Below are 72,089 nucleotides of genomic sequence, written 5' to 3' on the forward strand. Positions count from 1 at the left end.
TGGTAGGAGGCAGGGATTTTCAGATGGCTACCTTGGAGACGCGAGCAGCGCCGGACGTTGCAGGTATGCGACTTCCGTTTTTAGTTCTTTATTTGTGCATGATTATATTGTTATGGTTCTGCATCATTATCGGTATGAGTATTTTTTTTAGCGGTTTGATTGTGATCGAGTTATATGCCATCTGCATACCTTGGATATTTGAATGGTAGTTAGGGGATGTGCCTTATTGAGGGAGGTTGCTTAGGATACAGTAACTGTAGCATGCCTTGGAGGGATTCAGTATGTCTCGCTAGTTCGGAGCCGTATAAGTTTTAGAAATGGACTGGTTAGATCCCTAGCTATGGTAAGCTTGGGATTCCTCATCAGATTGATTATGGAATGGTAGCAAGGATTGGAATTTCTATTCATTGAGCATCGAAGTGTAAGCAGGATCGAAGTGGGGGAGAATCCTCCGAGTGTACAAGAGTAAGAGCACGCAAATCCAGAATGAGTACGCGATTTCTGAGAAGTAAAAGAGGTAGTTAAGCGTTTGATGGATTGAGTAGTTCAGGGTTGGGAGTTTGAGAAACTCCCATCAGTTCGTGCATGTAATGGTGATGGTGAGTATGTGGTTTGGAATTCAGGTTGAAGGATCGCCTGTAGGACTCGTGTGAGTTGGAATGAAGATCTTGAGGACAGATAGCATGGGATGCTTTTGTGTTACTAGATAGTGGTAGAGATAGCATGTAGAGCGGGAGAGCCTCAGCCGTAGCATTCACTAGCATTTAATGGTGGAAAGTGTTGTAAGACTATGAGGCAACTGTAGAATTCACTAGCAGTCAGTGGTGGGAAGTGTTGTCAGACTACGGGGCAGCCTTAGCATTCACTAGCAGACGGCGATAGAAGGAGATGCAAGACTGCGGGTAAGCCGTATCATTCCATAGTAGCTTCGTTGGCAGAGTTGGGGCGAGGCCCTTATCTCCTAGCATTCAGATAGGGATCAGGAATGGGTAATGGATGAGAATGGTAAGGAGTTTGCATGTATAGCCCTTGAGAGGTGAGGCCTTGGGAGAGGCCGCTCTAGGATATAGTGGGTGAGACCCGTGGGCGAGGCCCGTATGAGAGTAGCAATGTAGGTGAGACCTGAGAGCAGGGTTGCTCAGTAGTATGGTTGGGTGAGACCCGTGGGCGAGGCCCGAGCAAGAATGGCTAGATAAATAAGACTAGAGGGATAGAGGAGGGTGAGACCCGTGGGCGAGGCCCGTGAGTTTTAGTAGCACAGGTGGGACCTGGTAGGGACCTTAGTGTCAAGATAGGGGATCAGGGATCCCATGAAATTGTAGTGCCTGCATGGCAGGATAGACTGAGCAATTTTAGGTGGTCGAAGTTTCTTCGAAAGTTGCTGGGAGCGACTAGTAGTTGTGTTGGGTCAACGATCGGTGGCAACCGGTAATCCAGATATTGATAGGTTGGTAGGGACCAGGGTGGTCTCAGTTCATTCGGAAGTCAGATGAGGAATAACAGAATTTCTAGTCAGTAGCAGTGCGAGTATGCAACGTATGGTGGAGTTCAGTTAGTTGATCGTGGGGTGCTCGACACCAAATGATAGTAGAAAGAACGCCCAGTGGATACTGGCGATAATGACCCGTACTGGAAGTAGTAGGAGTAATAGATTTGGTGAAGATAGCGTCTTCACAGTGGCAGAAGAAATAGTTGGTTATGGAGCATTGCCTTGGGGAGGCAAGGAAATCGCGCAAGGAAGGAAGGGGAGAACCCCTATGGGTTCAGTGCAGTACTCGGCGAGTACCAGAAGGATTGTCGGTTGAGTAAGCTGTGTTTCTAGAATGTTCAGGGACAGGGCTGACCCGAGATGATTATCCGTAAGGATTAATGTTAGTCAGAATGATTGAGTGGAAGGCCAACGAAGGTAGGCAGTTGTTGTTAGAATAACTGGTGGGGTATTGGAGGCAGATCGCAGGCGGTGGATCATAGTAAACTTCGAGGATGAAGTTTAGTTTAAGTGGGGGAGAAATGTAAAACCCAAAGTCTGGAAGGCCAAGAAAGGAAAGAAATGTTGGGTTTTGAGCAATCTAACACTTTCTAAGTGTGCATGCAACCCTAATAAACCTTGGATCTATGTTTGTCTAAATACATGAAAAATAATAATTTTCCAAGGTTTATAACCTATCTAACATGGCATGGGGAACATTTCAACATAAAAGAGTTAGAAGAGATTACATACCTTTTGGTGTGTTGGGTTCTTAGGAGTTTGAGGGCCAAGCACCAATAGTGTGAATGCCTCAAATGGAATCACAAACACCACAAACTCTTGGAAAACTTTGAGAGAGTATATACACCTTGTATAAATCGGCCACACACATGCACACACACACTAGATCACTAGCTTTCTCTTAGGCCTCATTTCATGCTCCATAAGCATGCTTATATAGTATGCATGGTTAGGGTGAAACCCTAATAACCCATGTCTTTTCCTTTTCCAAGGATCCATGGGTTAAAAGCTCCATGGATCATCCATGGACTTCCACATAAGCCTAGCCCATTAACAAATGAGTATTAGCCCACACTATATAAAACAAATAGCCCATAATTTTAATTAGTATTCCTTTTAATCTCTAAATTAATCCATGATTAATTTAAGACTAAAACTAATTAAATAACGTAACTTCATATTAATATATTATAACTCATAATATATTAATAAACATATGTGTATAACTCTCATAAAATTATCCATAATAGTTTGGATGAGATGCAACCCAAATGGACCATGCCGGTCGGGTCAAGTATATACCAAATAAGTTATGGACTTAGACACCTTATCCAACAGACTCCCACTTGGATAAGTCTAATAACTATATTTGCCTATAACTTTAGGAACCAACCAACAATCGTAGCTCTCGAAAACTCCCTCGAACCATGAAGACTCTGTCAAACTATGAAGCGCCATTTTAGATAAGTGATCACATAATCCTCTGTTCTCATGATATCAGCCGGACAAATACATGGAACAACGTCGTACTTATTGTCCAGCAGTTTGTTTCCCGATTTTCGATTTGTTTGACAAAGAACTTAATCGAACACATCAATTCAGTTCTGACCGGCCGGTACATGGGTCACAACAAAATCATCGAGGGGCCCAGATATCGCTTCTATTTCTAGAAGGAACAGATAAACTTCGACTCATATGCTTGTTCTACTACTTGTTGAATTGTACACAAAGGCACGTTTTATAACATCAAGTTACTGATGCGTTTACGTGCAATCAATGCACAACCAACTCATAGGTAACAACTCATATCTCTAGGTTTGAAGATTTATATGATATTACCGTCTCACGATCACTCGAGATAAATTCCATGAAGTGATACAAGTGAGCGTGGGTTTATTCCAATACTCATAACTTATGAGCACTCATGAATGTTGTAGCAACCATTGCCATGACTAAACCCATTTAGCCATCTACAAACCCAATTCATGACAGTCTTGATTCATACCTACTTCCAACATATGAACGACTGTGGAGTGTTTAAATAACTTAGTCATTCGGAAAGAATAACCTAGCTATTTTGGAAGTCAAAACATGCAAAGTGAAACACAATAATAATCGAATCTAATATGGTCTCAGAACCCTTTTGAATATAAATAAAACCACCTTTTATTTATCACCATATTGATTACACATTATTCAATGTTTCAAATAATCAACTTAAGACTCGAATAAAACAACAGTCGTCCCATGCTCCTAGCATGTACACTTTGTTTTCTAAACAATAGTTATGCCATACCCCAAATATGCACACTATGTTTGTCTATGATCCTTACATTGTGATGTAGATCAATTGAACATGATTCCAATGATACTCATTTCACAATCCCAAATCCTTATTGTAAATGCAAGAATTCCAAATTTATGTCATTTACTGAAATCTGTTAGATTCTAAACTTATATGCATTGATCCTCTTGTAATGATTATGCACGAAGTCAGAAAGACTTGACAACAACCACTACAGAGCATTCCAAAGGAGATCAGCTCTTTGGGAACATCCTTCTTGCATTAAGTTTCCTAATCTTACATAGATTTAATAACTTCCACCTATGGAGACATTTCCATAGTCCCATTTGACTATCACTTCCGAACAAGAGTTACCACTTTTCAGAAAATGTCAATATGGTCCTACCAAAATTAACACTAGACTTCCAAATGTCCCTGAGCAACCAATCTTTGGCGAACCTCAGATTGTCCTCGACAATTGCTTAATCACTTTAGTCATATCCAGTTCTAGACTTTTCCCTTCTATATGCCTTAAGCATTTGGAAAATTTAGAAAGGATGAATATTATAGCACGTGAAATCGATCCTATATCCGAAGCATATGGGACACGATTCATGATGTCTCACATAAAGACATGATACTAGACCAGTCTTTTGCTACAATATTTTTCATTTGCCATGTTTTCAAAATTTAACTATGAAGAAGGATGCCGTAATCATAATCGAATTTTGAAAACGCAATATATATAGAATTTCCTTAAGTCGAACCATTCAGACATAAAATTCATATATATTCTTGACTAAAGATGATTAAAATCTCAATCTAAGCTTTAGAATTGACATGAAGTATAATTTCCTCTCCCTTAATTATAGCAAAACAACTTTTCAACCCCTGCAACTTCACGGATTGAAACTTTGTTTTCTATAATTAACATTGCTAGCTTGCAATACTAATCATAATAATCATACTCCCACTAACATGATGATTATCAGCATAACACTTATGCTCCCACTAGCTCTGACATATTTTCAGAAATCTGCTAGACTTCTGAAATTTAGATTCATACATCCTTTCTTAGATAAATCACATGTGTGTCTAAACAATTTTCAGAACTATGAAAAAGGGATGCCGTAATCATAGTCTCAATTGCTTAGGCATTTGCCATTTCTCACAAGTCCATGTTAGTGTGCCGGTTAACCACACGCGCTCCACTAATGACTTTTGAAAATGCAAATGACACAATTGATATCTACTTAAAATCTATTTAGTGAAAGAATTTCCTCACCATCATTTTCATGAATCGGAGAGAAACCTTATGACACTTAGATTTAATAGTGTATGAGTTCCTATCCATGCGAATTTGCCAAAACCATAATCACAAGATCAGGTTAGTGACAAATTCAGCCCTACATGGATTAAACTTATTCAATCTTAGTTTCTTGTCACCTTGGTAACACAAGGCCCACCAATGCTTCCAAGTTGAACTCTGATAACTCACATGTAAATTCAACTTATTTGAAGTAGGTACAGAAATAAGAATTATGTCAACACGATAGGTTGCAAACCTTAAGTCGTGTGCTAGTGATAAATTACAGGTTTCACTCTTGATTAAATCTTGAAACTCTTTCAGGATCTTTAAGGCTCCCACTGTCCTCTTGACATATAAGTTTCCCCAGTCAAGAACCATTCCTTAACAAAACAAATATTCAAGGGATAGTGCGGATTCTTATCAAGACTAACACTTCACACAATTGGTCTTAGTTGGTCTTTGTCTCATCCAAGACATCACAACTTACCAATCTCAAATGTACAAGAGTAGAAACATTTCACACTACATTTGATAAGTGTTTTAAACCTTACTTTATGTCATGTCACTCAAATTACAATCTTGGAGTATGACTCTAAGAATTGTTTTGGAACGAAGTATGACTCATCTCCTTGATATTAACCAATCCAACAATTCATGACCTCTCTTCTTAGCCATAACAATGCACTAAGACATCCTTAGAGAACAAATTTTGATATGGTTTCTTAATCATCAAGATGATCACAAAGCTGATACTAAAGTACTCTCCCATCTTTTCAGATTTGAGAAACTTTTATCCTTCTGCCTAATTTGATTCTTCTCATTTGTTTTGTCATACATTGTAACCTTTCCAATGTTACAGAATTATACTTAATCTTATAAGTATAATCATATTTACTAATCTTTAGTAAATCATGACAAACCAATCTTTGTGGTGGACCTTGACCAGCGCACACCCAGTGTACCTAATTCCTTAGTCCTTCAATTGACTCACATATACATGTGATCAAAGAATTAGTCTTAATTTTTCAAAGATGAAAAATTCTCATTCATCATACAATACAACTTGTATGATTCCAAGTTTCTGTCCAATTGAAACTTGGGTGATGAAAAACTTTCTTCATTTGGTAAATTCAGACACTACCACAAATGAAAAATCAAATCCACTTTCCAATATTGCTATTACTGGAAACATATAAGCAACAATTTTCCACCGATGCCATTGTAAGGATATTTTTAAAATAAATAAAATTAAAACCTTTTTTTTTCTTTTATTTTAAAACTTTGCGGAAAAACTTATCCTTACAATCCACATGAAAACCTTGTTGTTATCTATTCGCAAGCAATATATTATAACTCTTAAGCAACAGCTCAAAATTCTGATTACCGAACCATGCGATCGAAACCCATCTTCGCAATCAAAATCAGCATATACTTCTTTAAGCTTCCTATCTTTTCTTTTGATTCTTAAAACATCACCATGTGACCCAGTCACATCATGTATCAAGAATCTCATAATAGAAACTTAATAGAGTTATACAGTGTATTTTACCCGAAGTAGAGTCAAACCTCTTGACTTGATCAACCTTATGACCTTTCAGATGAATAGGGCAGCTTCGCAACCAATTCCCCTTCCTTTGGCAACAAAACACATGTAGACCCTTTGATAATGGCACATGAGACTATCTCAGACTTAGCCTTTCTCTTTACCATTTGGTCAACCGAGTTGACTATGGCCGATCCCTTTCCATTGGGAAGAGAAATGCTTTTCTAGATATCCAATGCTACCATTGCCAATGTCCATTTAAGGTTTGGGAAGTTGATCTTCTAACAAAATTTGCTTTACTAGTGTTCCAAATCATTGCTGATTCCACAGCACAAAGCAAATAGATAAGATCATTAAGGCTCGTGTCATAGTCTGTCTCATAGAAGTCCCAAAGTGACCCGCTATGTTACTAAGAAAGTGATTGAACATCCAACTTTCACGAGACTATGACACCCAACTCTCCCGTCTTGTCAATATGTGACTACATCTCCAAGATGTGACCACACCAAGACCTTAACTTGCCAATAGGGCTTGAGTGACTTTAAACTTTTCAAGAACTTGTAGGTGAGGGAGAATAATTGGAGGAGATAGAGGAAGTGAAGCATGATGTTGAGGAACATCATCTTCAAGAGATTTGGGAAGATCATAAATGTCTAAACCAGACATGTTTTGGGAGATATTCAAGATAGTTGATTTAAAGTCCTTAATATGACACCCAATATGAAATATTAAGGCTAGGACCCAACAAACTATTTTATAACTTAGAAGAGGGATGCCGTAATCCAAGCTATAAAATATTTGAAGGTAGGTGAATGACGATTCACCAATTTCCACCATGAAAAACGAAATGATTTATTAGGTTTTAATTGGATTTGAAATTCCTAGATCTTTTGAGATTCATTGAACTTTTCAATGGCATGTTTCAATCTCGATTGTGCCCTTCAAGTTTTGTGACTGGGATGCCGAGGATCACAAAACAAGGTGTGAATAACCATACCAATTCACTTGGTACCCTTAATATTATCACCTAATCAATGTGCCGGTTAACCACACACGCTCCATTGATCTATGAAAAACATTAAGTCACCCTTCGTGGTCCTTACTAGTCCAAGTTAGTGTGCCGGTTAACCACACACGCTCTACCAACGACTTGGTAAGGTACAAAGTGTGAATTCCATGGGTTAGCACCAAATTCACATTTTTCCTAAAGTAACTAAGATTGGGAATTATTAAGATTTTAGTTACTTTAGTATTTATCATTAATACTTTTAATGAAGGGAGAATTTAAAGTCATTGTCTTACCCGTTCGGCTAACGACCCTCCACCGATCAAGCAAGCGGTGGGTGAGAGTATACACCCATTAAGTCGCCATTTTATAGGCAACAACCTTATACCCACCTTATAGACCGGCTTCGTGAATGAGGCCTACTAACGGTAAAACGACTTGTTCTTATACATATATATAATAATTAACCATTAATGTTATAAATAGTATAAGTGTTGAATTTTAACTCTTTAGAATTCTAAGGTTTGGAATTAAAGTTTATTAAAGTGTGTGAAACTTTACAAATTCCAAAACTTGAGGGCAAGTTTTGTAACTTTGCAAAACTCTTCATTTCATAACTTATGAATTAAAGGTTCATAAAAATGAAGACTCTTCATTTTCATGTAACTTATGTGTTTTAAGTGTGTGTTAAATGAAAGTGACCTTTGGTAATCCATAACTTGAGGACAAATTATGGACTCCATTAAAACACATAAATGATAAAGAATTAATCCTAAACAATTCAGCAAATAATTCCTATCATTTCCTAAATTCATAAGAACATGAACATGATCATCAAAATTCAAGAAATATATGAACACATAAAATCATGGAATTTTGATATATGCTATTGTAAATGGATTAGAACAACCATTACACCAACTAAATAAGTTTTACAACACCAAAACAATTTAGGGTAACGTTTCTAGTCCATTTCCAGCAGCAAAAATCGAGATTCTGCATTCTTTCGATCCTACTCGCCGAGTGCACGAACGGACTCGTCGAGTAGGTTGAAGTTTGTCTTGGACTCGGCGAGTCCCCCCAATGGACTCGGCGAGTCTACCATGCAGATAGCAACGACTTCGACCTTTTTCAATATTTTGCATCAAGTATCAAACAAGCAAGCCTAGGCTCTGATACCACTGTTGGGTTTTGAGCAATCTAACACTTCCTAAGTGTGCATGCAACCCTAATAAACCTTGGATCTATGTTTGTCTAAATACATGCAAAATAATAATTTTCCAAGGTTTATAACCTATCTAACATGGCATGGGGAACATTTCAACATAAAAGAGTTAGAAGAGATTACATACCTTTTGGTGTGTTGGGTTCTTAGGAGTTTGAGGGCCAAGCACCAATAGTGTGAATGCCTCAAATGGAATCACAAACACCACAAACTCTTGGAAAACTTTGAGAGAGTATATACACCTTGTATAAATCGGCCACACACATGCACACACACACTAGATCACTAGCTTTCTCTTAGGCCTCATTTCATGCTCCATAAGCATGCTTATATAGTATGCATGGTTAGGGTGAAACCCTAATAACCCATGTCTTTTCCTTTTCCAAGGATCCATGGGTTAAAAGCTCCATGGATCATCCATGGACTTCCACATAAGCCTAGCCCATTAACAAATGAGTATTAGCCCACACTATATAAAACAAATAGCCCATAATTTTAATTAGTATTCCTTTTAATCTCTAAATTAATCCATGATTAATTTAAGACTAAAACTAATTAAATAACGTAACTTCATATTAATATATTATAACTCATAATATATTAATAAACATATGTGTATAACTCTCATAAAATTATCCATAATAGTTTGGATGAGATGCAACCCAAATGGACCATGCCGGTCGGGTCAAGTATATACCAAATAAGTTATGGACTTAGACACCTTATCCAACAAGAAAACCCTAATTTTAAGGGGCGACTCGGCGAGTCCGAGCGGGATCCGGGTCGAGGAGTAAGTGACCGACTCGGTGAGTCGGCCAAGGGGACTCGGCGAGTCTGGTCTGTGCGAGGAAAACCCTAAATTCGGGACTTGGAGCTTATTTAAGCGTCTCATTCTCTTCCCTAGGGTTCCTTTACTGCCTCTCTAACCCAGAACACCAAACCCTAGTCGCCATATCCAATGTTTGAGCCAATTGTTGCCTTGAAGAGTGCATTAAAGCTTGGAGAAGGAAGAAGGATCTTGGAGGTGCAAGAAGGGGCTATAGATCTGGGATTGGGAAGATATTTCTAAGCATTTGGAGGTAATAAACTAGTTCTTGGACTCTTTTGCACCTAGATCTATGTGTGGGTGTTGGGGCTTTTTAGCCATGATGGTATCCATTTGAGTTAGAAGCCAGATCTGAAGTTGCTACTTCGGATCTAAGCATATTATTGTCTTGAGAAGCATAAAGTATCTTCCCTTGAGTTGATTATGGAGCCTCCATGCCTTAAACCCTAGTTTATGGTGTATTTTGCCTGGATCTCCTTCTCTACACGTAAAGTTTGCAACTTTACGTAAGGAATAGGCTTGGGAAGGGTAGATCTACAGTTTGGAGTCCATGCATGACTCAAAAGTCCTCTGCATGTAAGGAGATATGAATGGACTTGGCGAGTCCTTTGAGTGGACTCGCAGAGTAGCATGAAGATTAGGAGCAACTCGACGAGTGGGATGAACAGCTCGTCGAATTAGATGAAGATTGCCTTGTACTCGGCGAGTCTGCTCTTGGACTTGGCGAGTCAGGTCGCGAAACCCCAAACCCTTCGAGTTGAGACTCGAATCAGTGAGTCGGAAAGGTCAGGACTTGGAAATCGGTAGACTCGGCGAGTCACGTCGCGAATGGAAGGACTCGGAACATATAAACTCGGCGAGTCAGTAGGGTGACTCGGCGAGTAGGGTTGACCTGGAAGGTTGACTTTGACCAGGACTTTGACTTGGACCAGAGTTGACTTAGTTGACTTTTGGGGGTCAGTTAGACTAAGTATTGCTTTGATGTTGGTAGCTCGGGGAGCGAGTGGAGCAGGAGTTCAGGGAGTTGCCGGGCAGCGGCTAGTGGGATCATCAGCAAGTTCAGCCAGTGTAGATGAGTTTCCCTTTGTGTGAATGGGTCTAAGGCCACAATGCCGGCCCATGTAGTTATGAGTAGAAGGCTAGGGGGTTAGCCCTAGGCACAATATGCTAGTATGATATCCGGGATGAGGTCCATTAATAGCGGGCGGGTGCCCAAGGATTTGTTTATAGGATAGTTTATACTTGCTGTCTGTGTGATACATGTATGTGCCTCGTAGGGAGGTGAGTGTGGGTGAGGTCCCGTATCTCACCAATATCAGAGTGTGGATAGGGTTCCACATCTCATTAGTAGCAGAACAAGGGCGAGGCCTAAGTTAGGGAAGGAGTGAGAGTGGGCTGGGCCCGTATCTCACTATCAGTAGGAGCGTGGATGGGGTTCCATGACTCATCAGTAGCAGGACAAGGGTGAGGCCCAGGATAGGCGAGGCCTTGGGACAGGATCAGTCGTATGAGTTTACTTATGTGTTGTGATATGTTTATGTGTTATTATTTGCTCTCGGGCGAGGCCCTGAGATATGTTTATGTGTTATTATTGTTGGCGGGTGAGGCCCTGTGACAGGCGAGGCCTAAGTGAAACAGATCTGTATCCGAGCGGGGCCTGGAGCGGCGGGGCCGTTGTAGCGGGCGAGGCCCAAGATAGCGGGCGTGGCCCAGTATGTGCAGTATGTGGTTATGCATGGTATGTGGTAGGGTGGGGAACTCACTAAGCTTCGTGCTTACGGTTTTCAGTTTTGGTTTCAGGTACTTCCGGTAGCGGAGGGAAGAGCTCTGGATGATCGCATAACACACACCATAGATTAGATAGCCTGGGAATGTTTACTCTGATAACGAATATGTGTTTTGAAAATTAATACTCTGATTATGTTTTGGAATGATGACTTTGCTTTAAGTAATGTTTTATTAAAAGAAATTTTTAGTCTTAAATTTTGGGACGTTACACATCCCCACCTTCAGCCAACTATCCCAGACTTATTATGTTGCTACATAAGTCTGGGATATAATAAACCTTATCCAACTTGCGATGTTCTCCATTCTTGCACTGAAAAATAATTGAGCCTTTCCCTTCAATCCTCACTCTAGCTTCATTCTCAAACTTCACATAACCTTGAATCATTTTGTTTAAATTTCTAAACTTGTACTTGTCACCTGTCATGTGGTTGCTGGCTCCTGTATCAAAATACCACATATTTGAGTGCTTCACTGTATCTCATTTTTTCTTCAATGGTGGGTTTAAGTTTTCTTCATTCAAGAACACTTCACCAATTTCTACAGTTGCATCAAAAGATGCCAACAAGAGTGCTGGTTCGTTGTCAAAGTGTTCTCGAATCAAGTTATTCACTTGATTTCTTTCTTTTCTTGGATTCTTGCACTCTGCATCATAATATCCATAGTCTTGACAATTATAGCATTGTACACTACTCTTGTCTTGACTGTTGGACCCACCATTGTTTCCGTTGTTCTTCTGGTGAAAAGAGTTGCCTCTGCCACGACCACCTCAGCCACCTTGATTACCACCTCTGCTCCTGCCTTTACCCCGTCCTCGTAAGCCTCTACCATGATTCCCTTTGTGGTTGGATTTGGAGTCTTCGTCTGTCTTCTTCTTACTTCTTTCTGTCCATTCTTGATGAGTCAAGAAAAGCTTCCTGTCATCAGTTTCACATTGACCCCGCATTCTTTCTTCATGATCCTTTAACCTTCCTACTACTTCATCAACTGTCATCTCATCTAAATCACCAAACTGCTCAAGAGTTGAAGCAATTTGTAAAAATTTAGATGACATTGCTTGTGGTAGTTTCTTTACCACATACGACTCTTCAACTGTTTCGCCGAAGGTACGAATGTTGCTCATGATGTTACTCACTTTCACAGTGAATTCATCTGCTACCTTCGTATCCTTCATGCTCAAAGCTTCAAACTCTGCCTTCAGAGTTTGAATTCTTCCTGTCTTCACTCTATCTGCCCCAAGAAACCTTGTCTTCAAGGCATCCCATGATTCCTTTGCTATTTTCTTCTCCGCCAAAGACAACAACATGTCTTCTGGAATGCCTTGGTAGATGGCTGCCAAAGCCATCTTGTCTTTCTTCACTTCAACCACTGTGTTTGCTATTCTGGGCTCAACTGCATCCCATACTCCTTGAGCCTGCATGAAGACTTTCATTTTTATAGCCCAGAAACATAATTGGTTCTTGACAACCTAGGGTAGTGAAGTGTGATCTACCCCTCCTTCTCGTTGTGGTTGTTTCCTGTCATCTCTCTCTCACGGTGTTGGTATTTGGGCATGCACCAGGTTGTGCTCTGATACCAAATGTTGGCTTTTCAAAGGAGTGATAATGACTTTTCACATAAACAAAAGGCATGGGATAAATAAAGGGTATCATTGTAGCCAAAGATAACAGGGAAAACTAGGACAAAAAAATAACACACAGGGGCAAAAAGGTTGCACTTGTTATTCACTAACTTGGAAAAGAGAACACACCAAACGTACACTTTTGCCTTGTATTTAAACTAAAAGAAAAAAAGGATTGCCTAACATAAAGGAAACAAACTACCCCTCTATGCATGAAAATAAGGAACAACTAGCCAACATGGCTTGGACTTATTCAAACTTGAAGACTAAGAAAAATAACAAATAAAACGTGCAGAAATCTTAAAATTAATCTGCCAAACCTAGATTATGATAATAATCGGTGAATTGTGGTTAAAGGATTAATCAGTTAGATAATAATTAACCAGATGATTAAATTAGGACCATAAATTGCTAATTCGTTGAATTTTAAAAAATTAAATATGACTAATATCATAATAAAGTTTGTAAATACCGTTAATATCATAACAAAAATAGGTTAACATGATTAATACAACTATAATTATTCCTTACATAATTTTTATTGAGATAGAATTTATTGTAAGTGTTAGAATTTCATCATTTGTTGCTACTTTGTTCATTTTGTATGCATATATTGATCACTAGATACATATATCCTACTCGATTAAGTAGCGCCTAGCGACTAATCGGAGATTAATCGGGACCGAATCATGATTTTTAGAACACTGGATTAAACTAATATTTCATTCTAAACTCTCTTGATCATGGAATGCGTCATAAGAAATGATGAGTGGAACTGTACACTTGTACATAAAGAATTCAGAATGTTACATAAAAAGTCTTCTTTTGTTCGGCTCACTGTCACTTTATAACTTGGCCAACTCCACTATTATTCATCTCCTTATATTTTATACAAGACCTAATCAAAGACGAATACAACACCATAAACAAAATCTTTCCAGATATCGATCCACCATGAGTTGCACTAACCCTACTTGCTTCTTCTGTACCATGAAAGAGCCAAACATATTAATCAAGAGAGCAGGAATCAAGAAATGCTTCAAAGAAATGTTAACAATCAACGAGCAAGAGCGTGTGCTTATTCTAAGCAGTCTATGGAACATCGCCATGACTCAACCCGAGGATCCAGAGTTTCCATCCCTAGGTATATTCAAATGCATGGTTACCTTGCTCGATAAGAGCATCAGCGACCGAGTTTGGCTTCTTGATGGCCAAAACGTATACATACCATATTATGCAGCCCATATTGTAGGATCATACACCATGAACAGATTTGAGTTTGCAGAAAAAGCTGTGGACTCTGGTATTATTCCGCCATTGTTGGATCTTTTGAGAGGAAAGATAAGTTGGTTGGAGCAAAGGGTTGCAGTTAGAGCTCTTGGACACCTAGCAAGCTATGATGGTACTTTTGAAGCCTTGGCGGTTTATGAACAAGAGGTAGTGAAGCTAACCATGGGTCTAGCATCTAGCTGTGGTGAGGTAGTTTATAATGAGTTTGTGGCTGTTAAAGATGCAAACGAGAGGGTCGAATATCACAAAAACTTAATCACTAGAGGAGTTGGAGGGTTAGAAATGGAGAACAGAAAGGCTGAGGAATGGGCTAGCCAAATCCAGTGCTGGTCTCTACACCTACTAAATTGCTTTGCCATTAGAGGGAGGTCCATAGATGTTATATGTAATACAGAGTTCTTGAAGGAGTTGAGTTCCATGTGGGGTGGGCTTGTGAATCACACATCACCTGCTGGTGTCGGGTTAATAAGGATCTTGTGTTATACCCCAGTCGGAAGAACAAGAATTTCAGAATCCAAAGAGGTTATCGAAAGTATCTGTAACCTCTCAAGATCTTCGGATGATTGGCAATATATGGCGATCGATTGTCTTCTGTTACTTCTTCATGACCTGAACACGAGGTACAAAGTTCTTGAAATCGCATCAGTTTATTTGTTTGATTTGATTGAGCTCCGGGAACTAGGAGAAAGGTCAAACTTAGGCCACAAAATCACAAGAGCACTGCTCATTGACTTCAAGAATGGGAAATCAAGAATCAAGACTCCTGAAGTGGAAAGAATATTAAAAGAAATATGGGTTTTTAAAGTCGATAAGAACAAGAAAGAGAGATTGATATCTGATGAGAAACTAGAGGAGAAAAGAGTCCTGGTGAGTCTGATAAAACAACAAGCGAATCATAGTTTTTGGTTAGGCGATATAAACACCGCGGTTGTGAAATACACAGAAGGTGTAAAATTATGTCCACTAAAACTAAAGAAAGAGAGGATTGTACTTCATAGTAATAGAGCTCAGTGTTATTTACTGCTTAATAATCCAGATGCCGCCATTAGTGATGCTACCAGAGCTCTTTCAATCTCAAACCCTGTCAATTCTCATGCCAAAAGCCTGTGGAGAAGATCACAGGCTTATTACATGAAAGGGTTGGCAAAAGAGAGCTTGATGGACTGTTTGATGTTCATCAATTTCGTTACTGCCGACAAGAAAAAACATGCGAAAATCCCTTACTATGCAGTGCATATGATCAAGAAACTGATGGATTCTACATGGTTTTTCGCGTCTGCCAAATCAAAATTATCAAACAATGGGAGCTCATCTAGCGATCCTGGAAGAAGCAAGGAAGAACTCACAAGCGATGAACGGCTGATGTCAGGTATGGCTTACATATCTAACCTTCTCTGACTGTTGTGTCATCACGTGTGTGAATATGGTCATTCGGAATCAAAGTTTGTCTTTTATACTTCTTTTCTATCAAAATCAAATGAATTCGCCAAAAACAAGATATTTTGAAGTCAAATGAGCCAACATTGGACATGAAAATTGAAATGATTTCTGAAAACTCCGAGCATATATGGCAATCAAAAGTACACAACCAGTCATAAGAATCAATACAGAATAAACTAACATTCACATAAACCTTGAGAAAACACAATACATGAGTATATATATGGTTTTTATTTCAAATACAATACAATGTTTAAAGCAGAACAATATATCATGCGGGAAACTTTTGTCTTCGAACTTTTTGCAGAGTTATATACCATTTTAGAAGACCCAGTGATCAGAAAAGATGGAGATTCTACCAGGAGAAAGGTTCATGGATATGGAAATACAAGGAAATATTCCATGGCTGAATCAATATAACAAATATTTAGGTATGTATAAGCAGTTTAGAAAACAAACTGTTGTACCTTCTTTTAGTTACTAGTTTATTAATTATATATTGTACTGGTAGTTAGCATCAAATACTATTTATAAATCTAACAGTATTTTATGATCAACCTGAGGTTTTTTTTCTTCTCCTCCCATCACTATTCATATGTGCATGCATGTGAAGGTAGTGACAAGAGAGGACCACAAATCCATATTAGTAGATAAAGTACTAAACACAGCTTGAATATTCATTTTGTTTAAATGGGCATATTATGTTACAAGTGAACTTTTATACGACTTTATTAGATCCTGTACAAGTCCCAGAAAACCGCACCCAAGTTACCCAAGTTGTGTTGATATACAGTTCATGATCCACCAAGTAATTTAAAACCTCCGAAGTAAACAGATCTCTTAATTTTTATGGAAAAAAGGACACAATAATGGTACGTATAGTAGACTAGCTAATCTAGTCGAGTTGATTTAGGTTTTGGGTTGCGAGTTGCGACTAAAACCCTGTTGAGTTAAAGTTCGGTTAACGTTATTCGGCTAGAACAGCGCCATGAAGACCTAATATTTCTCCTACACATCTTAAGTTTTCTGATCACCGGCAGTTAAAGTCTTCTATGAATATCAAACATCAGAACCTTACTCTTTTTGCCAGAAAAGAACCAGTTTCTAATAAGATTCAAACAAATACTTCTTCAACTCAAAATTTACAGAACTTTTTTATTATTTTCGATAGATCATACGTAAGAAATGAAACCTATTATCGACACCTGGAATTGAAATATGGAGGATATGATGAAGGTGGAGCAACTCTTTTTGACTTTTGAGTATTAAGGGAGTGTATATAGACTGTGCTACCTCAAAAGCTTCAAAGGCGGAAACAATGGTGGGCTAGGATTTGGTAGATTGGCACCATGATACTTCAATTGGAAGAAAGCGATGACCTTTTCTTTGTTCTTTATAGGTAAACCTAATCCTAGGCTTAGGCTTTGCATCATGACAAATGGACAAATGATGCTATCAAATAACAAAATGTCACTTGTAAACTTTTGTAACATTGTTTTATAAGATAAATTAAATTTCTACTGTCTTTTTTTCATTAGTGTTAAAATTAAGAAAAATATTAAAAAAAATTAATCCATCCATATGTCATTATTTCAAATGAGTAGAAAGATAAATATCAAAAAGTCTTTGGCTAATAAATGATTCTCTTAAATTAAATGTTATGGGTTCAAGTCTCTTAAGAGATATAAATATTATTTAGAAATAGGTTTAGATAGCACTACTAAAAACAAGAGTTTCAGCGACAGATCAGCCCGTCGCTATTCCGTTGCTAATGATTGTTTGCGACATATCAGCAACATACAAACTCCATAGCCAATTTAAGTATGGCTAATGTGCCAACAAGAGTTTTTGCGATAAATTGGTTTTTACTTGCGACGATTTAGTGACAGATTATCTATCGGAAATAGTTACTTACTACACTTATTTAGGACATCGAGCGACAAAACATAGTAGCATTATTTTTGCAGTTTGTTGCTGATCCGTCGCAAACGTATGATACCATAGTTTTGTAATCCATCGTTGATCCCTCGCTAATGTATGATAAAAGATTTTTTTAGTCTGTTGCTAAACCCTCACAAATTTAATAACATAATAACATAGTTTTTGATTTTTTTTTATTACCAATCTAAAACAAAAATACCAAAAAAAATCAAATAAATTATTCAACCCCAAAACAAAACATTAATATTTAAATAACAACATTAATAAATATACACTCGAAAACCAACAATTAACCTAAAAACACCAAAAGCATCAACCATTAAAGTTTACTAAAAAAATCCTAAATCATGGTATATCAAAGTTTAACATTGACTGATTTCAAAGTACTATAATTCATACTTAATTTTTCTCAACTTTCACATCTTTAATATCTTTAATATCCATCTCACCACACATATTTGGTGTTCATACACAACCTACATTTAAAAGAGTTAAAACATGAATATAAGATGTTAGATTTATTTATTAGAATATAAAGTAAAATATTATGGAAGTAGGATGCTATAATAGACAAAATTAAACGAACCTTTTGGGACAATATTGTACTAGATGAAAATCCAAATATTTTTATATAAGCCTTCTATTATAGTAAAAGTAAACATGAAATAAATTATAACAACCAACATAAATAGATTAAGAAACACAAAAATAGGATGTTATTGTTGGATTAGTATCTAAGTCTGTAACTATATTTGACATGTATTTGACTGACTTGTGCATGATCCTTTTGGGTTGCCTTCACCAAAGCAACTTGATAGGATGATTTATGGAGATAGAGAGGTTATTATGGTTTATTAATATATTATATGAATAATATATTAAAGGAGAAATTATATAGTTTAATTAATATTAGACAGGAATTAATTAAGAATTAATTTTGTGGCTAAAAGAGATTAATTAAATAAAGGAGACTAGAACTGTTAATTGTATGATAGTTGGTTTTTGGGCTGTGGATCTTCTTGGATATGGGGTGGAAGAAATTAGGGGTGGAAGCCCACTCTAATTTCATCCATAGAGGCCTTATTCCAGAAGATTCTCAAGTTACTTAGGGCTTAAGTCATCCAATTAGGGTTTTGACTGAAACCCTAGAAGTTCAAGTATAAAAAGACCCTTAGGGCTAGCAAAATCGACCACTTGATCCTTTGGAAGCTAATTTTTGCCCCTTCATTCTCTCTCCTAAACATCATCCTTTTGCTTGTGGTGTTTGTAAGCCATTAATGGTGTTACTCTTGTGACACTAAGCTTCTTGAAGATCAAAGGATTCTTGCAACTATCAAACTTTGTCTCTTTTCTTTTTCAGATGTCGAACTCAAACCACAACGCTTCAAGCTCGAACGCCTCTAGCTCATTCTCACTCATGAATTTGTGTGGGAGGGTGATCTTTTACGGGAACAATTTTAACGATTGGATCTGTATCATAAGGATGGTCACCTGCTACGAGGACAAGGAATATGTCATCGATAAGGAGCTGAAAGAGGTGGACTTGAACACTGCTACTCTAGAAGAGATCGCTGCCTTTGAGGCCCATGAGCATGATGCCATGAAAGTCCATTGCATCATGCTAACGACCATGACTGTTGAACTCCAAAAGTCCTACGAGGACTTTTATCCCTATGAAATGCATCAAGACTTGGTTGAAAGGTATCACCAAAGTGTGAGGCAGGAGTGGTACGAGATCATCACTTCGATGATCACGACCAAGATGAGAGACGAAGAGTCTGTCACTGCTCATCTGCAGAAGATGCAAAGGTATGTTGGCTGCCTGTTAAAGTTAAATGTTAACTTCAGTAAAGAGTTAGCGATTGACATCATCCTTCATTCGTTGCCACCCTGCTTCAACCAGTTTTGCATGACCTACCACATGAACAAATAGGAGGTTACGTTGAGAAACTTCAAGGTCTATGGAGGACTGCTGAAAGCAACCTCAAGGACAAGTCTGTTGCACAAACTCCTACTCCTACTGTTGCCCGTATCTTGGCTATTGGGCAAGGAAAAGGTAAGAATAGGAAGGCTCCCTCAAAGAGTTGCCATAAGGGAAAGTCCTGTGATGGCACCTCTTCTAGTGGAACCAAGGTTGGTTCTAATGTACCCACTTCTAACCCCAAGGATGCATAGTGTCATCACTACCACGAAATAGGGCATTGGAAACGAAGCTGCCTGAAGTATCTGCAAGATATCAATGATGGAAAGATCAATCCGTCCTTCGTAGGTATTTACATTATTCAGTCTAATGATTCGTCACATGCTATTTCTTGGGTTCTTGATACAGAGTGTGGTTTTCACATTAGTTCCGATTTTCAAGGCCTAAGAAGAAATAGATGTGGAGCATGAGAAGATAAACTTGATCATGGGGAACAGAAGTGTATTGTCTGTCACCAAGATTGGAGTTTACTCTTTAGTGCTTAGTAATGGATTAGAACTAGATTTGAATAATTGTTGTTACTCGCCTGAAATGGCAAGAAACATTATTTCCTTTCATGGTTTGTATAGATAAGGATTTAGATATTTATTTGATAATGAAATGGGTTCTATTAATGCTTATCTTAATGATGTTTTCTATTTGAAGCATTGCCTTGTAATGAAATATATGAAACTGTGATGATTGTAGATAACTTAGGAAATGATGTATTGTGTATCGATTCTTCCATTAGTTTGGATAAAGCATGCTTGTGGTATTGTTGTCTTGGACATGTCGACAAGATATGCATAGCCCAACTCCAAAAGGATGGAGTCTTGGAGTCATTCGACCTTAGGGACTATGACGTGTGCGAGTCTTGTTTACTTAAAGATGACCAAGTCACCTTTTACTGGTACTTGTGAAAAGGGGGGGGGGGGGGTATTGGATCTCATACACATTGCTGTGTGTGGGCCCTTTAGATCCACCACAAGGGATGCGAACCGCTTCTATGTGACTTTCACTGATGATTATAACACATATGGATATATCTACTTAATCAAGCACAAGTTAGAAACCTTTGAAAAGTTCAAAGAATTTAAGCAGGAAGTGGAGAATCAATTGGCCATGAAAATCAAGATACTTTGATTCGATCGAGGAGGAGAGTACCTAAGTCTTGAATTCCACGACTACCTCAAGGAATGAGGAATCGTTTTGCAACTGGCGCCACCTAGGAAACCACAGTTGAATGATGCGGCTAAGAGGCGTAATTGAACCTTGCTAAACATGGTTCATTCCATGATGAGTTGTGCTTCGCTACCTATCTCATTCCGGGGGTATGCTTTACAGACTGCCTCCCATATCCTTAACTTAGTCCCTACAAAGAAGGTTGCCAAAACACCTCATGAGATGTGGACAGGGAAAGCTCCCACATTGGCACATATTAAGGTTTGGGTTGTGAGGCTTTCGTAAGACGAGAGACTCACAACAAGCTTGAACCTCGTAGTGAGCAGTATATTTTCATCGGCTACCCGTAGAAGTACTTTGGATATCTCTTCTATAGATCGAGTGATAATGTTGTCTTCATTGCGAGGAGAGGGGTGTTCCGAGAACGAGAACTCATAAGCCAAGGGGATAGTGGGAGGCAAATCGATCTTGAAGAGCTTCAAGATTCGAGCGATGAAGGAACCTATAATGTTGGCACTCAACCCGAGGAGGAAACTCCGGTTGAACCGATTGATGAATCCTTACCTCTTAGATGTTCTAGTAGAGTTAGTGTTCTACCCGTGTTGTATGGTTTTCATATAACAAGTGAGGGCGATACGTTTATTAGTGATAGTACATTGATAAATTTGGATGAACCTAATAGCTATAAGGAAGCCATGACAGGCCCGGAGTTTGCAAAATGGAAAGAGGCTATGAATAGCGAGATTCAGTCCATGTATGACAACAAAGTTTAGAATTTGGTTGATAATGTGCCAAGTCGTAAGACAGTCGGGTACAAGTGGATCTTCAAGAAGAAGACCGCCATGGATGGGAAGGTAAACACTTATAAGGCATGATTGGTTGCGAAGGGTTTTACTTAAACTCCCAAAGTTGACTATGATGAGACATTCTCACTAGTTGCGAAGATAAAGTCTATTAGGATGATGCTAGCCATTCATGCATTTCATGACTATGAGATATGACAGATGGATGTTAAAACCACTTTCCTTAACAAAAAGTTGGCTGAGGATGTTTACATGAGTCAGCTAGAGGGTTTTGTCAATGCGAAGCACCCCAATAGAGTGTGTAAGCTTGAGAAGTCCATCTATGGACTGAAACAAGCATCTCGCAGATGGAATCTTTGTTTCGATGAGAAAGTCAAATAGTTCGGTTTTCTGCGAAGCGAGGATGAATCATGTGTATATGTCAAAGCCAGTGGGAGTATAGTTAGCTTCCTCGTATTGAATGTCGATGACATACTACTCATAGGAAACGACATCCCGACCCTGCAGGAAGTATATTAAAAAGTTTTAAATTAAGCACCTGTAATTCAAGTCTCTAATAGTTAAGAGCCTCAAATTAATTTCATGACAGTCATAAACAATAAACAGAGAATTTACAAATGAAATAAAGCTACAATTTTTTTTAAAGTTACAAGTGGACTGCTCCAGTTTACTTTAATGACTATTTTCACGATTCTTTGTTTCATGTTTCCATAGTTCTTCAGCTTCCTTTGTATGTCCATGGAATTTGGTTCTATCAGATACCTTATAGCCTAGTTATAATATGCATATAGTTGGAAAACATGTAAAAGTTAGTATATGCTAAGAGAACAATATTATAATCAAAATCACGTTATGTTTTTTCTCACATGATGAAGGGAAATATTTAAATTGGTAGATTCACATACTTTTTGCAGGCTTCGTCAAGTAAAGCATCTTTGGAAGGTGAATTAGTATTTGAATTAACATTATCTACATTTTCTTGTAATCATATCAAGAACTAATGCCCAATTATATAAACAACAATATGAATGTTAACTGGTTCAAAAACTTCTTTAACAGTCTTAACAATATCAATCTTTTCTGAGTTTCTCCCCTTTATAAAGAATCAAAATGTTAAAATAAGGAAAATAAAACAAATATATATTGAATACGAGGAAAAAAGAGTAGATAAATTTATTTTTCTTGTAGTTAACCTGAAAAATGAAGAATAACTTTGTATAGATAAATGACCATCAAAAGGTTAAAATAGTGTGTTTCCTAAGTTCATAAGTTTCATAAAATTCTATAATTTTGTGGTTATAGGTGGAACCAAGGTTTCATGACCTTTTAGTTTTAGCCAAATCCACCTCTTAGCAGCTTAAAAACAAGTAAGAAACATGCATAAAACAACTTTATCACATTTACACATTTTATAGTAATTACTCTTAAATCTTAATCTCTTTTCATTGGTGTGAAAATGACCCCATCCCTATTAACGATTCTATTTTTCCAGGTTTGAAGAGCACTCTACTAAAATGACAAATTCATTATCATCATTCATCAACTATGTTTGACATCAAAGATGCAATATATAGGTCTGATTACCATACAGAGGAGTGCATATCTATAACCAGAAAGCCATCACAACCTTATATTAGGAAAAAGAATTGATTCTAATGAACATATTTAGATGGTTATTTATAAGAGCACATCTTTTAACAAACAGATAATGTGCATTAAGACAATACAAACCCAAATCTACAAATTAAACAACAAGAGTACGCATTGGTACCTGTTGGATACAACGAAAAAAATCTATGTCCATGAATTCGCTATCAAAATTAACTAAGGAACATTAAACAATGTCTAAAATGAACAAATTCAACTTTAAAGATCAACGGAAGCATGTTACCTACAAAAAGAAACAAGAATCTACGAGTCTATAAGCCATTGGAAGTAGAAAATGGCCGATTCACGAAACCTTTTGGAATTTAAGAGGGTAAATGAGAGTTAGGCATTCGCCACGAACAACAACCATGCATCACAGCCGTTGACGAAGGTGGAAAATCATGGTTCTGAATCGATATTTCTCTATTTTTCTGTTTCATAAGCGTAGACGACGACGCATGGTCTAGAAAGTCAAGGAACTCGTGTGACTCATATTCAAATTTCTTTTGTTGCTGGATAAGAAGTGGGGAAAACATCAACACCGATTCATTGTGGATATAGGAATAAAAAGAATATATGACACCAAATATAGAACTTCAGTGGCATTTTCATTATTTATGCCATTATTATTATTAATTATTAATATTATTGGCATACAATATTATTAAGTGCTATTAAATATATTAATTTTATAGTGGCATAAATAATATGCTACTAAAACTATACTATAGTTATGTAAAAAAAAGTATCATTAAAATTGTGTGTCATAATAACAATAAACTATGATTTTACCAATTCCATTAATTTAATTACACATTGTTTTTTTTTCTAATTAATACATTGATTTTACCATTGATATTAGGGGTGTTTGTTTTAGTTTATTTTTTCTATCCTATTTTTATGAGCTCGATTTATTTTCTTAGTGTAAATCATCAAAAGTTCATAACTTGGAAAATATATTAATTTTATAGTGGCATAAATAATATGCTACTAAAACTATACATAGTTACATAAAAAAAGTCTCATTAAAACTGTGTGCCATAATAGCAATAAACTATGATTTTACCAATTCCATTAATTTAATTACGCATTGTTTTTTTTTTCTAATTAATTCATTGATTTTACCATTGATATTAGGGGTTTTGTTTTAGCTTATTTTCGCTAAACCCTTAGTGCAGAGGCATAATAGGGACGTGAGATCTTTCGATTCCACTCTATTAAACTTTTTTATTTTACAAACTTAGCCCAAAATTTAGTTTATTTTAAAAAGCGAAATTAAATATCATTTACCTTTTGTTCCTACTTTTCTTCCTACATATTTAAGAGATACAAAGTGTACAAATTCAAAATGTCAATCAAATTTAAAGTAAATTTAATTACACTTGTCAACATCTAAAATAGGTAGGAGGATATTAGGAACAAAATAAAGAAGACTTTTTAATTTCTCTTTTAAAATTGGGTCCAAACTTCTTTTTAGTATTTTGCTAAATTTTGAGTTTATCTTCAAAATTTGGTACTAACTTTATTTTTATTTTTAGTTTTTTTTTTATAACATTATTTTTTACAAAAATAAATTTTGTTAACTCTAACATTGAAGTTCTTTTTAGAAAGGTAAAATTCGTTTGACAACTTTGGTTTGAGTTTTTTAAAATATTTTTTCAAAAGAAATACAACACTTTTTAGATGTTTTTTTATTACTTGGTAATTTATAAAATAATAGTTATTTCATATCATTTTTAACAATATTGTTTTTCATGAATTTGATTTTATAAAATTTAATATTTTACAGAATATTCCTTCATAACTTTTTTACAAATTTATTTCTAAGGTTTCTTCGAATTTGTAGTGTATATATATATATATATATATATATATATATATATATATATATATATATATATATATATATATATATATCATTTTTAACAACATTGTTTTTCATGAATTTGATTTTATAAAATTTAGTATTTTACAAAGTATTCTTTTATAACTTTTTTACACATTTATTTCTAAGGTTTTTTTTTTTCGAATTTGTTATTTATATATATATATATATATATATATATATATATATATATATATATATATATATATATATATATATATATTGTTTTCATGTAAGAATTTTTTTAATCTACATATTTACTAACTAAATTACATTTTTATGCATAATTAACCATAATAATAATAATGTAGATTATGTTTTCTCCATTATATATACATATTTTTGTGATGGCAATACGCATGGGTCTTTTTATTTACACTTTTAATCTATTTTGAAGATACATTCTTATAAAAAAAATTACCTTTTATTAAAATTCAATTTGGCTTTTTCATGTTTTTTAAAATTTTAATAAACTTTTCACTGTATCAACAAAAAATAAAAAAGTTGATGCGCTAAACCCTTAGTACAAAGACATAATAAGGACGTGAGATCTTTCGATTCCACTCTATTAAACTTTTTTATTTTACAAACTTAGCCCAAAATTTAGTTTATTTTAAATAGAGAAATTAAATATCATCTAACTTTTGTTCCTACTTTTGTTCCTATATATTTAAGATGATGCCAAGTGTACAAATTCAAAATGTCAATAAAATTTAAATTAAATTTAATTACACTTGTCAACATCTAAAATAGGTATGAGGATATTAAGAACAAAATAAAGAAGACTATTTAATTTCCCTTTTAAAATTGGGTCCAAACTTCTTTTTAGCATTTTGCTAAATTTTGAGTTTATCTTCAAAATTTGGTACCAACTTTATTTTTATTTTTAGTTTTTTTATAACATTATTTTTTACAAAAATAAATTTTATTAACTCTAACATTGAAGTTATTTTTAGAAAGGTAAAATTCGTTTGACGACTTTGGTTTGAGTTTTTTAAAATATTTTTTTAAAAGAAATACAACATTTTTTAGATGTTTTTTTATTACTTGGTAATTTATAAAATAATAGTTATTTCATATCATTTTTAACAATATTTTTTTCTTGAATTTGATTTTATAAAATTTAATATTTTACAGAATATTCCTTCATAACTTTTTTACAAATTTATTTCTAAGGTTTCTTCGAATTTGTTATATATATATATATATATATATATATATATATATATATATATATATATATATATATATATATATATATATATATATATATATATATATATATATATATATATATATACTAGCCGTAGACCCGCGCAAAGCGGCGGCGAAAAATAGTTTCTCATTCGGCAATAAGTTCTATACGGAAACATGTTAGATTTCAAGTAACACAAAACATATGCATATTGTTATCGATTGGTTTTACGGCAACAAATAAATGTAACCCTCTCAATACAAAAGAAAATAAATATTTTGGTGTGTAGTGTACGTTTATAGTCCTTCATTTTAGAAATCAGGACACATCCATACGAAGTGAGTTGCTTATACCTTTATTGGTATTGATAAAGTTAATAAAAGGGAGAATCAAAGTTAATCTTAACAACCCGGTTTGCTTTATACAGATAAGTCTAAACAGATATATCCTATTATCCACTTTACTATCTAAAATTTTAAACCGAAAAATAATAAAATTAATACAAACATATTTCATGGAACATGAATAACAAATGGAATACTGATTTTCTATTAGTCATAAATCATACATAGATATTTTTTCTTATTATTAAACAAAATATTTGATTTTACAACTGATTGGTCAATTTCGATTAGAGGGTATAAATAATAAATAAAGCTTAAAAAAAATTACAAATAAAAGAGCATATATAATGAATTATTTGTTTTATTTTAATTAGATAAGAGATTTAGTCAAATTTTTGGAAGAGATAAGATTTCAAAGGTAATCAGATTAAAATTTAATATTATTTTATTGATAATTAGTTGTACTTTACGCTTAGAGAGTTGAACGTCTTAAAAAAATAATATTATTTTATTGGATCTATTTATAGAAATAGTAGGATTTCTTTTATAAGTTAGTAAAGATATATATATATATATATATATATATATATATATATATATATATATATATATATATATATATATATATATATATATATATATATATATATATATATATATATATATATCATTTTTAACAACATTGTTTTTCATGAATTTGATTTTATAAAATTTAATATTTTACATAGTATTCTTTTATAACTTTTTTACACATTTATTTCTAAGGTTTTTTTTTCGAATTTGTTATATATATATATATATATATATATATATATATATATATATATATATATATATATATATATATATATATATATATATATATTTCATGTAATAATTTTTTTAATCTACATATTTACTAACTAAATTACATTTTTATGCATAATTAACCATAATAATAATAATGTAGATTATGTTTTCTCCATTATATATACATATATTTGTGATGGCAATACGCATGGGTTTTTTTATTTACACCTTTAATCTATTTTGAAGATACATTCTTATAAAAAAAATTATTACCTTTATTAAGATTCAATTTGGGTTTTTCATGTTTTCTAAAACTTTAATAAACTTTTCACTGTATCAACATATAATTTTATTTGGAACAACAAACTACTAGACTAATGTATATTTAACATTAGCCGGATGATGCTACACTATTTAAACGACACATAAAACTAGCTATGTATTACATGAATTTATTAAAAAAAACATATGAAGATCTAAAATTTTAAAAAGTTAGAATTTATAAGGAAAAAGATAAAAGTATTTAATTATTACTATTAAAATGTATTTTTTTAATTTAAATAAATAAACAAAAAAATAATTAGATTCAATTTAAAATTTTAGAAATAAAAAAAAAATTGCATTAATAAAACTGACATGTATTTATTAATATATTTATCACATTACATTTAAATTATATGGAATTTAATAAAAAAAAACAAAGAAAAAAAAATAAAATTACATGTAGAAGGAATTTAATCATAAAAAACGATCAAATAAAATAAATAAGAGTTTAACGTATAACAAAAAATATATATATATTTATTTATTAGAATAGATAGATCGTTCATTAATCTCTATTTTAAACATTTAACTATACAAACACCTCTAAAAAAAACACTAAATATTGTAAAAGATATAAGGTGCAAAAGTAGAAAAACAAAAAGTGGTAGTACTCAAAACACAAATTTATCAAAGAAATAAAATGAGCGTTCCTTTTGTAGAGGCCTTGGCAACGTGAAAAAGTTAGGGATCCGCCATTGTCGTGGTAAGAGCACTCCATCCGAATGGTGCTTACAAATTTCGATGGAACTGGAATTGGATTCGGTAATCTTATTCAATTCTTGCATTTCCCTTCACAATATTCCGTCTAATTTTCTCTATTCGTTAAGATTCTTCCTGCAAAACCCTCACTTGGTTTCTGTTTTTAGGTTTTGGAGTCGGCTGTGGTTTCGGCGTTGGATGGGGTTTCGGAGGTCACATCTCTCTCTAACACATTCACACCTGTTTCCACCCTCAATTACTTCTATAACTCGTCTTATATTCTTTATCCATATGATTGATCAATATATACAGATAATGCTATCTGTTCTTCCTGTTCATAAACTGCAAATTGGAATCCAAACTAATTAACATTGTATCTTATTCAGGTATGCCTTTGAATTTCCTAGGTCTTGGTGCAGGTACGCCATTTATACTATTTTTTTACTTGTATATATATACAACTTGTTCTTCATTCATGCGTATTGTTCATAAACCTGCAACTGTTTGATTGATTTGAAAGGTGGAGGCTGTGGAGTTGGGGTGGGCCTTGGATGGGGGTTTGGAACAGGAGTTGGTAGCAAATATCGATCTTCAAGAGTTGTTTTTCAGGGAGTTGATTTCAATAAGAAAAGTGAAACCGAAGGTACTACACAGTCATCTTGATTCTTGACACCTTGGAATTTGTAGAACAAATTTCAATTTGTAAGAGTAAATGAATAGAAACTTCGAGTTAATCCATCATTTGTCCAAGTTCTTGTAAAATCTCCATGTTGTTGTTACAATTCAAGTTTACTAAACACAAACCTAAAAATACAACATTTCTACAAAATCTAACATCAAAATTGGATGGAGATGTCGCCTATTATGCTTCGTTGCTCCTTTTTAGATTGAATGTAATACAAATAAAGCTGCAATCAAACAATTCAATGAGAAGAATCAGAAAAGACACTACCAACAAACATAAACAACTGATATGACATGATAGATTGTTTCAATATAAGACATGTTTTGTCCTCCTTATCAAAAAACTCACCAAGTAAACAAATAATGACAACAACCCAAAAGATCGTTTGGGTGCGACAACTATACAACATATAATACTGCAACCTTTGAAGTTGTCGTTGGATTGCATCACACCACCTATGAAGCCATCTATCATGATCATCATCATCATAATGTTCAGGGCAACTCATGTCATGAATCTTTAAAGAAAGAAAAAATAATATATGGTCATTAATACAAGATTTACAAACATATTATAAACATTACATAAGGAAAAAAAACTCACTTGAATAATAGGCGCAACATCAACTTCTTGCTTTAATTTCCTATATCCATTCTTGGGCCACTTCAATTTCGAAGCCGTGTACTCTAAAGTGTTCAAAAGCCCAGAAAAACTCGGGATCTTTCGAGGGGCTTTTTCGTCTTTTCCAACATCGTCGTCAACCGTGATCTTCCAAGACCCGATGTCGGCACTGGCGCTCGCGGCTCTTCTATGCATGGAAAATTTCTTTTCTTTAGCCGCTGCCGCCTTTTGCTTCCGGCGAGTTTTTGCAGGTTGTTCTTCATGAGCGATAGGTGTTACTGATCCTGCGAGAAATAGTGCGAGTTCTTTCCTTTCTCCTTCATTAAGTTTCACCCATGGACGTGGTGGCTTCCCTGTTGAAGAAAATGAATCGTTCCATGAAGTTTCAACTCTTGAAATCTGAGTCTCGATTGCATTGATGAAGTCACGATGCCTGTCTTTTGTATTGTCGGTTGAAGTTTTGTTGTAGCTTGAGAGAACTGCCCTTTCGAACTCCTCCAACTGCAACAATTCTATATAAAAATTATTTCTAACAGAGAATCAATGTCAACAATTATATACGAAATTGGGGATAAATTGGGGTGGTTTCGATCACCTGCCATTTGGTAGTGCCGATGGCAGTTCGTAAATCTCTTCGAACAGCGTCTGAATTCCAGACCGAAGGTTCTTTGGATGCATGAATCAATGTTCTGTACATGGATTCCATCCTTGAATCACATGAAAACTAAACAATCTGATGAACGAATTACAGGAAGAAGAAGAAGAAGAAGAAAAGCCCTAATTGGGGAAATTACCTATCGGCAGATTCCTGAACTTCTTCGGCAGCACGAAAGAACGGATCCTTCTCCCATCGATCCAAATGCGAGGCCATATCTATCCAATCCAATCTAATCGAGTGGGAGTTAAGGATTTATGATGAAATGTAGAATAAAATCGCCAAATGAGCCCGAGAACGCAGGCTATCCTGCAGCCAACAGCATCAATAATGATGGCATCTATGAAAGATTTAACGAAAAATCATCAGATTGAAGGAAATTCTTCAACACATTGTAGGCAAAATTAATCCGTTATCTGTTGAAGAAATTTGATAGTATTTCCCCATTAATGGGATAGTTTGACTATTTCTTTATAAACCCACGGTCCACTCCGGGGCACGAATGTGAACCGGGTTTAGTATGGTTTGATCCAATTTAAAGACTAGAGATCCATATTAGCAGTTCTGGAGAGTCTAATTTATAAGAGGTTAAGCTTGGTATCAAATATTGATGATCAAATATTTTAGATAAATCTAATAAATAGATTTCCCATTAGCACTTATGCAATTTTAGATCAATCTAATAAACAGATTTATCATATTTCTTCAACCGATAACGGATTAATTTTGATGATCAAGTATTCTAGAAATTTGATAGTATTTCCCCATTAATGGGATTGTACCCTAATTTATAAGAGGTTAAGCTTGGCATCAACTCATAGTTTGGGTAAGGTTAAGAAAACCATATCATTGTTCATTTAGAAATTAGAGTAAAATGCAACACTTGAATTTCTAAAAGAGTTTCATTGCCCTTTCCCACTGAAGTCAAAAATTCATAGTATAACTTAATAATGCACTAAATAGGTTAGGCCATTTTATGTATAATAATCCTCTACACCATGAGAGTCTGATTCAGTCAATGAAAAATATGAAGCAATTATTCTATGAATTGTAATGCATTTAAATTTCACTATGAAGTTAATTAGTTCACATCAAAATTCAAATTTTCGCATTTCATTTTTAACGCTGAGTATTATGGAACGAACAATTGATAACTGAAGCTACTTATCTTATCTAAAATCAACTTTGCCCCCAAATAATCGATCCGAATTTAATTAATGTGCTTTCTTATCAATTTTTAGATACAAAAAACATCATGTCTGGGAATATCTATAATCGATAGTAGGCAAGAGGGAGTATCAACGAACAACCATCGAAATAGCCATTAACGTCAAGATAATAATAATAATAATAATAATAATAATAATAATAATAATAATAATAATAATAATAATAATAAATAAATAAATAAATAAATAAATAAATAACCTATCAAAAATCAAATGAAGACATGGCATCATCAAACACCTAACCTTTGAACCCTAATGGAGCGGAAGACTCTAACAAGGCATGACGACTTCTCTTCTGTCTCTTGTAATAACGAAAACGCCAATGAACACAAGCACAACTGCACCGCCAATGTTTATTCCGATTCCAAGCACAACCAATGCACTGTTACTACTAGATCAATTTTGAGGGGTAGGCCAGGATACCACAGGCTCCAATGTGGATCCACTAGAGTGCACATTTGTTTGAGTTTATTCAAGATTCAAAGTACATTATCATTTAGAGGTGCAACCCTTGAACCGACTTTTAATGACAAATTTTTGATAGTTTGAGATAGTTATGAAACTGCCATATGGTGTTCTTTTTTTATTTTTTATTTTATTTATTTTTTTATTTTTTTATTTTTTTTGTCAATTTGTAGACAAAGGAGTTATCTCCTAATATTGGTTATTATTGTTTTTTTGTTTGGTACATAATAAGATCATAACATCTTTTCATTCTTTGTTCTATATATACATTGAGTTTTATCCGATTTAAAGTTTTCGAGACTACCATCGAAATACTTTGATCTAAAAGTATAATTCACAACTTTCAGTTTTCCAAGTATTCTAAACACCCGAAAATTCTAACAATACGTAAGGCACATAAGGAGGTTTAAAGAATGGATGATTTCTGTAACTTACTCTAATAAAATAAGTTGCATGTGTTGCTTAAATAAGCTGTTTTTTTTTTTTAACTTCTGTTTCTTATTAGTTTAATTTTTCTCATCATCAAAATTTTAAATTATAAATGAACAATTAAATACCAATCACACTAGATATTTACTCATACGTCTAAATTCTTGCATGTTATTTGTTCCGTCCAAGGATATAAAAATTATTGTCGCACTTCTAGAAACATAAACAGACCAATCGGGACAGAGCCGAAACAATCACTCCTTTTTAAGTATGTAAAAAAAGTGAAAACGAAAACCCCAACTTCAAAATTTCTCAGTGTCACACGAATTACCCGTTCAACCAATCAACATTCAACATTCCAGAAAAAATAAAATCGAAAAAGAAAAAGAAAACAAAGATCAAAGAGCGTGAACATTTTCATGTGTTGGAACACTATAAGCAAAACATGCGAGTAGCCATAGCCAAAAGCACCATCTTTCCCGCACACCCATCTTCATTTTCGATTCCTTCAAAATGCAGAGCTTACTATTCTAATTCTTCCTTGTTTCCCCGCAAGAATCTTAAAGATCCCGCAAACCCCAAATCCATTTATTCATCAATTCATCCGAATTGATATCAATCTTCTTCTGTTTCCCCCTTTTCAGATCAGGAAATGGGGCCTCTTTCATGGTATTTGAAAATGCTTGATGTTCGTCCGCTCTACACGAAGAGCATCTCCGCTGGCTTGATCTACGCAGCTGCTGATTTGACTGCACAGGTAAACTGAATCAAAACCCTTCGGATTAAACCTGGATTTGGGCGTTTTATGGCTTTACATGATGCGATATTTGTTATCTAATTTCAAACTTGATTTGGAGAAAATTCCAGATCTGTCCTAGATTTTTTAGGTTTTAATCTTCACAATTTTCTTGTCTGTAAAGTTTATATGTAGAGAAGTATAGATATTGAACTTGTTCTTTGAAAACAGAAAATAATTTCTATCAATTTCTGAATTTAGAAAACCATTCATTTAACTTTTAAAAATTCAAAATTTGTTCTAGTTGGCATGGTATTAAGTTATTAATGTTTATAGTTTAGATATACAAATAGCTGCAACTTTTGTTTAAGTCCATTTAAATGTCAAAAACAATAAAACTTGTTATGTATCTTGTAATGCCCTTCCATCATTTTTTTGAAAATCGCCTTAGTGTTTATAAAATGACAAAAATGTCCCTTTTTCTCGATTATTGTCATTTTATATGATAATCAACTGATTTCATTACAATTTGCAAACCAGATGATGACCATGGAATCTTGGGGTTCTTTAAACATAATAAGAACATTACGCATGTCAATGTTCGGGCTCTTTTTCCTAGGGCCCGCACAACACGTATGGTTTAATTTCTTAGGAAGAATCCTACCAAAACGAGACATGACCACCACCTTCAAGAAGCTAGTTGTTGGTCAAATCTTTTACGGACCCACTTGCACCGCCGTTTTTTTCATTTACAACGCGTTTCTACAAGGTACGCCGTACGCACATCAACATTTTTATAGTTAATTTTGGACTTAAGGTGTTACATCTACACTGACAGTCTGCTAAACACAGTACAATCTGATCTGTCATGTCATGTCATGTTATACAGGTGAAAGTGCTAGTGAGGTTGGTTCAAGATTGAGGAGAGATCTTGTGCCAACTTTAACAGGCGGTCTTATGTATTGGCCGGTGTGCGATTTCTTCACTTACAAAATCATCCCCGTTCATTTGCAGGCATGTCGAATTCTTAATTTCTTTTTTTATATTTTTTACTTAGATTAGATGACATACTAAATTAACGTAAATATGTTTTATATCTTTTGACAGCCATTAATGAATAGTTCGTTTTCATATTTGTGGACTATATACTTGACGTACATGGCAAGTTTGGAAAAAGCAATTGAAGCTTAAGTTTTAGCATTTTTTTTTTCATTTTCTATGGCCATAACTCTCTTTGTAACGCTCATGGGAGTTTTTCACATTGATTGGAGGCAATAGGGGTGAGCATCGATCCCTCAAGAGCACAGGTATGGGTTTTTTTTTTTTTTTTTTTTTTAGAACGATTTAACAGATAAAGTCACAGAAACCAATAACTTTTCATAAATGTTGATATTTATTTATAGTTTTTGTGCAGGTGGATGGAATTTGGTGAAGGATATGATATAATAAAATGGGTTAAAAGTAGTTGAGAGTTGTTCTATATTAAGGTGCTATATAATGGAAGTGTTTATGAACTTGACTGCCGTACGAATAAAAAGTTTGTTCTAAAAGATTCTTCAAGGGTAGTTTTGTCTTTTGGCTTTGGCAAATTTAGGAAGGTAGATCACACCTTTCAACATTCTCACCTGTCTACTGAGTGCATTTAGGGAACTCGTGGACATGGTGCGATTTTCGTTTTTCATTTCGTGTTGGAGTTTCCTATACATAAAATTGGATTGTTTATTAAAATTTACGCAACAAATTCCAACTTCAATTTTTATTTGGAAAAAAATAGTCTACTTAAAATATGAGAGGAATATTATATATTTTTCTAGAAATTTAGTTTATCATATTAATCATTTTAGTACGACTTTTACTTAATAGTTATATATTCTTTTTGCGTTTTGAATATTTTGTATAAGTTGTTAAATATTTACCAATTAAAGGCAAAAAGAAATTTACGCAAAAGTATCATCATGAAAATATTGTAGACATCTTTAAAATGATTATTATCAAATATAATTGTTATATTATCTTAATAACAAAACGAAAGTATAGCATAGTAGTCGTTAAATATAAAATACATTCTGCATTAACTAAAACGAAAAAGGTAATTAAATTTGTACAAAAATATAATCTATTATTTATGTGTTATTTATTTTTATTGACATAACACTAACTATATAAGTTAAATATTACCAACTGAATTTTGAATAATTTTTTGTTTTAGTTATGTAGTTATGATATTAATATAATAAGTAATTAATATATAGACAAAATTACAAAAATGGTTCCCATAGTTTCTCAGATTTGTATGTTTTGCCTCTATCATTCTTTTTAATTACATTTATCATCCCCATGGTTTTAACTTTTTGCGTTGTTTGTCACTGTAGTCTCATTTTGGTTACAAATTAGATCTAAAATTACTTTTATAACTTCTATTTAAATATTTTATTAGTTTTTGTTTTCTATATCAATTTATATTAATTTCAAAACTCATTTCAATTTAAAATAAAAGACAACCTTATTAAACCTAAATGCCAAATATATATATATATATATATATATATATATATATATATATATATATATATATATATATATATATATATATATATATATATATATATATATATATATATATGGGAATGATCAAATAAGAACATCTAAAAAGTTGAGAATGTAAGAATAATTCTGAATCAATCAATATATAAGGGCATGTTAGTAATTGTATATTTTAATTAAATTAAAATAAAAAAATTCAATCAAATTCTCTTAAATTTAAGATCAGTTACCAAAAAAGAACTAAATATTCAATTTTTTATTTTTTTTTGTTAATGGAATATAAAAAACATTTTACGAAAAAAAATTTTAACTGAAAAAAAAAATTAATTTTTTTTTCTAAAATTTTTTTTTCTCTTATTTCACGTTTTTTCCTTAAAAAATGAATATAAATCCAACCCCAAATAAATACTATATTCATAAAGATTTTTTTTTTCAAAAAACTTGATACTACTTCAATCACAAATGAATACACATTAATTTACAAGTAATCCAATTCTTTTTTTTTTAATCAACTAAAAATAAAATGAGTGTAAAAATTATCATTTCTTGATAAAAGAATACTTCTAATCATATATAAATACACTTATTCACACATCATTACACTTTTGTTCACAAATGAATACATTGCTATTAACAAATGAATACTCCACTATTTACAAATGAATAAATGAATACCACTAATCATAAATAAATACATTCATTCACAAATGAATACACTACTATTCACAAATGAATATACTGCTATTCATAACTAAATACATATTCTATCATAAATGAATTCATGAAAATATAATATAACTTGCATCTAAAAAAATATAGAACATAATACAATTTTTCATTCTCCTCTAGCTTAAATTCTTCACCTTTCATCTTCTCAAACAACTCCAAATGACCTCCACAAAAACCCATATATCATTGAGTTCAATCAACTTTCGTGCACAACCTTTTCCTATGAATATGATTCCAGGTTTGGGCTATCTTTCAAAGGGAAGGTCAACTGTGTGATGAATTTGGTTGAAGGTGCTCATAATCAAGAGAAACCAAAAAAATAACTACACATAAAACATATTCATATGCCTTTTTTTACCCAGAAAAAAATTAGTGTAATTCTGAATTCTCATATTAGATATATTCAATAAGATGAATGTAAGTGTAAAGTGAAGATATCATATTAGTATTGCAAAAATCCACAAAATAATAACTAAAATTCATAAAATAATACCTCTCTCACGCATTTCATCAAACAACTTTTGTGCACAACCTTTTACTTTGAATTTGATTACAATTTTACTTTGAATCTAATAACTAAAACTTCTGTGCACAACCTACATCAAGTCTTATAATCATTACTGATTATAACTCAATGCTTACCTCTTGATCTCTGGATCTTTTTCGTGAATCCTTCTCTTCCAATCAACAACAATTCAGAGATCTTGTTCCAAAATAGAAAAGTGAAAAAGAAAATTGGTGTTCTTCTCTTATTCTTCTTCGATTTTTGTTAAAATCAAACAAAAAAACGAGAGCATCCCAAATGATTTCTGACCTATTTCCATTCATTGTCACTCGAGCAGACAAGGATCGAACATTCCCCAATTGACTATGCTTCCCGATCCCTGCTCCGTTCGTGAATCCTTCCCTTCCGATCAAAAGCAATTCAGAGATCGTGTTTCCCTTTCCCCTTTTTTGGCTTCATCGATTCCAATCTGTCCCACCATTCTTTTCCTTTTGTGGTGGATCGATGAGGTAGGGTGGAGGTGTACCTAGGTTTAGAGAGAGAGATGAAGAGAGAGACGGGAAATAGAAGGAAACAGGTGACTGATTGAGGAATTATAGGAATTAATATAACGATGGTAAAGGTCCAATTACTATAATACCCTCATCGCCATTTGAAGTTACACTTTAATACCTATAACTTTTAAAACTTTACATAAATGGCTCATTCGATAATAACATTAGATTTAGTTTTTTAAATAATTCAGATTTGTTCTCGCGTTCTCAACCTTTTGGGTGTTCTCATTTGATCCTACTCCTATATATATATATATATATATATATATATATATATATATATATATATATATATATATATATATATATATATATATACACACACACACACACACACATATATACATATATTTCCGTCGGCTCTTAATAACAACTTCATTTTCCCATCTAACCTAACCCCACTCCTTTCTTTGGTTTGGCCTCCACCACTGCTCATTGTTACTCTATTTGCTCAATTACGCCTAGAAATAAGATGGAACACAACTTTTATCTCTACCTACTCTATTACCTCGTCATCATATCATTTTCTTCTTGTGGTTATTGCCTTCTTCATCTGCGAAATCGGTGGTGGAATATGATTGTGGGTTTTAGGTTTTCTTAGATGGGGATGAAGACTTGGTTATAGTTGTCAAAAGATTTGATTAACAAGAACCTAGAAGGTTAACTGGAATGGTTGGTAAGCCTCTAATTACTCCATTTTCGTTAAATCCGTTGACCAACCTTCACCAACCACGAAGCATCACCACACTCACTGTCTTCTTCCCCATACCTTCACAACCTTCAATTCTTGCTCATTCTTGGGTTTGATCATGAATGAAGCAAAGACACACTGTGTATAAGGTTTGAACTTTAAAAGCCAAATTCATGCAATCTTTCACTTGATTGAGTGGGAATATCTTTAGAATGATGTTTGGGAAAGATCATTTATTGACTTACTACTCATCTCTTCTCTATTGTGATTGATTTAAGCCAAGCTAGGGTGTGGTTGATTCTTTTATTATTATTATTATTGAATACGTGTTGTATAGAAGCGATCATCAAAATATACTAATATGATTTGGCTATGAGAGGGTATATCAACCATTTTGTTTGTAGTCCGATCAAATTTATGTTAATTTTGAATTGTATTTTCTATGGTATGTTTTGCAGGTTGCATATAAGTTACATTTAAAGGGTGTTTGGATATGAAAAAATGAGGGTGCTTGTTTCTTATTGTTTATTACCACCACAAAAAGTTAAATGTAGGTGTTTAGATAAGAATCCTTAAAAATCAGCTTATTATGGTAGGAATAAGCTAAATAAGTTGATTTTAATAAGCATTCCCCTTGCTTATTGCTTATTCTCACCACAAACACTTTTGCAAAAACTATTTATTCCCACAACAATAAGTTAATAAGTAATAAGCTAATAAGCGATAAACTAATTTATCCAAACACCCTCTTAGTGTGTGTGTGTGTATATATATATATTTAGTGTGTGTGTGTATATATATATATATATATATATATATATATATATATATATATATATATATAGTTTTTACAATTTTTTGTGAAAAAACTAGTTTTTGAAAATTGGTTTGGTTCGTCTTATGATGTTAGAATTTGTTTTGCTATTGTGGTGGGCAACATAATAAGATAGAGGAAGTGAGATGGTGGGTTACATAAACATCAAACAATTTTAATTATAAGACCAATGGGAGAACATCAGCACCCAAAACACTGTCCCCTCCTTGTGGTAAGAACCACATTTTCTTTCTTTTCACCCAAAAAGTGTCGCACTCCTCCTACTCTCTATCTTCTCTCTTTATTTGTTTCTCTCTATGCTCCTCCTTGGGTATACCACACCTAGTGTGTGGCAAAGAACCATATTTTGTGTGGTAAAATTAACATGACACTTATGTGGCGTTTATGTGGCAGAGGACGGAGTGCGGTTCTTGTGGCACCACTGCCTCCAACCTAAAAAAACATTAAAAATATATAACAAACAGATAATAGTGTATAAATTATGAATACGTGACAACTCGATACTTTCCACGCTAATAAAAGTCAAATCCTATAAATAAAATTTGAGTTTTACTTATTCCGTTAAGTTCGTGAGGGTTAGAAAATAATTTACTTTATATATATAAAGTTTATATAAGTTTTCAGAACCAAAAACACTCGAAAAACCAAGATTTTTCCTTGAAACAGCAAAAAGTTCGTGAGGGTTAGAAAATAATTTACTTTATATAAATAAAGTTTATATAAGTTTTTCCTTTGAAAACTTGATCATTTCTCACTCATTTCACTTGAAAACACTCTCATTTTGCTCTCAAGGATCATCCACAATCATTCATACCTTCAACTGGAAACATTCAAATCTTTATATTTTCACCAAGAACACCAAAAACAGCCTTCATGTCTTCAAGTGATCGAAATCAGTCCAGAACCGAAAATCTATGTTCAACCGAAAACCTGTTCCGACCGAAAACTCATTAGGACCGAGAACCTGATTCTTAGTTGAGCTTTGACCGGAAATCCACCCATTCACTTCAAATGATTCTCGGTAATTATTCCCAACACAAAACAAGTGTTTTCCGATACTTTAATTAATGGTTTCACTAATTTAAATACAATTATGTGTTTAACTATTATTAGGATACCGTTAGTTCCGCGTACGCCAAGTCAAGGGTCATCTCTATAGTTTGTTATCCAGTTACGGACAAATACTACAATGAGTTTATACCCCTACATTTTCACTGTTTTTAATGTTTTCAGGGGGGAAATATAAGTAAAACACAAGGACTTTTATGTTTTTATACAAATGATTTCAAACCGATTAAAAACTTTTGCAATAGATATGAAAGACCCCAATTTTCGTATTTTTGAAAGACCCAAACTTTCATACTTCACAATATCATTACTCCAAAACATGCTACTTGCATATTCTTGAAAGCAATATTTTACATTGATAAAGAGATTACAAACTATTGGATACAAACCGTCTATTACAAAGTGTTATATATTACATAACTACCAAGGATATTGTAATTTATACAAACATAAACTGAAGTACAAAAGTACTATTACAAATTATTCTAAATCGTTCAATAGTATGTGAACATACTAGTTACTTATCACCTGCAATTGTTAAACATTGATAGGGTAAGCGGTGACGCTTAGTGAGTTCAATAATAGATACAATATAACGTTATGCCATATATATACTTCAATGTGGCAAAAGCAAAGAGGAGTAACAAGACATATGTGAGATCATGTGACAAGCGTTCATATCAATCAAAGACTTTATTCAAAGATATACTTTTCAATTCTTGATATACATCAATAAAACTTTGGTCCAACTGGCATAGAAGACATGCAAATTCTGATTAACATCTTGTTAGATTTCAGGCTTATAGTCCTGTCTAACCATTTGCCAATGCCTAGAATAGAAGTAGTTCACTTACGGAGACATGATCTACATGGCCAGAGGCTACGTACTAGTACCAATGTGAATCTAAATCCTTTCACTGATCACATGGTCAAAGATATTACAATTGCTATAAACATAGCGAATAAAATAACACGGGAAAATAACTCAGAATAATAACACTGAAAAGTACATAGCACATATAACACATAACATACAATTGTTCCTATATATTGAACTCACCTTAAGTTAACCAGGGGTTTAAATAATAATTTGGATAGCACTTCGGCTTTAAATATGACTTTCTATGTTGAAAACTAGGAGCTTAATTGAAAATCGGGCTCTGCGAAGCTAGGGCTTCAAAACCAAAAAGATAAAATTTTCGGGCTTCTCGGGGGTCTCGGGGCGTGTTTCGGGTGCTAAAATTGATATCGGGGCTTCGGGAAAAGCCAAAATAGTGAATATAAGGAATTAGGGTGAAAAAGTGTCAATTTTCTAATTTTAGCTGGGAGGGTTCACAGGTCTCTATTTATAGGGCCGAGGTTCGGAGGTGCGCTGGCAAAAGGGACACACGGTTGCTGGAGTGAAGGCCACGAAGCAAGAGGAGGGGAGTTGGCATGCATGCGAGGCTCGGACATGAAGCGGTGACGAAGTAGCTCGGTGGCTTTCTCGGAGCGGGGCGTCGGATGCGAGGCGAGGCACGTGGCTCGCATCGGATTGGCCACCGATGCGAGGCGTGTCCAAATCTTATTGGACCTCGGCCTCGGACAAATCAACTTGAAACACGCGCCGGCTTCGGATTGGGCCACATCTCCGGTGACGCTGCTGCTTCGTGCGAGGTGACGTGACTGACACTGTTCATGCGAGATTTCTCGAATTTTGAGCCCCAAACTTCTAAAATCCATAACTTTCACATACGAGCTTCGTTTTTTACGTTCTTTATATGCACGCGTAGCTAAAATTACGCTCTACAACTTTCGTTTGGAATTCATTGGCTAATTTTGACTGTATTTTTAATATTATTATTTTTAACAGGCCAGGACAGGAAAATCCGTTACAAATTCATAACTTCTTCATCCGACATCCGTTTTCGTCAGACTTTTTACCGTGTTACTACAAATGACGAGACCTTTGATTCTCGTTTAGGATGTATCGATCAAATATCGCTCGATCTAAAATTCGAGTTTTTAGCTGTCTACTGCTAAGTTGAAACTTCGAAAAATCATAATTTCCTCATACGAAGTCATATTTTGGCGTTCTTTTTATCGAATTTCTTGGTTTAATGAATACTAAAAATTTCATTTAGATTACTAAGGCTAAAATTAGTTTATCAAAAACTCACATTTTACGTCATTCGGCGCCGTGCCGGTTTTGTCACGGATCTTCGGTTGGTCATAACTTCTTCGTTATAACTCGGATTTCGACGAGGTTTTCGCCTACAAGTTTCTAACGAGATTCTCTACAACATCAAATAATAAAATTTTACTTATTTAAAATTTTATATTTTCGCTTAATTTCACTATTTGGCTTTTAATTGGAATCTCATAAGACTTGCAATATTTTCTGAGTGATTCTAAACATAGTTTTACTTCATTTCTAATAAAAACCATCTTGTTAGAACTCAACACTCTATTTCGCATAGTATTTCACAATTTTATTCATCACAAAGCTCGAATTTAAAACGTGTATGTTACAAATACCTCCTCCTTTTGAGGATTTCGTCCCTGAAATTACATCGATTAAAATAAATGGGGATACTTTGCTTTTATCTCATTCGTATTCTCCCAAGTATAGTTTGGGCCTCGATGGTGTTTCCACTTAACAATCACCAATTCTACTTCTTTATTGCGTAGCTTAGTTGTTCTTTCATTCATGATTTCTTCAGGGTCGTCAACATATCTTAACTTATTATCCAATTTCACCTCGGATAATGGAACTGTCTCATCGTAGATGTAACACCCTATTTAATGAATAAACAAATTAATTAATTAATAAATGTAATTCCCTGACTGAATTGTGAAGAATTCTGATAGTGGGGGTTGTTTAGTAAGTTACAGAGTTGTTTTGAGAAGAATTATAGAAGCAAGGGTATGTTTGGTAATTTATGGGACTTGATTTGAAAAAGGATTTTCGAGGTCAGGGTTAAATGGGTAAATTATGGACTCATTTTGAGATAACAAAGGGAAGGAGGGGCCGATCCTAGTATTATGGAAAAGAATTAGAGAGGCACCGGGTATATATTCTTACGGGAACCCTATCCCTAAAGAAAAGGTTGCAGCCGCCAACCCCTAAGCATCGGTCGCCATTTCCCTTCCCATTCTTCGACTTGCAACGCCGCCACCACTCTCCTTCTCCATTCTCCGGTGCTGGCACCCCGTCACCGCCTCCCTATCGCCATATCCCGACCGTCATGCACGTTTTCTGGTCAGTTGTGGCCGCCATGTGAGCCCCTGCTATCACCGCTTCCATTTCCGACGTGTGGTGAGGCCGAGAATCGGAGCCGGACGTTGTGTATTTTATCGTTAATTTAAGTCGCCAGGAAGGCTTATCTGCCAATGTGGTGGGCGGCTGAGCTCATGGAACCACAAGGGGGATCCGTTGTATGACTGTGGTTGGAAGGAAATGTTGGCATGAGTATCTTCTTGTGAGGAGTCGGAACCGCCGTTACAGCTACCAGAAGCACCGCAACGGCCGCCGTTTTGTGGTTGGTATTTGTTTGCTCGGCTGAGGGAAAAGAAAGATCACCGCCACCACCACTGGGTGGTGGCTAGCATCGCAACCGCCGCTGCTGCTGCTGCCTCCCCGGAGGTTTCGTCGCCGCCAAAGCCACCGGTAGGTGGTTGTGCTTCCATTTCGGGCAAAGATTTCAGTGTATGTGGCTATGTTATTTTGTTTGAGTGTCTTGCCGCCGGAAAAGGATCAAGCTCAACCATCGCCACCACCGTGAGGTGGTGGCTGCTGCCTTGTACCACCGCCGGCCACCACTAGGGTGGTTGTGTGTGTGTGTTAGTTAGTTAGTTAGTGTGTATATAAAGCATTGTAATTGTAATTTCCAAAACATTAATGAAAAGAAATGGAAAACCACTAGCTTAGGGTGGTGGCCGCCGCCGTGAGCCACCATTGACCACCACTACCCGAGGCGGTAGTGGGTGGTGTCCCGCTAGCAAACCCTAATGGGCTTAGAGATTGATTTTGGGCCTATTGAGCCATGTTTGGGTGGAAACCCCTAATTATGAGTATTTGGGCCTTGGTCTTATTTGGACCTACTTTTGGGCCATTTGGATTGGATTGTGAATTAAGCCCAAATTATTCCATGCCATTTAAATTGTAGGGTAAATGAATTAATGGATCAAGTCCTTAATGGACTAATTGAGAAAAATCCTAATATTTGAGAATTGTTCAGGACGCAAACGAGACTTAATTAATAAGTGAAATATTAAATAACAATCATTGGCAGAAATTAATCTAAGCAATAATGGACTTAATGGATTAAGTCCTTAACGGATTAAGTATTTAGTGGGATAAGCCCTTAATGGGTTAAGTGAGAAACACTTAACCCTAATTTTCGTTTTATGTGAAACCCTAATTTCACTTGGGCTTTGTGTTGGGCCATCCAAGAATAATTAAATGGACTAGAGTAATTAGTTGGGCTTTAGGGTAAGGCCCATATGAAGGATTGGGCTCAATTTGGAAAATTGGGCCATAGTTGGGGCCTAGATGGTTGTATGATGTTGGGTCCCTAGAATGAGACATGTTGGACTGGACTGGACAATTGGGCCTTAAGGGGAGTCCATGTAGAGGTTTAGGCCCAATTTGGAAAATTGGGCCATATGCTGGGCTTTGATCCTTAGTTGACCTTGGGCTTGGTTAAGCCAAGCTAGGGGTAATGTAGTAATTATCCAAAGCATGTATTTATAGTTATGTGTTAGAACCCAATTATTAATTGGGTGTTATTTTGGTGTTGACAGTTCGGGAATCTGTCATCCAGCAGCTGGGGTTGAGTTTGCGGTACTTCATCAGTGTGGGATTGTGTCTACGGGACTTCAGCAGTGTGAGGTGAGTTTCCTTCCAGTAGGAATGGGTCTAAGGCCAAAATGCCGGCCCGTTTAATTAGCAGTAGTTCCGGACTCCAGTCCGATGCAGTAGTTCATTATGCTTGGTGTCTTTGTGATACAGATGAGTTATGTGTTCCAGACTATGGTCTGATGCAGTATACAATATATGTGTTTATATTATATGCTATGATTATGTTATGCTATGTCCAGTTAGTTCCGGACTTCGGTCCGATGCAGTAGTTAGGGTGCTTGATGTCTTTGTGATTCAAGCATGTTTTGTGTTATGTGTTCCGGAATCTGTTCTGATGCAGTATGCACTATATGTATTCATGTTAGTTGATATGTTTATGATATGCTATGTTCAGTCAGTTTCGGACTTCGGTTCGATGCAGGGGACTGGGTCACAATCAGTTCCGGACTTCGGTCCGATGCAGTTAGTTTCGGACTTCAGGTCCGATGCAGTTAGTTCCGGACTTCGGTCCGATGCAGGGGACGGGGTGCCAGTCAGTTTCGGACTTCGGTCCGATGCAGTGGGCAAGGCCCAATACGTGTTTATATGTTATTGTATGGTATGTGGTAGTTTGGGGGAGCTCACTAAGCTTTGTGCTTACAGTTTCAGTTTTGGTTTCAGGTACTCAGTTTTCAAAAGAGGAGCTCGAGAAGATTGCAGTGGACACACTATTTGTTCAGCCTGGGATGTTTATACTCTGATATGTTTGACAGTTGTTATGATATTTTGATATACATTGTTTATGATTCTTATATGACGTTGATGAATATGGTTTTATTACTGATTTAAAACGAAATTTTCAGACTGTGTTTTTGGGATGTTACAAGTTGGTATCAGAGCCTTGGTTTGAGGGATTTGGGCACACTTTCGGGTGTGTCTGAACTCTAACTAAGGAAGTGGTATAAAGTTTTCAAGAGAAAAACCATGTTTAGAAAAAGATTTTGAGAAAAGAAAACAATTTTAGAAAAGGTATAAGGAAAAGAGTTTTAGAAAAAGCGAAAAGAATTTTAAAAAGAGAAAAGGGTATGGTGCATGCAATCAGCCGAGCTCAAGTAAGTACTCCCAAATTACCCATACAAGACTATGTTATGTATATCAGTTCCAGTTTCAGTAGAACAACATGCTAGTATTGAGTAGACAGCTGTAGGATAGCCTGTTTAGGTTATACCTGATATTATGAGCTTAGCATTGTATGGTAGTACAATTTCTTGTTATGAGGATAGAGTTGCTTGAGTAGTCTCTTGTGTCTGAATGCTGCTTGCTTTGTGCTTTGTGGGACTCAGAGTGATGGGAGTTAACCATTAGGTGAATACGTCACGTCACATGTGATTAGGGTTGAATAATCTCAGAGTGCTAGATTTTGCCCTATTGCACAACTCTTGTTTAAGTCTAACCGTTGTAGGGACGAGTCTTTTACTCGAAGGATTATTTGATCCTCGTCACATGTGATGGTATTCGGGTGATGGCTAATTGGCATTACAAGGAGGCCTTCAACAGCTGAGGACTGGATTTGGTGGAGTCAGATATTTCCCTAGGGCAAGCCTAGGATGAGAGTAGCAGAGATCAGTAGTAGTAGAAGTGACTTGGTGGAGTCGAGGCAGTACTTGAGGAAAGTACGTATAGATGTGGGAGGTCGTATGGGCCCGTACTACTGAAAGTTAGAGGATCCGTACTCGAATCAAGGAAGGCTGAGATAAGACTAGGGAACTTGTAGTGTGTGAGATCCCATGAGTTTGGATGAGTATTGTGATGTTAGTGATGGTATATTACCCAGTATAGTGACGCTACGTGGTAGACCAGATGGTAGTTCTGGTGTCGACGAGGGATCAGGATCGGACTCTAGAGCCAGGCAGATTGATGATCAGATGAAGGAGTTCATTCCATCTGAGAATTACGCGTATTATCATTGACCAGACTCCTGTGATCCTTAGTGTGATCAAGGAGGGCATTATAGAGATTTGTGATGAGAGGCCAAATGCATTATGCACTGAGATAACAGTCATGATAGAGACCCATACATTGATGTTTCGGAAAATTCAGAGTTTATGAGGCTTCAGATTGTCATGGGGGTTAGGGATCCCATTGTTAGCAGCAGATGGTTGGCAAATGTCACCAACACTTTTCGTACCAGACGTTGTCTCGAAAGGAGACAAGATCTGACTTACTTCCTATCTCCAGCGGGGTAGAGCACGAGATTTATAGGAAGAAGTTGGTGGTGAGTTGAGTGATGATGCGGTTAATGTTATGTCATGAGATGACTTTTAGACCAGATTTTGGGCAGAGTGTGCCCCGACGATTGAGGCGCAACAGTTGGCGCAAGAGTTGTTAGATCTCCACCAGATGACTGAGACTGTGGCAGAGATCACTGCCAAGTCTCAGGGAGAGAGCTTATATGGTACCATAGTATGCAACAGATGAGGAATTTAAGAAGGTAAGTTACCAGAACATACTGTAGAATGGTAGCATGGAGATCGTGAGTATCTCGGGGTGCAAGACCCTGAATGATATGACTTCTAGAGCTTGAGTTCGGGATATGGACTTGGAGCACATTGGTAAGAGGGAACCAAATCAGTTGCTTATAGTGAGGGGTCTCGGGAGGAGACCGTAGATTTCAGATTAGCTTTCGAGAGACTAGCAGGACCAGATTCGGTGCAGCACTTGCAGGAAACTGCACAAGGGAGCCTTTCGTTCCAGAGGTTTGAGTAAGTGTAACCCTGAGTTATCCTCAGTTTGTGTCTGAATTATATTTTTAAGAGATGTCATATGCCAATTGCATACCGAGAAGCATTAGCGAATAGTGATAGAGCAATCCCCCAGATTGCGGGATTAGGAAGTACAACGTCATCTTGGTTTATTCCAAGATTGTGGAGCAGCACGGGAAGCACCTGAGGGAGGTGCTAGAGACTTTGAGGAGGGAGAGAATTTTCATAAGGTTCTTCAATTGTGAGTTCTGGTTGCGCGAGGTGCAATTTCTTGGGCACCTTGTCAATCAGAAGGGTATTCTAGTCGTTCCGGCCAAGATAGAGGTTGTGATGCAGTGGGAGATTATGAGGTCTCCATATGAGATTTGGAGCTTCCTAGGTCTAGCGGGATATTACCGGAGATTTATTCGAATTTTAGAAGTCATGTGATCTTTTGGATTAGCTGGTGTTGAAACCCTAGCACAGATAAGCGTGAGTTCCAGCAGATGGTCATGGGTGGTGAGAAGGATTGGGAATTCTTCCAGTTTGGTATGTTGTAAGGCATTAGCTGAATCAAAGTGGGGGAGAATCTCCCAAGAATTCAAGAAGCGAGAGCATTTTTGAGACTAGGATAAGTTTTGCATCCTTGTCTTAAAGGAAGACAGCCCATGTGGTTGTATGGTTCGAGGAGAGTGTGATATGGAAGTTCGGAAAAACTTACCAATAAGGAGATTGCATTCCCGTAATGTTTGTCAGCAAGCCTTAGGGAATTCGATTGGGGATTCCAGTCAGGACATGAGTTCAGCTGAGTACAGGTCAAGCGCGTATTCGACCCAATATAGATAGTATTAGAGTGTTGTAAGTCTGTGGGTGTAGCCGTAGCATTCACTAGCAGTCAGATAGTGTTAGTGTTGTAAGTCTGCGGGTGTAGCCGTAGCATTCACTAGCAGCCAGATAGAGTTAGAGTGTTGAAAGTCTGCGGGTGTAGCCGTAGCATTCACTAGCAGCCAGATAGTGTTAGAGTGTTGTAAGTCTGCGGGAGTAGCCGTAGCATTCACTAGCAGCAGATAGTGATAAAGTGTTGTAAGTCTATGGGTGTAGCCGTAGCATTCACTAGGTTATTAGATAGCGTGAGTGCGTCGTTAGGACACGGGAAGGGTAGTAGTACCCACCAGTTCGGGAATAGCAGTGAGGATATGGAAATCCAAATATTGGATTTCGGAGTTTCTCAGACGGATTAGACTTGGTTAAGCCAATGATAAGATGATAGAAGCGCCACTACAGAGAAGAGAGCAAAGAAGCAATGGACTGCTTAAGGTCATTATGGCATAAGGCTACCGGTGGTCATGTAGCAATCACTTTTAGCCTTGGGTTTGGTGACGTCAGGACTCGACGTATGGACTCGATCAATTATATCAACAAGTTATTAGAGCCTCAGTGGCATGGTAACTAGTGCAACTAGTTCTAGAAAAGGAATTTGTTCAGAAGTTGTATGAGGCAACTAAGTAGGGAGCCCTTTGGCTCCGCAGTCGGGATGGAACCCGATATTTCAGATGATTGGCGAATCAGTTGAGATCATGAAGGCCTAGATATAGATTTGGGGAAGTAGCCATGTGGCAACATACTGCTTCGAGCAGTTCAGTGTCTGTACAGTTTCAGTGTTTAGGCGGTGTTAGTAATTGTGTTTAGGTTGCAAGTGCGGATAGAATAACTGGTTGAAATGGATAGTGACAAGTCACTCACAGTGGAAATAGTTGAGCATTGGCAAAGTATAAGTGAATCACAAGGATAATGGAGTGGTGATTCTATTTTTCTAGTGGGAGCCTTGAGTTATCACGAGATGGGTAGTCAGCTGAGAGACAAGAGGACCGGATTCGGCAATAATGACCTAGTATGAGTGGTCTGTCAGGGATTCAGAGCATCTCAGGACATCAGGGTCCAGAGGAAGTAGATGTGAACTTGTTGCGAGGGATTAGTCCGCCTGCAGATGTTAGGGCTTTGCAATGTTTGGTCACAGCTACCCGGAGAAGGCTAGGGTGTACCCAAGATTATGGCCATGTTGCGTGAGTAGTTAGTGTGTAAGGAATGGTAAGGAATGATTTCGAGGGAGAAATCTAATTTAATTGGGGGAGAGTTGTAACACCCCATTTAATGAATAAACAAATTAATTAATTAATAAATGTAATTCCCGGACTGAATTGTGAAGAATTCTGATACTGGGGGTTGTTTAGTAAGTTATAGAGTTGTTTTGAGAAGAATTATAGAAGCAAGGGTATGTTTGGTAATTTATGGGGCTTGATTTGAAAAAGGATTTTTGAGGTCAGAGTTAAATGGGTAAATTATGGACTCATTTTGAGATAACAAAGGGAAGGAGGGGCCGATCCTAGTATTATGGAAAAGAATTAGAGAGGCATCGGGTATATATTCTTACGGGAACCCTATCCCTAAAGAAAAGGTTGCAGCCGCCAACCCCTAAGAATCGATCGCCATTTCCCTTCCCACTCTTCGATTTGCAACGCCGCCACCACTCTCCTTCTCCATTCTCCGGTGCTGGCACCCCGTCACCGCTGCCCTATCGCCATATCCCGACCGCCATGCATGTTTTCTGGTCAGTTGTGGCCGCCATGTGAGCCCCTGCTGTCACCGCTTCCATTTCCGATGTGTGGTGAGGCCGAGAATCGGAGCCGGATGTTGTGTATTTTATTGTTAATTTAAGTCGCTAGGAAGGCTTATCTGCCACCGTGGTGGGCGGCTGAGCTCATGGAACCACAAGCGGGACGCGTCGTATGACTGTGGTTGGAAGGAAATGTCGGCGTGAGTATCTTCTTGTGAGGAGTCGGAACCGCCATTACGGCTACTAGAAGCACCGCAGCTGCCACCGTTTTGTGGTTGCTATTCGTTTGCTTGGCTGAAGGACAAGAAAGATCACCGCCACCACCATTGGGTGGTGGCTAGCATCGCAACCGCCGCTGCTGCTACTTTTCTAGCGCTGCTGACGTCTCCCCGGAGGTTTCGTCGCCGCAAGCGCCACCGGTGGGTGGTTGTGCTTCCATTTTGGGCAAATATTTCAGTGTATGTGGCTGTGTTATTTTGTTTGAGTGTCTTGCTGCCGGAAAAAGATCAAGATCAACCATCGGCAACACCGTGAGGTGATGGCTGCTCCCTTGTACCACCGCCGACCACCACTAGGGTGGTTGTGTGTGTGTGTGTTAGTTAGTGTGTGTGTATAAAGCATTGCAATTGTAATTTCCAAAAGATTAATGAAAATAAATGGAAAACCACCACCTTAGGGTGGTGGCTACCGTCGTCAGCCGCCATTGACCACCACTACCCGAGGCGGTAGTGGGTGGTGTCCCGCTAGCAAACCCTAATGGGCTTAGAGATTGGTTTTGGGCCTATTGGGCCAATTTTGGGTGGAAAACCCTAATTATGAGTATTTGGGCTTTGGACTTATTTGGACCCACTTTTGGGCCATTTGGATTGGATTGTGAATTAAGCCCAAATTATTCCATGCCATTTATATAGTAGAGTAAATGAATTAATGGATCAAGTCCTTAATGGGCTAATTGAGAAAATCCTAATATTTGAGAATTTTTCAGGATGCAAACGAGACTTAATTAATAAGTGAAATATTAAATAACAATCATTGGCAGAAATTAATCTAAGCAATAATGGACTTAATGGATTACGTACTTAGTGGGATAATCCCTTAATGGGTTAAGTGAGAAACACTTAACCCTAATTGTCATTTTATGTGAAACCCTAATTTCACTTGGGCTTTGTGTTGGGCCATCCAAGAATAATTAAATGGACTAGAGTAATTAGTTAGGCTTTAGGGTAAGGCCCATATGAATGATTGGGCCCAATTTGGAAAATTAGGCCATAGTTGGGGCCTAGATGGTTGTATGATGTTGGGCCCCTAGAATGAGACATGTTGGACTGGACTGGATAATTGGGCCTTAAGGGGAGTCCATGTAGAGGTTTGGGCCCAATTTGGAAAATTGGGCCATATGTTGGGCTTTGATCCTTAGTTGACCTTGGGCTTGGGTAAGCCAAGCTAGGGGTAATGTAGTAATTATCCAAAGCATGTATTTATAGCTATGTGTTAGAACCCAATTATTAATTTGGTGTTATTTTGGTGTTGACAATTCGGGAATCTGTCATCCAGCAGCTGGGTTGAGTCTGCGGTACTTCATCAGTGTGGGATTGTGTCTACAGGACTTCAGCAGTGTGAGGTGAGTTTCCTTCCAGTAGGAACGGGTCTAAGGCCACAATGCCGACCCGTTTAATTAGCAGTAGTTCCGGACTCCAGTCCGATGCAGTAGTTCATTATGCTTGGTGTCATTGTGATATAGATGACTTATGTGTTCCGGACTATGGTCCGATGCAGTATGCAATATATGTGTTTATATTATATGCTATGATTATGTTATGCTATGTTCAGTTAGTTCCAAACTTCGGTCCGATGCAGTAGTTAGGGTGCTTGATGTCTTTGTGATTCAGGCATGTTTTGTGTTATGTGTTCCGGACTCTGTTTTGATGTAGTATGCACTATATGTATTCATGCTAGTTGATATGTTTATGATATGCTATGTTCAGTCAGTTTTAGACTTCGGTCCGATCCAGGGGACGGGGTCCCAGTCAGTTCCGGACTTCGTTCGATGTAGTTAGTTCCGGACTTCGGGTCCGATGTAGTGCACACACCATTTGTTCAGCCTGGGATGTTTATACTCTGATATGTTTGACAGTTGTTATGATATTTTGATATACATTGTTTATGATTCTTATATGACGTTGATGAATATGGTTTTATTACTAAACGAAATTTTCAGACTGTGTTTTTGGGATGTTACAGTAGATGCTCAAGCATTTGCGCAGATAACTTAAATGAAACACATCATGAATACCTGCCAAATCTTCAGATAATTCTAAGCAGTATGCTTGCTTTCCAATTCTGTGGATGATTTTGAAAGGACCAACAAATCTAGGACTCAACTTTCCTTTTTTCCCAAATCGCATAAGGCCTTTCCATGGGGATACCTTCAGCATCACGAAATCACCCACTTGGAATTCTATAGGTCGTCTTCTCTTTTCTGTATAGGACTTCTGTCGATCCTGGGCTGCTTTCATTCTTTCTCGTACGATTTGAATCTTGTCGGTGGTGTCTTGAATCATTTCAGGGCCTCCAAGGATCTTCTGTCCTACATCATGCCAACATAACAGCGTACGACATTTGCGACCATATAATGCTTCATATGGTGGCATTTTGATTGAAGTGTGGAAACTGTTATTATACGAAAATTCGACAAGCGGTAAGTAATTATCCCAGTTACCACCAAACTCCAAGACACATGCACGAAGAATATCTTCTACTGTTTGGATTATTCTCTCCGTTTGACCATCTGTCTGGGGATGATAAGCAGTGCCGAGAGCAACTTGAGATCCCAATTCGCGTTGCATACTCGCCTAAAAGTGAGAAGTGAAGCGAGTATCGCGATCGGAAATGATCTTTAATGGCACACCATGTCTTGCAACAATTTCATCCAAGTATACTTGTGCGTATTTCTCTATCGGAGCCGTTTCACGCATGGCGAGAAAATGTGCACTCTTAGTCAGGTGGTCGATGATTACCCAAATGCTATCATGTTGTCTAGCAGTCTTGGCAATTTGGTAATAAAATCCATGGATAGCTCTTCCCACTTCCGTACAGGAAAACTAAGACTTTCTGGGGTTCCATAAGGCTTTTGGTGCTCTATTTTGAATTGTAAGCATACTTAGCATTCCTGTACATATCTTCCAATGTCTCTCTTTAATCTAGGCCACCAATAATCAGCTCTTACATCATTGTACATTTTACTTGTACCAGGATGTATTGACAGCTTAGACTTATGAGCTTCATCTAAAATCTTCTGTCTTAATCCACCAATCTTTGGAATCCATATCGAATTCTTAAATACTTTTAATCCTTGTGGATCATCAAGTAAAACATCAGCATAATGTACCATTCCTTCCTTCTTCACATTTTCTGGGATTAAGGCCTCAACTTGCCACTTTTCTAGTTCATCAAGAATAGTGAACTTCACCGTAGTGTGAGTAATAGTATAACACATACTATTACGATAAACCTTCCTGCTAAGTGCATCTGCAACCACATTAGCCTTTTCAGGATGGTACATGATTTCGCAGTCATAATCTTTGATAAGCTTCATGGCTCGTTGTTGTCTCATATTCAGAGTTTGTTGACTGAATATATACTTGAGACTCTTGTGGTCGGTAAACAATTGACATTTCGTACCAAAAAGGTAATGTCTCCAAAGTTTTAGGGCAAATATCACTGCAGCGAGTTCAAGATCATGGGTGGGATAATTCTTTTCATAATATTTCAGTTGTCTTGAGGCGTAGGCTATCACTTTACCACACTGCATCAACACACAACCGAGTCCCAATCTTGAAGCATCGCTATACACGGAGAAATCATCATTACCTTCTGGGAGTGATAAGATGGGAGCATGAGTCAAAGGATCTTTTAGAGTTGAGAAAGCTTTTTCTTGGGCTTCACCCCATTCGAACTTCACTTCCTTCCGTGTAAGACTCGTGAGAGGTACGACTATACGAGAAAAGTCTTTAATGAATCTCCGGTAATATCCCGCAAGACCTAATAAACTTCGAATTTCGGAAGCATTACGGGGCACTTCCCAATTTTGAATGGCTTTGATTTTGATAGGATATACGGATACACCGTCACTAGAAATAACATGGCCGAGAAATTGAACTTGACGAAGCCAAGATTCACATTTCGAGAATTTAGCATAAAGTTTCTCCTTTCGAAGAAGTTCTAAGATTTCACGAATATGAACGGCATGATCAGCTTCAGACTTGTAATAGATTAGAATATCGTCAATGAATACGATGACAGACTTATCGAGCATTGGGCGGCATACTCGATTCATCATATCCATGAATACAGTAGGAGCATTTGTCAAACCGAATGGCATGACAAGGAATTCGAAATGCCCATAACGAGTACGGAAAGCAGTCTTCGGTACATCTTGTTCTTGTACTTTCAACTGGTGATAGCTAGATCTCAAATCAATCATTGAGAAATAGTTAACACCCTGAAGTTGATCGAAAAAATCGTCGATGCGAGGTAGCGGGTACTTGTTTTTGATGATCACCTTATTCAGCTCACGATAATCAATGCACATTCGCATCGATCCGTCCTTCTTCTTGACAAACAATACTGGAGCACCCCAGGGAGTGGTACTCGGTCGAATAAAGCCTTTGTCAAGTAATTCCTGCAGTTGGATCATCATTTCTTTCATCTCGGCTGGCGCAGGACGATAAGGAGTCATTGCAATCAGAGCAGCACCAGGCACAAGGTCAATTCGGAATTCTACTTGCCTGTCCGGAGGAAGTCCAGGCAGATCATCGGGGAAAACATCAGGATATTCGTTAACAATGGGAATATCATTTACAGTTTTATTCTCCTTTCTTGAGATGTCAACTATATAGGCCAGATAGATAGGACAACCTTTCGATATGAATTTACGAGCTTTAAGGAAAGAGATTATTTTTAAGATCCTTTGTTCACCGTAGACATGAATAGGATCTTCCCCTTCAATAGGAATGCGTACCATCTTTTCGTAACACAAAAGTTCTGCATGGTTCTTTGACAACCAATCCATGCCTAGAATAATATCTAAATTGGGCAAAGAGATAGGGATTAGGTTAGCAAGAAAATTATAGCCTTCAATTTCTATGACACAATACCTATAGATTTTATTAGCAAGTAATGATATACTTCCTGCAGTATCTACGTGAAATGATTGCGCGAGTGCATAGCAAATAGTTTGAAAAGAATGCGCAAATTCATAAGATACGAAAGAATCCGAGGCACTAGAATCAAATAAGATGTGAGCAGGTCTAGAGTTGATAAGAAATGTACCCGTCACGACATTCGGGTCCTCACGTGCTTCCTCTGTGGTAATCTGGAATGCACGACCCTTAGTTTTTGGCACGTCCTCCTTTTTAGCTGGAGTACTCTTCGGTTGTTGGACAGGGACTTGACTTCTCGCCGGTTGTTGAACAGAAGCTTGACTTCCCGTCACTTGGCTGGTAAGAGTAGGGCAAAAACGCTTCTTGTGGCTAGTAATACCGCAAGCATAGCAAGTCACATCCTTCCTTAGGCAAGCTGGCTTTATATGACCCGTTTCCCCACACCCATAACAGACAATGGATTCATTGTCTATTTTGCATTGAACCGGATGATTCCTTCCACAAACGCGACATGAAGGTGATTGAATAGAAAAAGATTGTGACCTACCGCGGCCACAAAAAGCACTCTGAGATTATGCTTGCTTGCTAGGATCAGTTCGAATAGATTGAGCTGGTGGAATAGTGGAAACAGGAGTAGTTCTTTCAATACGTGGATGATTTGGAACAGTAAGAGTGGCACCACGTATCTCTAAGTCATGCTCACGTCTTCGAGCATAATCAAAGGCTTTATCGAATGACAGAACATCCCGATTGACAACAAAATCATGGATTTTGTGTCGTAGTCCCTCCCTGAATAACTAAATTTTCTCGTCTTCAGTTGGAATATACTTCGTAGCAAATCTTGCTCTTCGATTAAACTGAGTTTCATACTCATTCACAGTCATTCCTCCTTGTTTAAGCTCGAGGAATTCCTTCTCCAATCTTCTCCTCATATCTAGAGGACAATACTTCTCTAGCACACGAGTCTTGAACAACTCCCAGGATAAGTTCTCCTGGTCACATCCATCGAGAGCTTCATATGTTGCTTCCCACCAGACTAAGGCTTCTCCAATGAGCATTGCAGAAGCATAGATAGCCTTGTCTTCATCATCCACATGAGAAACACGAAATACTTTCTCAGTGTTCAGAATCCAAGTTAGAACAAGTATAGGATTAAGGATACCAGAAAACTCTGTAGCATCACTACTCTTGAAATCTTTGAACGAGGGACGCTTCACCTTTCCGCTTGAAGATTCTCCAGTGACTTTCTCCTTTCCTTTATCATCATTCTTTTTGTGTTCTTCGAGAGTTTGTCGAATAACACCGGTAAGTTTACCTAAGATTCGCTCCTCACGAGTAGATACTGGAGTATTCACTTCCTCGGGTTGAGGATCTCCACCAACCTCAGGGGTATGGCTACTTACTTGTTCAACCATTGATCTGAAATACGGAGTAAGATAGTATTTTAGAATATTATGGTTTACTATTACCTAAAACATTTACTTATATATTTCTAATGGTTTGTATCCCAATACTTACAATGATTAAGTTCATATGTTGAACTTCTTATAGTTTAGGTCTAAATACCAATCTATGGAATTTAGTTCGCTTAAACTACTGCTCTGATACCATGGTTGAAAGACACCAACTTTTGTATTTTTGAAAGACCAAAACTTTCATACTTCATAATATCATTACTCCAAAACATGCTACTTGCATATTCTTAAAAGCAATATTTTACATTGATAAAGAGATTAGAAACTATTGGATACAAACCGTCTATTACAAAGTGTTATATATTACATAACTACCCAGGATATTGTAATTTATACAAACATAAACTGAAGTACAAAAGTACTATTACAAATTATTATAAGTCATTCAACAGTATGTGAACATACTAGTTACTTATCACCTGCAATTGTTAAACATTGATAGGGTAAGTGGTGACGCTTAGTAAGTTCAATAATAGATACAATATAACGTTATACCACATATATACTTCAATGTGGCAAAAGCAAAGAAGAAGTAACAAGACATATATGAGATCATGTTAGAACCATTTATATCAATCAAAGACTTTATTCAAAGATATACTTTTCAATTCTTAATATACATCAATAAAACTTTGGCCCAAATGGCATAGAAGACATGCAATTTCTGATTAACATCTTGTAAGATTTCAGGCTTATAGTCCTGTCTAACCATTTGCCAATGCCATAGAATAGAAGTAATTCTCTTACGGAGACATGCTCTACATGGCCAGAGGCTACGTACCAGTACCAATGTGAATCTAAATCCTTTCACTGATCACATGGTCAAAGGTATTACAATTGCCGTAAACATAGTGAATAAAATAACACAGGAAAATAACTCAGAATAATAACACTGAAAAGCACATAGCACATATAACACATAACATACAATTGTTCCTATATATTGAACTCACTTTAAGTTAACCGGGGGTTAAAATAGTAATTTGGACAACACTTCGTCTTTAAATATGACTTTCTATGTTGAAAACCGGGAGCTTAATTGAAAACCGGGCTCTGCGAAGGTAGGGCTTCAAAATCAAAAAGATAAAATTTTTGGGCTGCTCGGGGGTCTCGGGGCGTGTTTCGGGTGCTAAAATTGATACCGGAGCTTTGGGAAAAGTCAAAATAGTGAATATATGGAATTAGGGTGAAAAAGTGTTAATTTTCTAATTTTAGCCGGGAGGGTTCACAGGTCTCTATTTATAGGGTCGAGGTTTGGAGGTGCGTTGGCAGAAGGTACACGCGGCTTCTGGAGCGAAGGCCACGAAGCGAGAGGAGGGGAGCTGGCGTGCATGCGAGGCTCGGACAAGAAGCGGTGCCGAATCAGCTTGGTGGCTTTCTCGGAGTGGGGCGTCGGATGCGAGGCGAGGCACGTGGCTCGCATCGGATTGGCCACCGATGCAAGGCGTGTCCAAATCTTACTGGACCTTGGCCTCGGACAAATCAACTTGAAACACGTGCCGGCTTCAGATTGGGCCACATCTCCGGTGACGCTGCTGCTTCGTGCAAGGTGACGTGGCTGACACTATTCATGCGAGATTTCTCGAATTTTGAGCCCCGAACTTCTAAAATCCATAACTTTCGCATACGAGCTCTGTTTGTGACGTTCTTTATATGAACGTGTAGCTAAAATTACGCTCTACAACTTTCGTTTGGAATTCATCGGCTAATTTTGAATTTATTTTTAATATTATTATTTTTAACAGGCCAGAACAGGAAAATCCGTTACAAATTCATAACTTCTTCATCCGACATCCGTTTTTGTCAGACTTTTTACCGTTGTACTACAAATGACGAGACCTTCGATTCTCGTTTAGGATGTATCGGTCAAATATCGCTCGATCTAAAATTTGAGTTTTTAGCTGTCTACTGCTAAGTTGAAACTTCGAAAAATCATAATTTCCTCATACGAAGTCAGATTTTGGCGCTCTTTTTATCGAATTTCTTGGTTTAACGAATACTACGACTTTAATTTAGATTACTAAGGCTAAAAAGTAGTTTATCAAAAACTCACTTTTTACGTCATTCGGCGTCGTGCCGGTTTTGTCGCGGATCTTCGGTTGGTCATAACTTCTTCGTTATAACTCGAATTTCGACGAGGTTTTCGCCTACAAGTTTCTAACGAGATTCTCTACAACGTCAAATAATAAAATTTTACTTATTTAAAATTTTATATTTTCATTAAATTTCACTATTTGGCTTTTAATTGTAATCTCATAAGAATTCCAATATTTTCTGAGTGCTTCTAAACATAGTTTTACTTCATTTATGGTAAAAACCATCTTGTTAGAACTCAACACTCTATTTCACGTAGTATTTCACAATTTTTTTCATTACAAAACAAGAATTTAAAACGTATATGTTACATGATACAAACCGAGTAATCACAACATTTAATAAAAATATTCAGATATTTTTAACCCTTTTGTAACATGTCGAGCATAAGGGTACTTTTCACCATACAACCAAAATTGCATAGGTTTGAGTATTGTACGTAACATACATTTAAACTATAGTTGATATGGTTTGGGAGCATTTCATTACTTTTATTGAATTCAATACATGAAACGAAACATACATTCAAACTATAATAGGTATAGTTTGGGATACATTACACTTTTTACAATTACAATAGCATTATACAGAAACGAACATATAAACTATGGTAGATATAGTTTATGGTATACAATACTATTTCTCGAATACAAGATTACAATACTATATAATTCTTTAAGTATAATTATTTTACGCTACAGGGTTGTACATATTGTTTCTAGTACAAGAGAACACTACAACACTACACGTAAACTAGTTAATACAGGGTTATGAGGCACTACTTCAATTGTATCCACCATGGTATGGAACTAAATCCTATACAGTATAACCAGAGTCTCCTGTACAGAGAGCTTGAGATTTATGTATAGATCTATACGAGACTGACAATCCCACACCTGAATTGTTAGCTACAGTTAGGCCGGCAGGTTTGGGGTGAAAATGTCATACCATTCTGACACCTGAAGAACATTATAGAGGTCACTAGGTCACATCAAGCATGGTTATACCAAACTCACAACAATATAAACTAAACATTTGTTTACGAGATATCAACTCTTCAAATTGTTTTATTTTAATTAATAGAACTACTATACAATACAACTAGAGGATTCCAGGGAGTTACAAACACATGGTTTTATTTTAATTAATAAAACTGCTATACACTACTATTGATGGTATCTAGGGATTTCATATAAAGGTTTTCATACAGAACAATACTATACACTACTACTGGTGGTATCTTGGGATTTCATACAAATGTTTTCATACATAACAATACTTTACACTACTACTGGTGGTATACATGAATTTTATACAAAGGTTTTCATTCAGAACAATACTATACACTACTACTAGTGGTATCCAAGGATTTCATACAAAGGTTTTTATACAGAACAATACTATACACTACTACTAGTGGTATCTAGGGATTTCATACAAAATAACACTATACAATACAGCTGGTGGTATCCATGCATACATACAAATATACTCATACAAGGATTCTTATTAAACATTACTACGGCATACAATCACAGAATACAATAACAAGCGTATATTTTGGTCTTAAGGTTTAAGACTACTTTTCACTACTAAAGAAAATATTGGATTTTCTTAAGAAACATACAAGCATTTTCAAAGATTCAAATACAATACTTCATTGCAAAAACATTCTTATGAACTCACCAACTTAAATGTTGATACACTTTCAAAACCACTTGTATTCTTAGGGAGCCGGTAGACAGGTACACCCGCAGGTTTGAGAAGATGGAGCTTTTGGAGTCACGTCTTTAATACTTTTGTCATACATTTTGATGTCATACAAACTATGTATCAAATAGATGTAAATACTTTACTTAATCAATGTAATGGTTGTGTTTGCTTTGATTCCTATTATACAGTTGTTGTGATACTGTACATGACGTCCTCTGCCCCCGAACGTTTCCACTGGCTCGATTTGGGGGTGTGACAAATTGGTATCAGAGCATGGGTTATAATGAACTAAGTATATCAAACGTTACATGATATACAACTACAAACACTATGGGGTCGAGGCGCTCTGAACTAAAAGTATACTTTTAAATCGAAGTATTTTATAAAAAGTATACGAGTATACATACATACCAAAAACAGTATCACAAGAAGAATAAAACAAAAGTAGTTAGATGTTGGACACTACGGTTAAACCTGGAGAGTTATGTAATAATATCTAGGATAAATATACCCAGATCAACTATATTTATTGGAGATACGGTTAACATGTGTTTGGAAGTAATAGGGGTGTTGCAAGAAGTCTAAAACTTACCAAACTCTATACAAAGGATACACTGGAATCGAACATACATTTAAAATACTATAAGAGTATTTTGTAGCACTATGAGTCTAGAGCCAAACACGTGAAAACAAAGAACTCTTTCTGATAGATCTATAATTTCTAAGTGTATACATATAAGTTATATATAAATAATATCTTCTAGACTTAGAATAAGTGATTTAACTTTACTTCCTGTTCCTTGTTTGGTTGTGGACTTAGAGTTGGATCACTTAATCGAATGTCTATTTGGTCTTAGTTATATATAATTTGTGTATATTATGTGATTATAGGGGGAATTAGGCACAAATCACATTGTACAATTCCATTCCATGTGTTTCTATTAATTAATGGCGATTGTTTACTTGTATTAGTAGACTTCCACTGTAAATCGCATAATAGAACACTGTAACTGTCAGGATAAGATATACCCGGCTCAGTATCACCTGACTCATAACTACTATAGGGGACTTATCATCATTTTTCTCTTAAACTATTTTAGAGAAAGATGCCTCCGAAGAAGTCTAACAGAAAGAATAACAATCCTCCAATAAATCTGTCGCCTCCACCTCCTCAGTGTGATCCTGCTGTCTTTCAGGCAGCAATAACAGCCGTTGTGGCTGCCGCCATGTCACAGATCAATGCGAGCGACACTAGCAGGGGGTAGTGGTGCCAACCCATCAAACCTTGGTGATAGTCACGGACACCCAAGGAAGTGGTCATACATGGACTTCACCAACAAGAAACCTTGATCCTTCGATGGCACCGGAGGAGTCATTACACTAACTCGTTGGTTCGAGAAAAACGAATCAATATTTGAGATCTGTGCGTGCCCTGAGTCAAGCAAAGTAGAATTTGCAGCATGCACCTTCACTGACAGAGCACTAACTTGGTGAAATAGCAAAGTCAAATCCCTGACTCTATCAATAGCTAATGCTATGAGTTGGGATGATTTTAAAGAACTGATGTTCGCCGAATACTGCCCACGGGGTGAAATGCAAAAACTCGAGCAAGAGCTCTGGAGTCTAAAGATGAAGGGCTCCGACATCGTTGCTTAAACCGCGAGGTTCAGTGACTTGGCTCTTTTATGTCCCGGGATGGTCACCCCAGAGTGCAAGAAAGTGGAGAGATTCATATGGGGACTAACTCCCTTGATGCAAGGAAATGTCCTAGCTGCTAATCTACTCACGTTTGATAGTGCCAAACGTCTGGCACAAACATTAATAGATCACAGAGATCGCCAAGATTCTGTGTCAGCTGCTCCCGAACCACCTAAAGAAGGTGGTGGAAAGAAGAAGTTTTGGAACAAACTAGAGGGCCAATCTTCGCAAGAGCCCTCCAAGAAACAGCAAATAGTGGCAATACATGTTGCTACCATTCTTCTTGTTGTTCCCACTACACAAGCACCCATCTGCCGATATGCTGGAACCCTCCCAAGGTGCGACAAATGCAACTTCCATCATCACGGGCCTTGTCGTGATATGCAATGCGCCAAATGGAGTAGGAAGGGGCACACAACCCGTTTTCGCAAGGCACCGACACAACCAACCAACCACACCCCTAGAACTGGAGTAGGTCAAGCCTGCTATTGGTGTGGTGAAATTGGGCACTACAAGAGGGATTGCCCCAAGGCTAGAAATGCTGGCAACACAAGGATAGTGCTAGCAATGGGCCAGGAGGAGGCACTCACTAATCCCACCGTAGTCACATGTATGTTCCTCCTCGACAACTATTATGCATGCATTCTCTTTGATAGTGGTGCGGAGAGGAGTTTTGTCAACCATAACTTCAAACACTTACTAAAACATAAATCCCAACCTCTAACCGAAATATTCACCATCGAGATGGCTAACGGAAAGAAAGAAAACACTAACAGCATATTCATAGGTTGTACCCTCACTTTAAAAAATCATTCCTTCCTAATCGACCTTATGCCAGTATCCATAAAAAGCTTTGATGTCATCATCGACATGGATTGGTTGATCCCCAATCGCGCTGATATTCTTTGCTACGAAAAATCCATTCACCTTAATCTGCAAATGGCGAATCCATTGTTATCTATGGAGATAAACTCAGCATGAACCTTCGTATCATTTCATGCATTAAAGCCCAAAATACCTACGAAAGGAGTGTCACGCATTCCTAGCGCATGTGGTCAACGAAAAACAAGAAGTTAAAGACCTCGAGAGCATCCCTGAAGTCTGCAACTTTCCTGATATCTTCCAGGAGTTCCCACTGAACGCCAAGTTGAATTCCGTATCAACTTGATTCCTGGAGCTACCCCTGTAGCCGAATACCCGTATCATCTAGCACCAAAAAAAATGCAAGAATTATCTAGCCACCTGAACGAACTACTCACCAAGGGATTCATTAGGCCAAGCTTCTTACCCTGGGGAGCACCAGTCTTGTTCGTGAGGAAGAAGGATGAGTCTTTCTGAATGTGCATAGACTACCATGAGCTGAATAAGCTTACCATTAAGAACCGCTATCCTTTACCCAGAATAGAAGATATGTTCGACCAACTTCAAGGAGCATGCTACTTCTCAAAGATAGACCTGAGATCAGGGTACCATCAATTACGAGTCCAGGAGAGTGATGTTCCCAAGAAAACATTTTGAACTCGATATGGTCACTACGAGTTTCTAGTGATGCCCTTCGGTCTAACCGACACACACGTCGTGTTCATGGACTTAATGAATTAGGCGTGTCATCCTTTTCTATACAAATTTGTGATAGTACTCATAAATGATATACTCGTCTACTCACGGAGCAGGGAAGAACATAGTCAACACTTGTGACAAGTGCTAGAAACCTTGAGGACGGAAAGACTATATGCAAAATTCTCTAAGTGTGAGTTGTGGATTAGGAATGTAACTTTCCTTGGTCACGTGGTCAGTGAAGAAGGAATACACGTGGACCCTTCTAAAATAAAGACAATTGAGAATTGGTCAGAACTGATAATGCCCATGGAAATCCGTCAATTCTTGGTTCTTGCTGGCTACTATCGTAGATTCATACAAAACTTCTCCAGAATCACCAAACCACTTACTACCCTGACTCAAAAGGGTGTAACCTTTATTTGGGGAGAGAAAAAGACACCGTGTTCCAAACCCTGAAGCAAGCCCTATGCAGCGCCCCTATATTGTCTCTTCCAGAGGGGACATATGATTTTGTTGTATACTGTAATGCATCCTATCAAGAGCTAGGCTGTGTGATCATGCAACGAGGAAAAGTAATTGCTTATGCCTCGAGACAACTTAAGGCACACGAAGTCAATTACACTAGACACGACCTTGAGTTGGGAGCAATGGTCTTTGCCCTAAAATCTGGAGACATTACCTCTATGGTACTAAGTGCACTATCTTTACTAACCACAAAAGCCTTCAATACATCTTTGATCAGAATGAGCTTAACATGATGCAATGACGATGGGTAGAGCTACTTACTAACTACTAATACGAAATTCGTTATTATCCCGACAATGCCAATGTAATAGTTGATGCCCTTAGCTGAAAGGAGTACTTAGGTCGCAAAGTGAAAGAATTCACAATGACAATCCATTCCCACATGTCCACACAAATCAAAGAGGCTCAGCAGGAAGCCCTAAAATCCGAAAATGTGCCGGACGAAGCCTTAAGGGAATGGCGAAGAAATTTGATATCAAGGGAGACGGAGTTAATTATTTCAAGAACTGGATCTGGACCCCAAGGTTCGATGTTTACAGGGAGGTTGTCATGAACGAAGCCCACAAAACTTGATACTCCGTTCACCCAGATTCAAATAAGATGTATCTGGATCTTAAGAAATTCTATTGGTGGCCAAACATGAAAGCCGAGATTGCTACCTATGTGGGCAAGTGCCTAACTTGTGCCAAAGTTAAGGTAGAATACCAAAAGCCCTCAGGTTTGCTTCAACGACTAAAGATACCTAAGTAGAAGTGGGAACGAATTACAATGGATTTCATTACCAAGTTGCCCAAGAACCCGGGTGATCATGGCACTATTTGGGTGATCGTTGGTAGATTAACCAAGTCCGCCCATTTCCTGCCAATCAAAGAAACAGGCAAAATGGAGAAGTTAAATAGAACTTACATCCGAGAGATAGTACGAATGCATGGTGTGCCAATATCTATTATCTCAGATAGAGATAGTAGATTCACCTCGTGATTTTGGCAGTCACTTCAGAAGGCTCTTGGAACTAGGTTAGACATGAGTACATCCTACCATCCACAAACCGACGGGCTGAGTGAGAGAACCATTCAAACACTAGAAGACATGCGCATGAGTGATCGAATTTGGTAAAGCATGTGATACCCATTTGCCACTTGTTGAGTTCTCATAATACTTCAACTATCACTCTAGCATCAAGGATGCTCCATTCGAAGCCCTTTACGGCCGTAAGTGCAGATCCCCTCTGTACTGGGCTGAAGTGGGTGATACACAGCTAGCTAAGGGACAAGTTCATGACAACACTCTCACTGGCCCGAAGATCATTCGAGAAACCATAGAAAAGATAGTCCAAATCCGAGAACGACTAAAAGCCTCGAGATATAGACAAAAGAGCTACGTAGAAAAGAGGCGAAAACCCTTGGAATTCCATGTTGGTGATCGCGTTCTGTTGAAGGTCTCACCCTGGAAGGGCATGATACACTTTGGAAAGCGTGAAAGCTAAATCCAAGATATATCGGGCCATTCGGGATTCTTTCTAGAATCGGCCCAATAGACTACAAACTCCGTCTACCTCAAGAGCTTAGCAACATACATTCTGTCTTCCGCGTGTCAAATCTTAAGAAGTGTCTATCTGATGGGACTCTTATGATTCCACTTGAAGAAATCAAGATAAATGAGAGTCTTAAATTTGTGGAAGAACCAGTAGAAATCATGGATAGGGAAATCAAACAAACGAAACAAAGTTGCAAACCGATAGTGAAGGTTCGCTGGAATGCCAAGCGAGGACCCGAATTCACTTGGGAGCTTTTTCCTAGTGCATGATCCTCTAATGGGGGGGGGGGGGGGATAACGTGACAACCTGATAATTTCCATGTCAATAAAAGTCAAATCCGATAAATAAATTTTGAGTTTTATTTATTCCGTTAAGTTCATGAGGGTTAGAAAATAATTTAATTTATATAAATAAAGGTTATATAAGTTTTTGGAGCCAAAAACACTCAAAAAACCAAGATTTTTTCCTCGAAATAGCAAAAAGTCGTTACGGAAAACTATTTTGGGCTGAAAACCTTCGGACCGAGAACAAATTTCAGCCGAGAACCCTTTTCCGGCCGAAAACCCAACCGTATATAAGTTTTTACTTCGAAAACTTGACCATTTCTCACTCATTTCACTCGAAAACACTCTCATTGTGCTCCCAAGGATCATCCAAGAACATTCATACCTTTAATTGGAAACATTCAAATCTTTATATTTTCACCAAGAACAACCTTCATATCTTCAAGTGATCGAAATCAATCCATAACCGAAAATCTGTGTTCGGCCAAAAACCTGTTCCGATCGAAAACTCATTAGGGCCGAGAACCTGATTCTCGGTTGAGCGTTGACCGAAAATCCTCCCATTCACTTCAAACGATTCTCGGTAATTATTCCCAGCACAAAACAAGTGTTTTCCAACACTTTAATTAATAATTTCGCTAATTTAAATAAAATTATGTGTTTAACTATTATTAGGATACTGTTAGTTCCGCGTACGCCAACTCAAGGGTCATCTCTATAGTCTGTTATCCAGTTACGGACACATACTACAAGTGAGTTCATACCCCTACATTTTCACTGTTTTTAATGTTTTCAGGGGGGGAAATATAAGTAAAACACAAGGACTTTTGTTTTTTTATACAAACGATTTCAAACTGATTAAAAACTTTTGCAATTGATACAAGCCGAGTAATCACAACATTTAATAAAAATATTCATATATTTTTAACCCTTTTGTAACATGTCGAGCATAAGGGTAGTTTTCAACATACAACCAAAATTGCAAAGTCTTCAGTACAATACATAACATTCATTTAAATTATAGTTGACATAGTTTTGGAACATTACATTACTTTTATTGAATTCAATACACGAAACGAGAACATACATTCAAACTATAATAGGTATAGTTTGGGGTTGTGAGGCACTACTTCAATTGTATCCATCAGGGTACGGAACTAAATCCTATACAGTATAACAGAGTCTCCTGGATGGAGAGCTTGAGATTTGTGTATAGATCTATACGGGACTGGCAATCCCACACTTGAACTGTTAGCTACAATTAGGCCGGCAAGCCTGGGGTGACAAATGTCATACCATTCCGACGCCTGAAGAACGTCATAGAGGTCTCTAGATCACATCAAGCATGGTTATATCAAACTCACAACAATATAAATTAAACATTTGTTTACGGGATATCATCTCTTTAAATAGTTTTATTTTAATTAATAGAACTACTATGAAATACAACTGGAGGATTCTAGGGAATTACAAACACATGGTTTTATTTTAATTAATAGAACTGCTATACACTACTATTGGTGGTATTCGGGAATTTCATACAAAGGTTTTCATACATAACAATGATATACACTACTACTGGTGGTATCTAGGGATTTCATATAAAGGTTTTCATACAGAATAATACTATACAGTACTACTGGTGGTATCTTGGGATTTCATACAAAGATTTTCATGCAGAACAATACTATACACTACTACTGCTGGTATCCACGGATTTTATACAAAGGTTTTCATACAAAACAATACTATACACTATTAATGGTGGTATCCAAGGATTTCATACAAAACAATACTATACAATACAGCTGGTGGTATCCATGCATACATACAAATATATTCAGACAAGGATTCTTATTAAACATTACTATGATATACAATTACTGAATACAGTAACAAACGTACATTTTGGTCTTAAGGTCTAAGACTACTTTTCACTACTAAAGAAAAATATTGGATGTTCTTGAGAAACATACAAACATTTTCAAAGATTCAAAGACAAGATTTCATTGCAAAAACATTCTTATGAACTCACCAACTTAAATGTTGATACACTTTCAAAACCACTTGTATTCTTAAGGAGCCGGTAGACAGGTACACCCGCAGGTTTGAGAAGATGGAGCTTTTGGAGTCGCGTCTTTAATACTTTTGTCATACATTTTGATGTCATACAAACTATGTATCAAATAGATGTAAATACTTTACTTAATCAATGTAATGGTTGTGTTTGCTTTGATTCTTATTATACAATTGTTGTGATACTGTACATGACGTCCTCCGTTCCCGAACGTTTCTGTCATGTCAGTTTGAGGGTATGACAAAATATGTATAAGAAAAAAGGAAATAAATTAAAAAAGAGTAGAAGTGTCATTTACAAACCAACTATGCAATAAATTAAGAGAAAGTTCATCAAATAACCAAAAAGAGGGGAGTGTTTCAAGCAAATGAGCATTAAAAACACAATTTTATAAAATGACCACGACTTCCGCATAGAGCGGCTCTACGGAAGTCCTTATGCTCTAAGGAACAAGAAAATCTTCTGAGGAAATGACGTGGTGGTGGAAAGAGACAAAAAAAATTATACAATTTTAATTCCGCAGAGGGTGTATTGTTCCACAGAGTTGCCCTCTACGAATCTGTTAGTGAGAGGAGTATCTCTGAGGAATTGTTCTTCACTAAAACATAACCTAATAATGATTTTTGTATGTGTTTTCTTCTAAATCTAATGAGGTATCAACATTTAACACATATCATTAATTCAAAATAACAATTTAAACTATAAAACTATGTTTCTAAGAAATAGACTTAGAATTTAGCGAATAAATAAGCCATGTTTTAGCAAAGAGCAATTCCTAAGAGTTACTCTTCTAAAGAACAAATATACAGAGGGCATATCTATGGAATGATGCACCCTTTGCGGAATTAAAATTTTATAATTTTCTTTTTGTCTTTTTCCCCTCGCCATGTCATTTTCTCAGAGTTTTCTTGTTTCTCAGAGCATAAGAACTTCTGTAGAGCGCTCCTCTACGGAAGTCATGGTCATTTTATAAAATTGTGTTTTTTCTTGACCATTTGCTTTAAACATTCCCTCTTTATTATTTGATGAATTTTCTCATAAATTAAACCATATAGAGCATTTGTGTAATGAAAAAAGATAAGAAGAAAACTCATGAATATACAAAACTATAAGTAAATGATTTTGAGTAAATTACACAAATGGTCCCTATGGTTTAGGGTAATTTTTATGTTTGGTCCATAATTTATTTTTGAACTCAGAAGGTCCCTACTGTTTGTTTTTGTTACGTGCTTGGTCCCTGTATTACCTAAAAAGATTATTTTGTTCTTGATTTTATAATTTATTTAAATAAACGCACCCCAACCCCATCCTCTTAGCTTACCTTACCTATCTTCAATTTTTTTCTATTTAAATAATAGTCTTTTTAAGTGAGACAAGGACCAACAGTGTAACAAAAACAAAAAGTAAGGACCAAGTGCGTAACAAAAACAAACAATATGGAACTTCCAAGTTAAAAAAAAAAAACTAAATTATGGACCAATCGTACAAATTACTCCAAATCATAGGGACCATTCATGTAAATTACTCTATTTTTATCTTATATATAATAAATATAATAATTGATTAAAAAAATTAATTATTCTGAGACTAGTATGTTTGATCCAAATGTTGATATGACCTTGTAGCTTTGATACTATAAAATATAAAATTGTAATTTTGAAATGAGTCTTTTATTCTTTACTAGGTTATAACTCGTAGAACCCATTGATATTAATTTTAAATAGAATTAAAAGATTGTTTGCTTAATAAAATAGTATATCATTAATTTAAAAAAACTTATGAATTGTAATATTGCATTTTTTTAATAACTTGGTAATTGGTAAGTATTTAATTACACATGTAAATCCACATATTTTATAAAAGTCATGAGTATGTATAATGAACATAGAGACCTTCCGAATTAAAAAAAATAAGTTATTGACCAAATATGCAAATTACTTTAAACCATAAGAACCATTTGTGTAATTTACTCTTCCAATATATTTATTTGTGCAGGTAAAAAATTATATTCAAACTATTGATGCATTGTATGAGATAATTTTTTATATAAATAATTTAATATTTAATTATCACCTTTTCATAATCATTTTTAATTTTTGTTTTATATCAAGAAGAGTTTTTGACTAATATTTAATCATCACTTTTTCATAGTCATTTTCAATGGAGAAGACATTGTAGTATCCATTACTTGAAATACAATCTTATGCGCATAACTCACTTGCAACCATAGGGCCTTGTAACGTAGACATGGGAATTGTTCCAACATGTTCTTGTGATCCTCTCACTTATAGATGCACTTATGCATATAATATAAATTTAGTATTAGTACAAAACTTTAGCTTTTAATTTCACAAAACCAATATTTCTTATAAATGCACAAATCATCTTTGATTTTAAGGGCAAGTCCAAACGATCACCATAAAGATATAATAATCAGACGTACACTCACTTTTTTTCAAAAAAAATCTAAAAAATCAAATATTATCCTATCAACATAAAATCTAAAAAAAAATTATAATATTAGCTTTAGATACAACAAAGAATGTTATGTTAAAACTTATTTTATTATTTAAATCTAGTGTTAATTTATTATATTTATTTTCCATATAAGTAACTTGTGGGAAAGAGGATAGAAGAATTTATCTTTGAATGTTACCACAAGATTGATAATAGTTCTTTCTAACATTTATTCTCCAATTAACTTATATGATTTATGGAATGAGATTGATGTCAAAATTTGTCCATATTTGTTCAAATATGTCAATGCAAAGCGATTTCTACGCAAAGGCCTCAAAAGGTATCTTATATGAATTCACAACATCATCGTAATTATTATTACATAGGTTTAATCTAACATATGACTGATGACCTCTTTGTACTCTGTATATATACTTCCTATGGGTTAAGGGAAATGAAATGCAATTTATGGTCAGAATACATACACCCTCCATTCTTCCACTTTAAAGTTTGAGCCTTTTTCTATTAATTCAAAAAGAAACACCCGAAAGTTACTATTCACCCATTCTAAATTGTTAGTAATCAATGAAACATGTGTGTGGGTCTTAGAAAAATAGAGATAGAGAAAGGGGTTTTTAAACAATGTCACCAGTCTTATCGTCCATAGTTAGCTTCCTTATGTCACGGAGGCTATACCAATGACAACACCCATGCCATGGGCCTCTTCATCTCATGTGGTGAGGTACAAAACCAGCCAAAAAAGCTCAAAGTCAACTCAACATAAACCTAATTTGACATAATTTAAGATGAGAGATTGACTGATGCCACAAAAAACAATTTTATACAAAAAGAACAAAACAGTCAATCAAATTCAAGGTATTGTAAGTCCTTAAGTATGATTATAAATACTTAGTATTTAAATCTACTATAGAAGAATAAATGTTTGAAAGTTTTCGGTGTAAGTTGAAATTGAAATCAAGTAGAATAAGTATGCCCT

At 36.2% G+C, this 72,089-nt stretch overlaps 4 protein-coding genes and 1 long non-coding RNA gene across 11 annotated transcripts; 4 read left to right on the plus strand and 1 right to left on the minus strand.

Moving 5' to 3' along the window:
- Positions 1-13,967: 13,967 nt before the first annotated feature.
- On the plus strand, positions 13,968-17,287 carry LOC145026375 (ARM-repeat/Tetratricopeptide repeat (TPR)-like protein). Of its 2 annotated transcripts, XM_078976836.1 has the most exons (3): positions 13,968-15,747; positions 16,126-16,249; positions 16,990-17,287. In XM_078976836.1, exons 1-2 carry the CDS (start codon positions 14,043-14,045, stop codon positions 16,236-16,238), a joined length of 1,818 nt encoding a protein of 605 aa, XP_078832962.1. In that variant the 5' UTR covers positions 13,968-14,042; the 3' UTR covers positions 16,239-16,249; positions 16,990-17,287. The 2 variants fall into 2 exon arrangements, with proteins under 2 accessions (XP_078832962.1, XP_078832961.1); XM_078976835.1 differs by lacking the exon at positions 16,990-17,287 and having other exon boundaries at positions 16,126-16,448.
- An 11,206-nt stretch (positions 17,288-28,493) lies between these two features.
- LOC145026458 (glycine-rich protein) lies at positions 28,494-29,349 on the plus strand. Its single transcript, XM_078976843.1, has 4 exons — positions 28,494-28,650; positions 28,755-28,799; positions 28,974-29,006; positions 29,108-29,349. Exons 1-4 carry the CDS (start codon positions 28,611-28,613, stop codon positions 29,248-29,250), a joined length of 261 nt encoding a protein of 86 aa, XP_078832969.1. The 5' UTR covers positions 28,494-28,610; the 3' UTR covers positions 29,251-29,349.
- On the minus strand, positions 29,312-31,020 carry LOC145026402 (uncharacterized). 5 transcript variants are annotated; one of them, XM_078976841.1, is made up of 5 exons: positions 30,688-31,017; positions 30,489-30,600; positions 29,876-30,394; positions 29,621-29,789; positions 29,312-29,495 (listed from the first exon to the last, which is right to left on the minus strand). In XM_078976841.1, exons 1-5 carry the CDS (start codon positions 30,762-30,764, stop codon positions 29,470-29,472), a joined length of 903 nt encoding a protein of 300 aa, XP_078832967.1. In that variant the 5' UTR covers positions 30,765-31,017; the 3' UTR covers positions 29,312-29,469. The 5 variants fall into 5 exon arrangements, with proteins under 5 accessions (XP_078832967.1, XP_078832964.1, XP_078832963.1 ...); XM_078976838.1 differs by lacking the exon at positions 29,312-29,495 and having other exon boundaries at positions 29,506-29,789; positions 30,489-30,582; positions 30,688-31,020; XM_078976837.1 differs by lacking the exon at positions 29,312-29,495 and having other exon boundaries at positions 29,506-29,789; positions 30,688-31,019.
- Positions 31,021-33,002: 1,982 nt separating this feature from the next.
- Positions 33,003-35,267, plus strand: LOC145048499 (Peroxisomal membrane 22 kDa (Mpv17/PMP22) family protein). Of its 2 annotated transcripts, none has more exons than XM_078997022.1 (5): positions 33,003-33,428; positions 33,948-34,176; positions 34,297-34,421; positions 34,515-34,714; positions 34,822-35,267. In XM_078997022.1, the coding sequence occupies exons 1-4, from the start codon at positions 33,324-33,326 to the stop codon at positions 34,596-34,598; spliced, it is 543 nt and encodes a 180-aa protein (XP_078853148.1). In that variant the 5' UTR covers positions 33,003-33,323; the 3' UTR covers positions 34,599-34,714; positions 34,822-35,267. The 2 variants fall into 2 exon arrangements, with proteins under 2 accessions (XP_078853148.1, XP_078853142.1); XM_078997016.1 differs by having other exon boundaries at positions 33,004-33,428; positions 34,811-35,267.
- An 8,142-nt stretch (positions 35,268-43,409) lies between these two features.
- On the plus strand, positions 43,410-45,972 carry LOC145026474 (uncharacterized). Its single transcript, XR_013674451.1, has 3 exons — positions 43,410-44,021; positions 45,119-45,206; positions 45,837-45,972. It is a non-coding gene; the product is annotated as an uncharacterized LOC145026474 (long non-coding RNA).
- Positions 45,973-72,089: the final 26,117 nt, after the last annotated feature.

Source organism: Lactuca saligna, chromosome 1, assembly GCF_052625555.1.
Source record: "Lactuca saligna cultivar CGN05327 chromosome 1, ASM5262555v1, whole genome shotgun sequence".
NCBI lineage: Eukaryota > Viridiplantae > Streptophyta > Magnoliopsida > Asterales > Asteraceae > Lactuca > Lactuca saligna.

Bases quoted from the DNA above. Each gene is read 5' to 3' on its own strand.
- LOC145026375 (XM_078976836.1), top strand. From the start codon at position 14,043: ATGAGTTGCACTAACCCTACTTGCTTCTTCTGTACCATGAAAGAGCCA. The intron at 15,748-16,125 runs GTATGGCTTACA...AACTTTTTGCAG, and splicing joins CGATGAACGGCTGATGTCAG to AGTTATATACCATTTTAGAA.
- LOC145026458 (XM_078976843.1), top strand. From the start codon at position 28,611: ATGGTGCTTACAAATTTCGATGGAACTGGAATTGGATTCG. The intron at 28,651-28,754 runs GTAATCTTATTC...TTCTGTTTTTAG, and splicing joins TGGAACTGGAATTGGATTCG to GTTTTGGAGTCGGCTGTGGT. The intron at 29,007-29,107 runs GTACGCCATTTA...TTGATTTGAAAG, and splicing joins TTTCCTAGGTCTTGGTGCAG to GTGGAGGCTGTGGAGTTGGG.
- LOC145026402 (XM_078976837.1), bottom strand. From the start codon at position 30,764: ATGGCCTCGCATTTGGATCGATGGGAGAAGGATCCGTTCTTTCGTGCT. The intron at 30,395-30,488 runs GTGATCGAAACC...GAATTGTTGCAG, and splicing joins TCGGCACTACCAAATGGCAG to TTGGAGGAGTTCGAAAGGGC. The intron at 29,790-29,875 runs GTGAGTTTTTTT...CTTTCTTTAAAG, and splicing joins ATGTTGCGCCTATTATTCAA to ATTCATGACATGAGTTGCCC.
- LOC145048499 (XM_078997022.1), top strand. From the start codon at position 33,324: ATGGGGCCTCTTTCATGGTATTTGAAAATGCTTGATGTTCGTCCGCTC. The intron at 33,429-33,947 runs GTAAACTGAATC...TTTGCAAACCAG, and splicing joins CTGCTGATTTGACTGCACAG to ATGATGACCATGGAATCTTG. The intron at 34,422-34,514 runs GCATGTCGAATT...ATCTTTTGACAG, and splicing joins TCATCCCCGTTCATTTGCAG to CCATTAATGAATAGTTCGTT.